The sequence below is a fragment of the Zosterops lateralis genome (genome assembly GCF_965231275.1).
Source record: "Zosterops lateralis genome assembly, chromosome: W".
Taxonomy (NCBI): domain Eukaryota; kingdom Metazoa; phylum Chordata; class Aves; order Passeriformes; family Zosteropidae; genus Zosterops; species Zosterops lateralis.
In genome coordinates this window covers 4967242-5037981 of record NC_139801.1, presented here as the reverse complement: position 1 = coordinate 5037981, position 70740 = coordinate 4967242, and the positions used below count along the sequence as shown (strand labels likewise).

Genomic DNA, 70740 nt, shown 5'->3' with positions numbered 1-70740 from the left:
GCTACTGAATTAGGATTGTCTAATTGCTGGATTTGTGGAGGATTAAAATCGGCCGAAAGGTGGCCTTGGAAGGGAGAAGGACTCACCCCAGAGCAACTCTTAAAATGGGAAGGATCTAAAATATCTAAAACCATGCAAAGACCAGAGGGATGGATTTTGGATAAAAGAATAATTGGCACTATCTGCATCAGCAGAGAAGGGAAAGAGTTCACTGACCTGATGGGTTATACTCCGTGTATAAACATGCTTGCAGTAAACTTGAATGACAAATCAAAGACTTGGCAACCTGAACCACCTGCGGGTTATTGGAGCCGCAGTCGGGGAAACAATTGTGAGTGGGTCGAGATAATTGGGTTATGTTGGTATAAGAGTCCTGGGGCTAATCCCTTCCAAGACCTAGAGGGCCTGAAAGAATACTGGAATGAACCCACAAAAACAAATACGGGATGGAAAGCTCCTGATGGAATATACTGGATATGTGGGAAAAAAGCATACAGTGAACTCCGCAGAAAATGGAAGGGGTCCTGTAATCTGGGAATGATTAGGCCCTTTTTCTTTACTCTGACAAGGTCAGAAAGTAATTTGCTAGGAGCTCCCGTCTTTGAGACATTGAATCGGCACAGAAGAGAACTAAAGCGAGAATTACCAATGGCAAGAGGCAGTCAAAAATGGGGGGAAGAGGAGTGGCCCGCCGAAAGAATCATTGAATCTTATGGGCCGGCCACTTGGGCAAATGACGGCAGTTGGGGATACAGGACTCCCATTTACCTCCTTAACAGGCTTATCCAGCTGCAAGCAGTGGTCGAGATCGTCTCCAACCACACCTTGGATGCCTTAGAACTTCTGGCAAAACAACACTCACAAATGAGGGCTTTTGTATACCAGAACAGATTAGCCCTGAACTATTTGTTAGCCAAAGGAGGAGGGGTGTGTAGGAGGTTCAATGAATCAGAATGCTGTATTGAGATAGATGATTATGGGGAGACAATTAGAGGATTGGAGGCTGAAATTAAAAAGGTGGCACATGTGCCAGTTCAAAAATGGAATTCCATCTTACAAGCCTCTTGGTGGGATCAGTTGTTTGGACAAGGGGCTTGGTGGAAGAAATTAGTGTTCTTCATAGCTTGTTCTATTGCAGGCATCATATTCCTTCCTTGTTTGATCCCTTGCTTCATTACACTAATCCACTCTGTTGTCCAGGGAATGCAGATCGCTTCCCTGCCCATGGACCCAGAAAATGCCTCAGGAAAGCCGACCTCTCTCTCCCAAAAATCTAAATTAATGAAACTAGAGGAGAGAGGAGGGAGCAAAAGAGCAGCAGAGACCCTGAAAAGATTTGAAGGGAAAATAAATGAAGAAAGTGAGACACTCCAGGGATGTGGTGAGATTTCTCAAGAGGACTATGATCCCAATTGGTATTAATAGTCCTCTTCACAGGAAACAAACATAATAAAGAAGCACGAATTTTTAATTTAATAAAATTATTAGGTGTGGGACTGTGATAAATGTGACATTGGGGTAAAAATTTGTGATAAAAGAATATAGAGATATATGTTAGATTGATGTTAATATAAAAATGTGAAAAGGTATAATCTGTAGAAAATTCCCTCCAAGCCAGGCTGCTGCCGTCTCCCAGCCCCAGGACAAAGAACGGGACAGGAGCCATCAGGATGAACAAAGACACTAGCCAACCCAGATAAGAATCAGCATCATACCCAGACAGAGAAATTCCTCCCCGAACGAAGGGGAATACTCCGCCGAGGAATACACATTGAAATAACCATGGACCGGCGAGCCCCATCCGCACGTGAAAGAACCCTTCCCGGAATACAATTTGCACAGTTCGACAAATCCGGGAAACCCATCCGAAAATTATTTGGACTATTTGCCGGACTATTCCATGCACCTGTTTCGCCTCGGGACACGAAAAACCCTATAAAACCCCGGGCTGCGATCCGCTCCGTGTGGATTTGGGAAATCTGTACCTTAGAGTACGGACCCCTTGTCCACCCAGCACTGCGCTGCCCGTCCTATTTGTGGTTTCTCTCTTTATCGGTGATTGGGATTGTTTTATTAATAAATTGTTTCTTTATTAATCCGATTTTTGCCGTTGCATTTATAACAAGAGGGAGGCAGGTCTGCTTCACTCCTTGCTCAGGACCCAGCGATTCCTGCCCAGTGAGCAGATCTCACTCCCAGCAGTGTCCTGGAAGAGTTAGGATGGAACACCCTGCCCCCTGTGCCCCCCACGGCAGGAGGTTTCACACAGCCAGGCATCCATCGGGCTCCCGATGCTCTTCCGATGCTTTCCGTGCCTCAAGGCAGAGTTTACCGGTGCTGGACATGCCTTGGAGGCAGCGCTGAAATGGATGCTGCTCACTGAGCTCCTTAATTGCTTTTAGTTGTAGATTATTAAAGAACAAGATTTAAATAACGTCAGGGGGAGGAAGGAAAAAACACCTCAATAAAAACAAGCTGAAGGAGGGAGTGAAGAAGCTTCCCGTGGTGCCGAGAGGAGTTACTGTGAGGAGTCGTCAACAAAGGCTTCCAGGTTTCCTATTTTTCCTTCAAATCTGCTTTGAGTTTAAGCAAATCCCCGAAGATTGCCCATGAATAGTCATGCGGGAGCTGCCCTTGCCTGCACTCCAGCTGCTATCTCAAAAAAACAGATTCCTGGCAAAAAGGAGATGAGAAAAAGCACCAGGTTTTCCTTGAATATTCCTTATTATTTGGGCAAGGCTTGTAGGCACTTGCACTGAGATCTGATAGGAAAATATTTGCCCAATCATGGAATGGAAACGGTCCCGGGGGTCGCAGCCAAGGGAGAGAGCAACTCCCGAGGCTCCGCCGGCCCAGCCCAGGCACGACGCCCTTGCCAGGCAGGGAGAGCTTCCCCTGCCCCTCCTGGCACAACCCCGTGCATGTGGGTGTTGAACTCTGAGCAAAAAAAATAATCCCGAGCACCTGGGGGAAAAGGAGCCAAAACACTGTGGGAAAACTTCCCTTGATCACCCCTTGGTGTGCTCAGGGGTCGGGGAATGGGAGATGAATCCCAGGTTTGCCCTGAGTGATGGAGGCAGATCATGGGATTCATCCCAAGAAAACACCCTGGAAAGGGCATTTGGAGAGGGATTCGTTGTGTCTCCTTGGAGCTAATTGGGATTCACAGCGGGAGGTGGGAAGAGGGTGCTCAGGAACCCAGCACGAGCTGGTGGCTCTTGGCATGCCCGGAGGTTCTTGGTGTCATGAAGGATTCACTCAGGGCTTGGAATTCACCCCAAATTGCCTCATCTTTTCTTGGTAAGAAAGACCTTTCCCCCAGCAATTTTTCTAGAAGTTACTCTGGGACGTGGATGTTGGGATTTCAAATATCAAAGGAACAAAAAGCCGTGGGTCACGTGTTTCTTTCCACTGTATCCAGTAATTCCACCAGTCATCCACTTTCCCTGGAATTCAATTTTTCAGTGGAAATGCAGGAGGAAAATGGCTCAAGGAAATGGGAGAATGGGATGCTGGCAGGGCAGGAGCTCCTGCAACTCTGGAACCAAATGCTCAGGGTTTGGGGTCTCTTTCTTCTGTGCCAAACCCAAAACTTCCTGGTCAGATACCAGAAATTCTTTTGCCCATGTCTGAAGCTGGGGGAAAAAAGGAGAGCAGGGATGTCCCTTGGCTGAGATGTCCCTTGGCCCACAGAGGGGTCCCTTGGATCACCAGCGTGCCCCTGGGCTCTCGGGGTGTCCCTGTGGAGCCGGGAATGGCAGCTGGAGCTGGGAATGGCTGCGGGAGCAGGCGGGGAATGGGCTCGGCCGCACGGGGCCGGTCCCTGCCGTAGCTGCAGCTCGTTAAAGTCTGGCTGGAGGTGAGAGAGATCCCTCGATAAAGATAGGAAGTCGAGGGTAAGTACAGTAATCTCCCAACTTCCCACCGGGGTATGAGCACCCAGGTTGTAAATAGGCTGGAATCAAAGACTCATAAACCATACAAATTGCTCCATGTGTGTCTGTCTCCTTCCCATGTCTTTGCCCCTCATCTCCTTCCTCCGAGTCTCTATCTCTCTGTCTCTCCTCTTTCCATGAGTTCTGCTCTGCTCCCAACAAGCCTGTTCAGGCAAGACGATTTAAAAGGCATTTTTGTCGTTTTGGGCAGCAAGTAAAAATAAAAAAAAAATCTGCTTTTTTTTCCCCCTGCCACCCTTCCCCCTTCCCCATTCCAGACTCAGGGACACATCACCCCAAACATATACAGCCATCAAAATAAACATTAATTAAGATATTTCCAGTGATCTTCACTGACACAAATTACCAGCCCCACAAAAGCAGTGCTGCAACTGCTCAGGATGTTCAGTTTATCCCTTTTTGTGATTGCTGAGAGATAAAACTGAATTTCTCCACTTTCTTCTTCTGCCTTTCAGCCCATCCTGCTCCGCACAGGGAGCCATCAGTGGCACCACAGGGCTGCATCCCCAAAACTTGCAGTGGGCCGTGGAGTGATGTCTGAGTGGGAATCACGGAGCCATGATCCACCTAAATGGGAGGATTATAGACACTTGTGCTCTGTGGGAAACTGGAACCCCCTCCTGGGTCCTAGGGGGTTGGGATGGGGTGTGGGGTGCAGGGGGGCTGGGTTGTAGTGATTTATTAAAAAATTATGGATATTGATCTAATACCAATATCCAACTATGACGGACAAAGACTCTTTAACAGTTTAAAGTTAGAAAGTGTATGTTTATTACGACACGAGGCAGTGTGCGGGATAGCTCCCAAAGACACACGCACAATTTACAGATCATCACAGGGTCTTTTATGTACAGGAGTATTGAATACCCAAAACACAAATGCATGTTCATAACTCTGGTACCTCCCATTCCCCGCTTCGTATGGTAATTAGCCTAAAAAGCCATCAAGCATGCATAGTTTGTTCTTTAAAATGGGTCGGTGGTCTTTTTTATAGGGTGGGGTCCCAAAATGATGAAGTAAGATGGGTCTTCCTCTCTTTGACTTTTTACCCTTTAGTGTTAGTGACAGCTGAATCCTGTTTTTTTCAGGACTGTTTGATTTATGATTGTATTGTATTCATGGGGTCTATTGATTATTCAGGATGCAAAAGCCTAGTTTGACAACTACCATGATTTATCAGTTCCTTCCATGATTTATCAGTTCCTTCAGTCTGGCTTCTGTTAATAAAAAGGGAAGTCTAGTCTTCATTATCTCAGCACTATCTATTTTGACTAAAGTCTTTAATTCTTCTAAATCAATGCTTCATTAGGAATGTGAAGATGCAGGGATGCAGTGGTGTTGGGATATAGGGGTGCAGGATGGCAGGGAATGCAGGGGTTTAGGGTGAGGGGATGCAGGGGATTACAGGATTTGGGGAGGCAGGGATGCAAGGGCACAGGGATACAGGGGTACATGGATGATGGGAAGTTCGAGTGCAGGGGTGCAGATATGCAGGGTGTGGGGATGCAGGGGATTAGACCAGAGACAGGATGCAGGGGCACAGAAATATAGGGATTCAGGGGCACATGGATACAGGGATGCAGTGGCACAGGGATACAGGCTTGCAGGGGTGCAGGGGGTACAAGAGTGTAGGGGTGCGTGGGTGCAGGGATGAGGATACAGGGATGCAGAAATGTAGGGATGCAGAGCCACGTGAATTCAGGAGCACAGGGATACAGGAGTGCAGGGCTGTAGGATTGCAGGAGAGAAGGGTACAGGGATACAGGGGTGCAGCAGTGAGGAGTCCAGGGGGGCTGGATTTCCCTGTCCCGGCTCCCGCAGCTGCCCGGGAAGCAGTGTGGGCCGCCCGGAGCAGGCCAGCTGCCAGGAGCAGGAGCTGGCAGGGCAGGGTGGGGAAGCAGGAAAGGGAGCCCCGCTCCTCCTCCCCTCAGGGAGAGCTGTGGCTCTCGGCGGGAGGCTTGTGAGTACACACAGACTCTCTGGAGCCTCTCATGTAAATCCTGGCAGGACGCAGCCAGCTCTGAGCTCATTCACGTGAGATCACCGGCTCGTTCGGGGCACGCGGGTGGGGACCCTGCCCCGGGGGGCTGCCCGGTGCCTGGGAGCTGGGAGAAGAGCTCAGCCCATCCAATCCCTCTCCCGCCAGGTCCCTCTTACAGCAGCACCGTGCCTATGTGGCCATACATAGCATTCCCCAACCTCCTGCAGCCAGCTGGCAGGAACCTGCTGTCACGCCAGGGTACTGGCTCTGATCCTGGGGATGGCACGTGGGACTCTGGGGATGGCAGGTGTGACACTGGGAATGGCAGGTTTGACCTTGGACATGGAAGGTCTGATCCTGGGAATGAAAGGTCTGACACTGGGAATGGCAGATCTGACCCTGAGGATGATGAGTTTGACCCTGGGGATGGAAGTTGTGACACTGAGGATGGAAATTGCGACACTGCAAGTGGATGATCTTGAGATAGAGATTTAAAAATTCTGGCCAATCTCTAATAATAAAACTCAAGAAAATGGTATTTTTGAAGACATTTAGTGAATATCAAACGCTGTCATCCTTTGTATACTTTAAAGAACTGCAAGCATCTGGGGCCCCTCGATAATTATAAAGGGCTAACCTAAACACAACAGAGCTAAGAATGCAGATAAGGAGAAGAACGCAGACTTTTAGCCGGCAGAAACTGAGTTCTGCCTTGAAAAAGTGCCAAAAGGGCCAAAGCAACACGCGAGAGAGATAAAGGTGAAGTTCACTGAGGAAGACTCCATTTTCTTCATCTCTTGGAGACCCCCAGAGACCACCACAATGAACTGAGCATGCTCAGAAGGGCGTGGAGTTAATTACCATACCAAGCGAGGACAGACGGGGCCAGGGAATGAATATGTGAGAGGCAGATTGTGCAATGTCATGCACATGTAAACCCTCAGGGAATAATAAGGGGGACAAGCTCTCTGGTGTTCATACATGTCTTTGGTGAAATTATTCCCCACGCATCTCGATGTCGATTAAATACATACCGCTCTACCAACTATTATTAGTTGTGGAGTTCTTTCTGCCCTGTTTCAATCTCATCATAGAGATGGAAGGTCTGGTCCTGGGAATGGTAGGTCTGGCCATGGGGATGGCAGGTGTGTCACTGGAATGGAAGATTTGGTCCTGGGAATAGCAGATCTGATCCTGGGGCCAGCAACACTTGTATTTTCCACCCCGGCCAAGGAGCAGAGGCCACGGCAGGTGAGGGAACATCCCTGGGAGCAGCGATGCTTCGGGCACGTCCATCGGCAGCTGCGTATGCCGGCACAGCCTCAGGTTCCCGGCACTTCCCCTGGGATAGGACACAGCCCCAGGTCACCTCCTGCTCCTCTGCCACCCTCCACCGCTTTTCCTTTGGTGTTCAAACCCTGCGGGAGCTTTGTCTGTAGTTGCGACTTCCCCCGGCCGCTGCCGCTCCAAAGAAAACAGATCCATGTGTTTGAAAATTTTGGCTTACACAGCATTCCTCCAGCTTCTGCTCCTTTTTGGGGCTTCTCCTTCTTTCTCTGGCTCGCTGACCTGAAAATGCACTTTGTGTTTTCCCTGGAAGAGATGGATGAGAACTCCGACATAGCTGCATATTAAACCCCACGAATTTTCCCGAGGTGCCGCTGCCCCTCTCCGGCTCCAGCAACTTTAATCACTCACCCCAGATAGACTCGAGTAGACTTTTTTTTTTTTCTTTTTTTTTTTTTTTTACCGCTAACAAAATCAGGCTCCTTTCATATTGAGGCATTGAAGACTGTAGTCAAAATAGATAGTGCTGAGATAATGTAGCTAGGACTTCCCTTTTGCTAACAGAAGCCAGACTGAAGGAACTGATAAGGAACTGATAAATCATGAGAGCTGTCAAACTAGGGCTTCTGCATCCTGAATAATCAATAGACCCCATGAACACAATACAATCATAAATCAAACAGTCCTGGGAAAAACAGGATTTAGCTGTCACGAACACTAAAGGTTAAAAAGTCAGAGCTGAGGAAGACAATCTTACTTCATCATTTTGGGACCCCACCCCATGAAAAAGACCACCGACCCATTTCAAAGAACAAACTACGCATGCTTGATGGCTTTTTGGGTTAATTACCATACGAAGCGGGGAATGGGAGGTATCAGAGTTATGAATATGCATTTGTAGTTTGTGTATTCAATACTCCTGTAGATAAAAGACCCTGTGATGATCTGTAAATTGCGCGTGTGTTTCTGGGAGCTATCCCTCACGCTGCCCGGCGTCGTAATAAACATACACTTTCTAACTTTAAACTGTTAGAGAGTCTTTGTCCGTCATAGTTGGATATTGGTATTAGAACAATGTCCGTAGTTTTTTAATAAATCAATATCTCCCTGCCTGTGGAAGGACGGCCGGCCTCGCACACCGGGATAACGGCGGGAATTTCAGTGGGAATTCCAGCGACAAGCTGCTTATCTTCCCTGCCAGGTCATTAACGAGCTGGAGGTGCCTTTTGCAGGTCATTAAGAGAGATGTTAAGGAATGACCTCGGCAGTGTCCCCTTGGATATTCCCGCCTCCTCCAGAAAGCTCTGCACGAGTGGGTACATTGCTACCTTGTGTATATGTGTATGTGTATATACATATGTATGTATATGTATATATAACATATATAAATGTATATGAAGTATACATATATAATATATTAAAATACAAAAATTCCTATATCACATAAATATATAAAATCCATATATACCCACATATCTATCTCCAAAATTACATACACATATATATACATTAATATATATCTATAGGTGTTTCTTTTCCCACCATATTCCTCGTGTAATCTCTCACTGTGCTGTTCAGGGCTGCTCCTTCTCCAGCCAATTTAAGGCATTTTCCTGATATTTTCAACAATAATGGTCAAAGAGTCAAAGGCAGCTCCCCGGCATCTCACCCCTCACCTTTGTTCTTACAGGAGTGAGGTGATTCACTTCTGGTGAGGGTTTTCGGATGCATTGCTTGGTTTTCTGGGAATATCTGGATGCTCAGGACCTCTCTGTTGCACTCTCTCCATGTTTAGGGTGGCACCAGCTGCCTGCCAGGGCTCTTTCTTGTGGTTTTCGTTGTCACTTCCCTCTCCCTTTGTCAGCCCTCAGCCCCACTCTGCTCTTTCCCAGGGCACAGCCAAAGTCATGGATTTGCTGGAGATGGGGAATGATGTGTCCTGTCCCAGAGAGCAGCGGGAAGGCAGAGCCAGGAGGGAATTCAGCCTCTCTCAACCATTTCTGTGGCCTTTTTAATTGAAGCCAATATTTCTCCCTTCCCCGAGGTCCTGAGGAAAGGGAGTTGCTCCAGTGAGGATGCTTAGGATTAAACCTCTACTCCAGTCCCATTAAAGCTCCTGATTAAAGGGCTGGACTCCAGACAATGCTTCCCTGACTTCTCAGCGCTGACAGCTGCTCCCCCAGCTCCCACTTTCCAGCTCCAGCCCAACTCCTTTTCAGCCACCTTTGAGTTTTTCCCTTACTTGCAGGGTTTTATTATTTTTCTTTAATTTTTTTTAAACCCCAAATCCATGAGTGGCCACTTCTGCAAGCGATAAAAATCTTATTCACTGTCTTAGGATTTTTTTTCCAGGCAATTGTAGCTTGCAACACCTTAATTATCACAGCTCTGAAAACCAGTTAAAGATTTTAATACTTCCTTCTCCAGCCTACTATGCAGTGACTTCTCAGCCCCATACAATGTTCCTCTGGAGCCCCATGGCCTCGTGCTGCTGCATTTCCCTGCTCTATCCTTTCCCAAAGGATTAAACACTCACAGCTCCCCCTTTCCCTCTCCCCTTGGGGCAGATGGGAAGCGCTCGGATTTCCAGGTGGAAAATGGGGCTTTTTAAAATTAAAATCCTATGACACAGCCAGCAAAAATGTTGTATCATTTTAATCAGGCAGCACATCTGCAGAAGGTGTAAGATTCCTGGAGCCTGAGTGTGGGAATGATGGGATAACTCACGGGAAAGGCGAATCTTTGACATCACCTTCATTCCTGGTTTTGATGCTCTGATTTCTCTGCTTCCGTGGCACCCATCCTGCCTGGGTGGCTGTTATTCCATGGGTACAAGGCTCTTTGGATGTCTCCGTGCATCCCATATCCTTAAAAAAGAAAAATCCCTGGGGTTGTTTTTTTGTTTGTTTGTTTTTGTTTTATAGAGATTTGCATTAATCACAAATTTTGGCCCCATCTGTGCGGAAAAGCTCCTTGGAAAATTCTCCTTGGAAAAGCACTTTCCAGGGAGAGGGGCTGTGCCTCTGCCAGGGTGTTGGGGATACACGTGCCAGCCTGGTGGGAACTCATCCCTTTCATCCTAGAAAACACTTAGGGAGGATATCTCCCTGATCCCACGGTGCCTATGGGATGAGAGAAGTTTATTCCCCACTGATCCCTTATTTAGGTGAGCTTTAAACATCTCCAGCACTTTCCTGGGGGAACCATCCCCCAGATTTCTGCACTAAGCACTTTTTCCTGGTGTTCGGCCAAATTTTTCTTTTCTTTTTATTTTTTCCCTCTGTTTTATTCCATTTCTCTATATTTTTTCTGCTTGGAAATTTCTCTGGTAATTTAAATGTGAAGTGGCTGTGGAATACATTGGGCTGCAGCTCATCACTTGATGAGGGGCTGATTTGGCATGGAAAGACTCTGCCACCAGAGAGTGAGGCAGGAGAGCCGGGAATTTTGGGAATGATGCCGGGTGTCACCAGTCCAGTCTTTAGAATGGAGCAGGTGGGGGAGAATTGCCAGGATCATCCCCAAAAATGTTTTAATGAGGTTTCAAGGGAGGTGAAGAGGGAGGAGAAGGAAGCCAAGAGTCCAAAATCCACAAGGAAGGGGGAAAAAATTAAAATCTAAAAAAACCCACCAAACCTAAAAACCATTCCAAACTTTCAAAACCTAAAAAAAATCTCCTAAAAAACAAAGAAAAAAAATAAAAAAAAATTTAAGAGGCTTTAAAAATGTAAAAACCTCAAAAAATAAAAAATCTTCAAAGAATTAAAAAGAAAATAAAAAAAGGCAAAAACTTCAAAATACTAAAAAAACTAATCAGAAATCTGAAAACATACGTAAAAAAGGGAAAACTCTAAAAGAGTTAAAAAAGTCAAAAATCTGGGGAAAAATTTTAAAACCTGTAAAAAAAGTAAAAAAACTCCAAATCTTTAAAAAAACTGGTAAAATAAAAAATATTTTTAAAACGCTTAAAAAAGTCTAAAAGGTTAAAAAATGTTTAAACAAAGCAAAAAGTCAGAAATGACTCAAAAAACCCCTCAAAAAGTAAAAAGAATCGAAAACTTTTAAAAACGTGAAAAAAGTTAAAAAACTGAAAAAAGTTAAAAAATAATTTAAAAATGTAAAATATTTTTAAAAAACTCTTAAAAAGTCCAAAAATATTGAAAGATCTTTAAAAAAAACCTTCGAAAAAGTAAAAGTATTTTAAAATCTTTAGGAGACCCTCTAAAATGTCAGAAGTGGAAAATTTTATTACAAAAGGGGAAAATGAACAAAATCCTTGAAAAAACCCTCGAAAAAATAGAAAAACTTAATTAATTTTGTTTTAAAATTAAAAATTTAAATACTCTCCCGTCCGCTGGAAAATGTCCCAAACCCATCAAACCCCTTTAAACCCCTTCCAATCCAGGGATTTAATGGATTATTTCGGTTCCGCCCCGGCCCCACCGCCGCTTCAGGCGTAGCCGGCCGCGTCCGCTGGGGGGCGCTGTAGGTTCGCGTCTGAAGAGTAGAGCGAGGTCAAGCGCGGCGCGCATCGCGGGGAGTGACGGGCTCGACGGGGATGGGGACGGGCCGGTGGGGCGCCTATACCGGCGCTCTGCCAGCTCGTCCTCAACGCTGTCGCCTCTTCCCCCTCCCCCAGTAACCCGGTAGCAACGGCCTGCAACCGGGGAGGGGCATAAAAAAAGGAGCAAGTATCCTCCGCGCTTCCCTTAAGAACCTTTAATGGGCGCGTCCTCCCGCAAGACCCCCCCGCTCCTCTCAGCCATTGGCCGTCGGTCCGGGCTGTCCGCGCCGCTGCCTGCGTGGAGGGGTAGAGCGGCTGCTGTGGTGGGAGGGGCTTCAGTCGGTGAGGGGCGGGCGGAGGCGGCGGGTAGGGAGCGGAGCGGGAGGAGGCGGCGGCGGAGCGTGATGGGCGCCTGACGCCCAGCCCGTCCCGCCGCCGAGGGACGATGGCGTGGCCCCGCGGCGGGCGGTGGTTGCTGGGTGTCCTTCTGGCCCTGTGCCGCCTCGCCGCACCGCTCGCCAAAAGCTTGGAGCCGGTGTCGTGGAGCTCCGCGAACCCCAAGTACGTGCGGCGAGAGAAGGGGGATGTCGGGAGGGACGCGCCTCGCACCCCCCGCGGGGAAAAAGGCACCGAAACCGCGTTCTAAATGCGAATTTAACGGAAACAGCGAGGTTTTCAAGGAAAAATCGCGCCTGGAGGCTGCGGGCGGCGGACGGAGCGACCCCCGGCTGAGGACGGACCCGCGGCATCGTGCTGCTTTTCGTACAAAAAAACCCACCTCCTTTCCTTCCCAGCCCCCGTTTTTAACTATGCTTTTACTTCTCGCAGCTTTTCCTCTCTTGAAATCCGTTTTTATTTTTAAAAAACACGTTTTGTTTCTTGATTTTTGATTTTTTTTTTTCCTTTTTCACGCCTCGGATTTTTTTTTTTTTTTCCTCTTGTTTTTTTCATTCGAAATCAGCCGCGGAGGAAGACGAGGGGATTTGTTCCGCCCCCTCCTCCGGCTGGGTCGGAACAAAGCGGGCGGTGGGGCTGCTCCGCCTGTACAGGCACCTAAATTCTATAAATTTATATATTTTTATGTAAATCTATGGATGTGGACGCGGCTGCCGTGCAGGAACAATATGAAGGGTCAGGAGGAGGAGGAGCGGGAGGTGTTTGGTCGCCCCTACACCAGGGCTGGTGGTCAGGATGGGTCGGTAGCCCTTGCTCAGCTTTATCTTGTACCTCATGGAATGTTTATTTACCTTACCCCTTTCTCCCTTCAAAAAATTCCTGCTTTTAGTCTGCTTTTTTTGTTTTTTTCCCCACCACACTTCTCAAGGCAAAAAAATAACCCAGAAATAATCCAAAGAGTTTTTGAGGGTTGGAAAGAACTGAAACAATTTGGACAACCTTCCTGCCTGGACACGTATTCCGACCAAATGTTTATTTCCTTGGTTTCTCGGTGGGGAAAAAGGAACTTTGCAGGCACACTTTGTGTGTCCCCAGCTCTGGAAGTGCCGGGACGGCAGCTCTGTCACTTCCTTCTCCGCCGTGTGTTTTTCCTTTCCTTTCTTTGGGAGATGTGTCAGTTGGCTGGGAGCAGAGAGAGCCTTTTCCCTCGGGAATTGCCCCACTGGGTTTGTGAGCTTGGCGAGGGGCAGGCAAATTGCTTCCAGGAAATAGAATTTTAATTTGCGAAAAGGCAGCAGGAGGTGGAGGTGGCTCTGGCTTGGTGGTGGAGGATGCCATGTCACCCCTTGTACCTTCTTTATTTTGGGTTTTCCTTAAGCTGCTGAGGACTGGGAGGTTGGGAGGAGGCCGTGGCCATCGGCTGGCACAGAGGTGACAGTCCAGGACTTCCCACTGAGCCCTGGAGTGGTGGCCTTGGAGATGTCCCTCCCTGGTGGGGTGTCCAGGGAGAGCTTGAGAGGTTCCTTGGTTTTCCCAAACTGGGAGCTTGGTGGTTTTCTGCTCCCAGTTTTTGGAGCACAGTGGTTTCTGCCTTTGGTTCACCCCTAGTTCAGAGCTCAGAGGTTGTCTGGATTCAGTTTCCCCCTAGTTTGGATCTTGGTGGTTGCCCACTCTCAGTTCCCCCTGAATTCAGGGATTGGGGTTGTCCACCCTTGGTTTCCCCCAATTCAGAGCTCAGTTTGTCTGCTTCCAGTTCTCCCCCAGTTTGGAGCTTGGTGGTTGCCCACTCTCCATTCTCCGGGAATTTGGAGTTTGGGTATTGCCTGCTCTCGGTTGTCCACGGATTTGGAGCTCGGAGGTTGTCTGCCCTGGACACAGCTTTCTGGGAATGTGCCATCCTGTGTGGGGCTGCTCCTGTGAGTGCTTCCCCATCCCTGTATCCCCACAGGGACAGGAGGGAGTGGGAAGCACCAGAAACGTCGGCGTTTCTACGCAGGAATGGCTCTTCTGGGATATGCATGGGCAAAACTCATTGAAGTGTTTTGCTTTGGTGAGGACTTTCAGGGCCCGGCCATGATCCCACTCAAATCCCTCCAGTCTGTGCCCCTGTGGAGTGACCCCGGATCCTCATGTCCAGGATCCGTCTTTGGAATCCATCTCTTTCCCAGCTCCAAACTTTGCCGGCTGCGTGGCATCGGGCAGAGCCTCCTCAAGGCTGCTCCCAGCAAACCCAGTTGAGGAAATCAGTCTGGGGATTGGTGTGCTGGGCAAAGTCCAGCTCCAGTTGGAGGAAAACTCATACTCTTGGTTGGATTGGGATTATGTTCCATATAGATCCATAAAAACCCTTCACCATTGTACTTGGGCTTCCAAACCCCTTCCTGGGGCAATGCCAGGGCTGTGCCAGCCCCCATCCCACTCTGCTGAGCTTTACCTCTTGTTTTAGAGTAAAGAGAGCTAAAGCCTTTAAAAATAACACAGCTAAGTGGAATTTTCCAATGGATCCAAGGAGCAAGCATGGCACTCCAGGCCTGGCCAGCCTCTGCACGGTTGCTGTAAATAAGGAAAATATTTTGCTGCCCTTTCTGGGCAGCTGGGAGCTGTGGGCTCCAGCTCCACCAGCGGGTCTGGGGCTCCTGGTGTTATCAGAGGGATGCTGATAACACATCTGATAGATAGAATGATTTCCTAATCAAGTTAAGTCAGGCTTAAGCCATGTGCTGGGTTGGGAAGGTCGGCTCCTGGGTGTGTGTCCCAAAGCCAGCCTTGAAATCATCACCCGCTCCCCACTGTGAGGATGCTGGGTCTCGAAAGGCAAAAAAAAATAGGCCTAGGAATGGTTTTGTTGGAAAAAGTGATAATCATCTCAAACCTGTGCTTGGGATGAGCTCACCCTCTGAGTGAGCTTTCCCTGGTATGCCTGCAGAGCCCTTTGGAAGGGGGCTTGGAGAGGCAATATGGCTTTAATTTATTCCATCATGTCCAAGGGGGGCTTTGGGGAAAGTGCTTCTGGGATTTACTCGTCCCCTTTGCTGCACAGCTGGGGGGCAGTGGGAGCGTGCTCTCCTTGGACAGCCGGGAATTGCCAGAGGAATTCTGGCTAAATCCTTTCTCCCTTGGCTGTAATTTGGGGGAAATATTGACCCTGGTGGGCTCCTGTACTGACTATTAAAGGGAAGCATTCCTAATAAAATATAGTTTGGAAAATTCATTTTGGGCTGGAATTCGCCTCCCCAGAAAGTATTTTAATAAGGAGGTGGGGGAAATGGGACACATCATCCATGTGGCTCCGAAGAATGGCTCCTTTCGCCTCTGCTTTTCCCTCTTCCTCTTCCAGAAAGTTTTGCTCAGCTCTGAACTTGTTAAAAACCAAATAAAGGCATTTATTTAAGAAAAAAAATGGTGAGAGGAAGAGGAAAAAAAAACCCAGACAAAAGCCTAATCCTTTGTGGTATTTTTATTCTGCCTTTAATGACATAGTGGTGTCCCATGGAATTCCATAAGCGCTGGGGTTGAAGCCTGGCAGATCTTTGCCTCTTTTAATGTTGTTTTATGAGGGACAAAGTGCTTGCAGGAAGGCTGTTTCCAAGGGGAAAGGCTGGCCTGGAGCTCCGGAGCGGGGGGCTTGCACTTGTCGGAGCAGATGGAATGGAAATACGGGAGTCATGGGCGCAGGAGGTGCTTTGCGGTGTCAGGATTTGGGAAATAGGGAAAACTCGCTGCTTATTTTTAATTGAAAGTAATTTCTGGCTTGTAGAGACTCCCCCTTCCTGAGGCTGAGAGGTGGGGAATGGCTTTAAACTAAAAAGATGGGAAGTTTAGGTTGGATATTGGGAAGAAATTCTTGGCTGTAGGGGTGGGGAGGCTGTGGCACAGGGTGCCCAGAGAATCTGTGGCTGCCCCATCCCTGAAAGTATCCGAGGCCAGGCTGGATGGGGCTTAGAGCAACCTGGGCTAGTGGAGGGTGTCCCTGTCCATGGCAGGGGGTGTGGCTGAACGGGCTTTAAGTTCCCTTCCCAACCTAAGCCATTCCAGGATTTATGATTCTGTGTTCCCATCAAGAATCCCATGGCTCCCATTCCCATGTGCACCTTGGCCTTTCCAGGGCTTTGCTTCATCTCCGAAGGCTGGCCTGGGCAAAGCAAGCCTGGACAGCCTGCTTTCCAGCTGGAGTTTCCCTTTGGAATGGGGGAGACCCTTTGCTGGGTGCCAGGCCTTTGGGAGCCCTCCCAGTTCCTGCTCCCCACAAAGCAAACCCCCTTCCCCCCCCCCCGTGCTCAGCCCACGTTTCACTGGAGGCATTCTTCCTCTCCCTGTGCTGGGGGAAAGGAGCACCCAGGGCTCCTTGCGGGTCGTTTGGGAATGACTTCATTAAATTAAAAAAAAAAAGGGGAAGGCAGGGCTGTGGCTCTCACAGTAGCCGGGTAAATACCGCTGGATTCCATAAAATGAATTTAACTGCTTCCTTTAAAAGAAAAAAAGAGCTATGATGGGGTGGCTGATTGATTGTAAAAGGAGACGGAGCTTTTTTGGAGCAAAACAGCTGCTGCAGCTCCTTGGATCTGCCTGGCAGTGGGGCTGGATGGGGCTTCCCTGCCATTTCTGACTGGTAAGGGCTGTCGGGGGCTGCTTCCCTCCACTGCACCCAAGCTCCTATGTTGCTTTGAGGTCTAAGCTGTTCCCTTGAATCCTTATTGAAACGGGCTGGATGTGGCAGGATGGGGTGTGCCTGTGCCCTTGGTGGTGTGGCCAGGTGGGCTGGAGGTCCTTCTGAGCAGCTTCACGAGGTGTTATGGGGTCTCCCCAAACAGCTTCACTGGGGGCTCAGGGGTTCCCCCAAGCCTTGCCCATGTTTTTAGGGATCATGGAATTTGCAAAGAGCTGGAGTGCACGAGTAGCCCCTTGCATGATGTCCATCAGGAGCTGTTTGGATTGTCCCCTGTAAACCAGAGGCTTAGCAGTGGGGATGATGCCTTGTTTCCATGTAGGATTTGTGTGTCCCAGCTTCCCCCTGGCTTTCTCATAGCTTTATGCTCGCTGCCCCTGTGGCAGGACACCCTCTCCTCAGCACAGCAGTGGCTGTGCTGCTGGGAAGACTGTCTGCCCAAGGAGCGCTGGACTCCGGTGGGAAAACATCTTGGAGCGATCAGTAGCACATGCTACTTGGAGTCTGGCAGCTGGAATAGGGTGGGGAGAAACAAAGCTGATTCCATTCTGTCTCTAATTAACAATTGCTGGGATCGGGGAGCAGGACTCAGCGCTATCGCAGCGTCACATCTGGGCAGGAATGCGCAGCCTGGCTGCAGGGCTTTGTTGTGCAGAGCTGAGGGAGAGCCCAGCTCCTTGCTGCTGTTTCCTGATGCTTTTCCCCTTTGCATCCCTTGCTCTGGGTCAAGTGGTGTGGCAGAGAATCCTGCTCCGGAGATCAGGAGGGATGGTGGTGGTGGTTCTCCTGCTCGTGGAGAGTGTTGGTGTGCTCCCGGCATCCTTCTGGAGGGGTTTTCTTGCCCCTCGTGGGTTGTCTCTTGCTTGATCACCAGCTCATGGCTGTGCCAGAGACTTGGAATCCTGTCTCTGGTTGGAGCAGTGGTGCTTGGCTTATGGAGTCTCAGGATTCCATCTCTGGTTGGAGCCCCAATGCTCTGCTCATGGCTGAGCCTTGGAATCCTGGCACTCCTGACTCCCCCAGCCTGCCCAGGCTTGGTCTCAGAGGAGTTGGACAAGCCGGGGCTAGATGTCCTGCTTGGTGAGGCTGGATTTGTGCACAGTGGGGTTTTCCTGGCCCCTAGCCTTCCGTGGAGCAGGTTCTGCTGGAGCTGGAGCAGGGGCTGTGGGCGATCCCTGGAGCGTGGCTCAGGGGCCTCCAGTCCCTCCTCCCTGGAGGATGAGGGGACAGGTTTGGGGGGTTCCTCATGGTCTTCTAGTGAGCAGTGGCTTCTCTGTGAGCTCTCCCTGCCGGAGCCCCCGGGCGGGATCTGAGCCGGCTCAGGTGCCGGTGTGGCAGTGCCGCCCTGGCCAACCTGAACTGAGCTGAGCAGCTGCACTTCAAAAATGCCAGCTATTTATAACCCTGGCTTGGCTGCGCGGGAATAACTTTTTCCTACCCACAGCCGGCCCTTCCCAGGTGGACTGCTTGCCCTTTCTGAGGCCATGGGGCCGGGCTGCTCCAGGGGGGCTGTGTAAGGGCAGAGCTGGGGGTTTGGTTGGTGTCCAGCCATGAGCTCTCCTCCGTGTTTTTCAAAGGCTCTATCCCTCTGTGGTGCTGTGCCTGCAGAGAGATCCATGTGTATCATGTCTGCTGGGGCTGGGCTGTAGTGAGAAGCTTGGAGTCACATGGTTTGATGTGGATTGGCCCTTGCTGGTGCCAATGTGGAGGTGCAGGGATGGGATATTTGGGAGACACCACAAGCTGTCCCAGCACCTTCTGGCCAGAGTTTGGGAAGTTCAAAGCCCTGGAATGGGTGCCCTCCCTAGCTGGGGGTCCTGGCGGGTTTTGGTGGCACCCAGGCCTGTGTCGCTGCTGGTGATGGGACAGGAACATCCCACTTCCCAGCAATCCCTTTCCTTGACCCTGGTATCCTGCCAGGATGAACCCAGCCCTGTGTACCAGCTTTTGCCATCCCACCTCTTCCAAGTAGGTACTTTGGGAAAAGCAAAGTGCCATTTCATGGCTTATGAGCTACAAACCCCCTTACACCATTCCCATTGATTCCAGAGTGTGTCCATGTTTTCCTACTCATTAGGCTGGGAAGTGTCTGCGGTTCCTCGTGCAGGGCTGAGGCTCGGCGCCGTCTCCTCTTTGCCACCGATTTTTCCCTTTTAATGGATTTCTGAAACGTGGGAGCACGGCCTGGTGTGCGGGTTGGCAGGCAGGGCTGGCAGCCTCGGGATGTGGAGGGATGCGGGGATGTGCTGGTGCTGGGCTCTGCGTTCTTTGTCTGGGCTTGCTGTAGTATCGCAGCCAAACGTGAGAGGGAGGGATGCAGCCCCTGCTCCCACTGGGAATTTGGGGAGCAAATCCTCAGTGGGGTCTGGAAGGGGAATGGGCACAAAGGCAGTGCCCCGTTAAGGCAGGGTGGCCGGTGTTCCCGTGCGGGGGGTCGGGCGGCTCCCGGTGCCGACAGGGATGCTGGCGTGCCCTGCCCGCGGCCGGCCGGGAGCATATGGAAAGGATCTGGGTGTAATATCCCGGGCTGCTCCGCAGCTTTGCTGAAGAGGCCACTTCAGCAGGGGACGCGGCGTGGTTAGTCCTCCCAGCTGACACATCCCAGGCCTTCCTCTGACTTGAAAGAGCTTGAGTTCACCTTTGAATCTGAGGATTTATAGCCTTTTAGGCCTCTCCAATAAAAGCACAGCTCCCTCCTCAGACATAGCCCACCGTCTCCCTCCTCTGGGCTCATTATCCCGGGGATTTGTGTTGCTTGCTCTCGCTCTGTTGTTCGCTGCTGCCGCTTTCTTCAGATGTGTGGCCGAGAACTTCAGAGCAGAAAAGCCGAGTTGGAGTGGCCGTGGGGTCTGGCCTCACTCCAGGTTGGAGCAAGTATGGATCACCACATCCAGTGATGTTCCCAGAGGAGAACCCTTATCTGCTGCTGATCCTCTGCAGTTGGGGAGCAGAAGTTGCTCTTTGTTCTGTGTGTTCCCTCAAGGATTGTGAGCAAACCAGGATGAGCTCCTGTTGCATGGAGAACTTCAAGTGAGTGTCTGCTCCATGTGTCCATCCCATCTTCCTCATCTTGGCACATGTGGACACCCTCAGCCCCACAGATTTCTGCTTCCTTGAGGCCCCTCAAGCCTCAAACTGTTTAAAGGGAGGCTTAGGAAAGAGGCCAGAGAAATGACATAATAATTATTATATTACAAATTGTTTCCTTTAATGGGCCCTGTTGAATCACTCAGTCTGCTAAACATATTGTGCCCTCCCCCAGCCCCTTCCCACTGCTCCAGCCTCCCCTCGAAACCCCAGCCTGCTAGAAAATTCTTCCTGGTGAGGAGCTGGGATGGTGGGATGAGGGATGGGGCTGCATGTGCACCCACCTGCTCCCTTGGTTCTCCACTTGTGAGGGGAGATGGGGTGGCTCTGCTTCCAAGTGGGGATCCTCTCCCTGCCCTGCCTATTCTCCATGCTCTGGAGTTTTGTGCTGCCCTGGATGTTGCGTATTCCAAGGGCTTTTGGCCAGTGGCACCCCTAGCTGATTCTCGGGGCTTATGGACATTGACTCAAAAACCTCTTGCTGTGCAAGGGCTCCCTCTCATCCCATTCTTCCCTGGCGTTCCGGTGTGTGCTGGCAGAGGCTTCCAGGCAGATTTTTGGCAGCTCCCAGCCCCAAGGGCTGTGGGGTGTAAAGAGAGGAGCCACCAGCGGATCTGTGAATTTTTTCGCTGCCCCCCAAAGAATGAACGTGTTGGAATTAGGCAGCAGGTTACGTTTCTTCAAGGCCAGGCAGCAAATATGTTTTAAATTTGGCAGCCAACAGTGGAGAACGGGTGGGAAAATTTTTCCAGGTATTGCATTACACTTTCCCCTGAAAGGGCTCTGCTTTGAGGCTGGAAATTAAAGGAAGGAGGGGGACTCCCTCCCTTTCATGTACTCGCAGCCCTGCTTAGAGGGTACTGGGACTGGGATGCCCTCCCTGGGTACTGCCTATCCTGGGTGATGCCCATCCTGGCTGAGACAGGCCCTGCTCAGGGCAGAGCTGTGCTGCGGGGGATGATCGGGATTAATTTTTGGGCTTCCTCCCTCTGGGTGTGATGGGAAATTTCCAGCGTGCTCTGGGCACTCCCCCGGCCTGTTGGGCTGTGCCTGGTCCCCCTCCCCTCCTCTCCTGTCCTCCTGTGATGTTTTTAATAAATGCTTTATGCAAGAGCAGACCTGGGATCCACTCCCAGCATGGACCTGGGGCTCGGCCAATTAGTCAATTATTTCAAAAGAAGAAATTAAAGAAAAAAAAAGTAGATGAAATGTTATTTTCGTAAGGAAAGGTCTGGCCCATGGCTCAGCCAGCAGCCCCGCTCCTGTGGGAAGAGCTGGAGTGGGGGAAGATGGGGGAGCTCTGCACAGCCCCTCCCTCAGTGACCACAGCCCGCAGTCGCTGAATTCCCCATATCCCTCTTGTGTTCCCCCATGTCACCAGGACAGGGAGCTGCCCCTCACACCAAGCAAGAGAGGTGGTCTTGGCAGCTGCCTGTGCCCCCTGCACCAGGCTGTCCCTCCCAGCCTGTCCCTTGTCCCTGGGCAGCCAGGTGGGTGGTCTGTGAGTGTCCATCCCTGCCGGAGCTGGCACTGGTGCATCCCATTGTTCCCAGCTTCCTTTGCAGCATGTGAGAAGGAGGAGATGCTTCCCCAGGAGGTGGGAAGGGCTGTCCCAGTGCCACTGGGGATGCACAGCTCCCTTCCCTCTCACTGGGCCAAGGAGGCCTGGCTGGATTGGGGTTTTAGGAAGGTGCTTGGAGGTGTGAAGGGCTGGAAGCAGCTGGAATTTCCCCTTCAGCTGTATTTGGGTTTAAGATTTGTATTATTCTTCTTTCATGGAAATTTTGCGAGGCCAAGATCTGGCTATGCATCCTGGCTGGTTTGTGACCCCCTTTCCCTGCCCCCCATTAGGAGTGCCTCGGCTCAGCTTATTACTGAAATAATTGAGGCAGCAACATCCTGGCAAAGCAGTGGAGGGAGGGGAAAGGAGAGGAGGGCCCCTTGTGCTTCCTGGACCCCCAGCCCTCTCCCACTGCTCTGTCCTTTTCAGCTTCATGCCTGCTGCTCATTTAATGGCAGTAGAAGAGCTTTTTCCTATTTTCCTTCTTTTTTTCACTTCCTTGAGCTACAGGAAGACTTCCTGGGGGTAGGGGATGAAGGAAAGCCTGCTTGTGTTGCCTTGGCTTGGCATTCCCTACCTTCAGTGAGCAGTTCTGGGATGCAGGGATGGGGAGGGGGGGAGTCCCACAGGAATCCATTCCCAGGAGCAGCTCCTGATCCTGGTGAGGTTTAATGCTGAATTCTGCTTTTGATCTCTGCCCTGACTTGGTGAGCGCTGGGTGCTTTTCCCTAATTACCTCCTTAATGTGGGGCTGTGCTGGGTATTTGTGCTCACCCAGTCTCTCCAGAAGAAAAACCCACCCTGTGAGGGTGTGTGCAGGGCGGGGGAGCCCACATACTTTCCCAGACCACAGAGGAATCCTCTGGGCTCTCCATATAGCCCTGGGTGCTCCCACCCACGGCAGGCAGTTTCATGCTCCCTGCCTGATTTCATAACATCCAAGAGAGGCATGAGTCTTTGTGAGCCACCTCTCTCTGCTGTGTGTGGGGTTTGTGGGCTCAGGAAGGTGGGCGGGGTTGCCCCTGTTTTAGGTGCTGTGGGTTTGCTGGATGTGCCAGCCAGCTGGAAAAACCCTGGTGCCCATCAGCCAGCCTTTCTTGGCTGGGTTTTCCTTTCGGGATGCAAGCTGCATGTTGTCCCCGAGCATGGTGTGGGATGAGAACAATGCCAAGGAGAATGCAGGGACTACCTAGCCTGGAGAGGGGATGTTCAGGATGGTGGGGAAGGGCTGTGGGATCCTCCTGGCTCCTGATCTCCTAGACAAGGCCTGTTCCTCCTTGTTTTTCCTCTTTGAGGATGGAGGCACGTGGGTTGAGGATGGAAACACATGGTTTGAGGCTGGAGGCGTGTTGATTTAGGATGGAGCACATGGTTTGAGGATGGAATTGCATGGGGTATGTTGGAGGCATGGGGACCATCCCACATAGCTCCCAGAAGTTCATCCATGTCTGTAAAACAGTTGGAGGTTTTTGGGGCATCAAACTTGGAAGTATAGTGTTGGAAGTGCTGCAGCATCATACCAGTGCACAGGCAAAGGAGACAAATTGTTGTATTCCTCCTCTGAGTGGGCTTCTTCTTTAAGGTGCCTACAGGTACCTGTCCCTGCTGTGCCCAGTTCCTCTGTGACCTGGCAGGAGGAACCTTGCCCACCCTGCCCTTCAATGGGAAAGTCTCCACTGCCTCGTTGGGATGAGGGGGAAAAATCCCTTTCCTGGTTTATGACAGAGAGATTGCTGATACTGGGAATGGTTCCTTACAAAAGGAGTGGGTGACAGATACAAGAGTGCTGGGATAATTGCTTCCAGATGCTGCCTCCCCTTGTCTCCGGGGCTGTGTGTGTTCCAGCATCCTGCCAGCTCCAGTGAGCGAAACCAGGGAGTCATCCCAAAAAACAGGGTTGGCTGGAGCAGTATCAGACAGCTCAGAATGCAATGACTCCTGATGTCACCCCAGCTTCTGGTGGCCAGTGTGATCCTGTGTGGCTGCGGAAGCAGGTTGGCTCGCAGGGACCCTCCCAGTTCTGCCAGCCCCTAAGCTGGGGCTTCAGGAGGAATGCTGAGTGCCGCGGGGCTGGGATACGCTCTGGAATTGGCAGCGCTGGCTGCATTGTACACAGCAGGCGGCTCTCCCGGATCCTGCCTCCCCTTGTGCCATAAACATGGCATTTTTGGCATCTGGGCTTTCTTGCAGAGAGCCTGGTTGCTGCAGCAGCATTAATGATTATTTATTGGCTCTTAATGCCGAATAATGTCAACATCTGGCTGACGCAGCACACGCATCCCTCATTCCATGAGGCGTCTCTGAGTGCTTAGCGTTGGGTTGGCATTGGGCTTGTGCACTTTAGGAATTAGAAGGTAGCAAATAGTGGGGTTGTTTGGATAGTCCCCTGAAGGGACAGATTCTTGAAGGGCTTCACTGCTGACCTTCTCCTTAATTGCTGCTCTGCGGCGCCGGCAAGACCAGCTCAAAGGGAGTAATGAAGCGTTGGCACCAGCGCTCAGCCCAGGGCCCTGTGAGGGGAATGCTGCTCCCTCCCTTCTGCCGGGATGGTGCCTCTCTCCATGGGATTCTCTGTGCCTGGCAGCTCAGAGCTCCACTCATAACACCTGTGTTAAGGTTACCATTCTAACCTTCATATACACCAGCAGTTGATGCAGGATTTTTGCCAAGGTAACTGCCACAGAGGTAAATCCAGCTGATTATAAAGGTACCAGGCAAGAATAGGCAGTTGTCATGGTTTGAAAGCAAAATGAGTGAGAGGCTCCAAGTCAGAAATACAATTTAATAAGAAGAAAGGTAAAAAGGTAAAAAAAAAAAATAAATGCAATAATACAAAAGACCACTGACAGAGTCAGAATACAACCTGAGCAGGATGGTGGAAGCAGTCCAGATGAGGTGCTCTTCCTGAAGCAGTGATCCTGTAGAAAGGTCTGGTAGCTCTGGTCCTCTGGGAATCCAGTAGGTAAGGGCTGCTTACACTGTCCCACATACCAGCTTATATCCAGGTGAGAATGCTTGGCTCCCCCCCCTGGGCGGAGCATCTCACAATGGGATGATGAGTGTGAAGTGAGTCCTTGATGGCCCATTAAACAGAGATAACTCCTGGAGGGAGCTACCTGTGAGTCATGGGCAAGGCGTTAATGGGCCATTAGCAGAAGACACCCCAAAGGCAGGGGGCCTGGGAAGAACACTGCCCCACTTGGTTTTAACAGTTCATGAAGATGGTGATAGAATAAATACTTTGTGTACATCCTACACTGCAACCCAGGACAGCAGTAAAATGGCTTTACTGCATGTTCTTGCTGATGGATACTGGCTTTTTACCTCCCTGCAGCTTTCCCTGCTTTCAGCCCCAGACAGAGCTTGGAGGGAAAGAGAAAGGAAAATGTGAATGGAGAAAAATTTACTTCTCCTCTGATTCCTGTGTGGCTTCTGAAGGTGAGAGTTGAGTCACTTTGCCTGGAACCAGCTCAGCAATTCCACCTCGTCCCCAGAGAGTGTCTGAAGTCACACAGGGAGAAATAATGCTGGAGATTAAAAATAGACGCTGACAATAGGAAGGGAGGACTGGAAAAGCTCTGTGTCAGGCAGGGTGGACAGAGCCTGGTGAACGGCATTGGAATTGTGCACTGCTAGAGCTGGGCTTTACTGGGTTAAACTGGAGTTAAACCTTATTTGCACTTGGAACCTGGAGTAGATTTCAGTCTAGGGCTCGCGTGTCCATCCGGCAGCCTAGGGAAAGCACTTCTGCTTTTAAGGAGCTTGGAAAAGTGAGGGAAGGATGTGGCACTGCTGGGGCCAGGGTTGGGGAAGGAAACAGCTCAGTAAATCCACATTGCTGGAGGAGGACTGGTGGGACAGGGCTGGGGCAGAGCAGAATCTGGCACTGGCGCCTGTGGAAGTGTTCCAGCTCCCCTGGCATTTTAAAGACTCATCTGCAGAGTGAAGCTCTTATGCTCAATCCACTTAGTTGCCAGTTGGGATGTGCAGTTGTGACCAAGCCCAGAGCACTTTGTTGGGGTCTCCCAGTGCCACCAGTGGCCTCTGTGCTGGGAGCAGGGTGTGCAGAGTGCTTGGCCGGGGATAGCAGAGCAGGATGGTGGCTCCTGCAGCCCATAGATGAAGCTTTTGTTGAAGCTCACTGAAACCATCTGTGGCCACCGAGGCCTGAGCAGAGCTGCGGGCGACAGCGGAGGCTGGGGCAGTGAGTGCCCGTCCCCGCGGAGGGGACACGGCCAGTGCTGTCTCCCGGGGCGGCCGCCAAGCAGCAGGCGGGAGGAGATGGGGTCACAGCTCCCACTGGAGTGGGACCAGGAGTGATTCCGGCTTCTCTCTTAGTTTCCAGCTCTTTACTTTCTCTCCTGTTCCTTTCCCACTGGCAGTGTGCTTGGCCCTCTCCTGGTGCTGCAAGGACAATGGGGCTGCAAGGTGGAGTGGGATGGAGATGAAAAGGGAAAAGTAAAATCGAATCATGTCTGGAAGGGCATTTTGATGTAAATGGGACTTTTTGATAGACTTTGAGGGACACCAGCAGAAAGGGCACCAGCCCCCTTCAGCATACTGAGCTCCAGGCTCAGCTCTTTCATTTCCTCAGGAAAAGGGCAATTTTTTCACCTCCTGTTGGGTGCAGCCATGGTTCCTCCTGGCCCTCTCTGCCCCCATCGCTGCCCGTGTCCTGGTGTGGAGCCCTGTGTGTGTGTCTTAATGAACTCCAACAACCGGAACTCCTGTTCAGATGGTGAAAGCAGTGGCTGAAGCTCAGGAAAGGGAGATGGCTGCTTGCAGCCCATGGGTGTCCGGGAGGGCCCAGCTCCATCCCATCTTGCTCCCCCCGGGCAGCTCCCTGAAACCTTCCCCTTCCCCGGAGAGCGCGCATGTTTGATCGCTCACTTGCTTTTGATCCCAGCCTTTGGCCTTGGCACCGTCTCTCAGCTCTCGCGTGTCAGTGAAGATGTGGCCTCACCGTGAGTCATCCTCCTTCCTTTCTGTTGCTGTTTTACTTTTCCCTTTTCCTTCTCCTAAGAGAGCACTTAATAAAAGGAAGCAGTGCATTCATCCAGGAAACGGGGGCACAACAAACGCCTGCCGTTTATCTTTTCAAAGGTGTCTCCCTTGAGCTGTTGCTGCTGCTGTGACAGGCTGGGGAGAGATGCAGCTGCTGATGGGGGGCCCAGGGATACTCTCCTGTGCATTGTCCCCGAGGTGCCTGGTTCTGCCTGGCTGCGGGGAGCCCTTGGGGGGTCATCTTCCCATGTGCCAGCAGCTCCTGACCCTGCCAAGGTGGGAGGAGGAGAAACGAGGACAGAGCTGCTCCCTGGAGAGAAGTCTGACAGGTCGAGGGGCTGGGAGGGGGGCCCAGGAAGGTCAGTCAGAGCCGGCATCCGTGTCCCTGTGCCGGTGTTGGGGAGCCCAGGAGGGGCCCTGTCACTTCTCATCTCAGAGTTGTCGCCTGAGCCCGGGGCTGGGCTCATGTCATCCCCACACCTCCCCGCTGCTGCCTTCAGTCGTCTCACACACTGAGCTGTCAGCAGCCCAAAATTTACTGCTGGCATAAACCCATCAAAAAGCCAAACTGTTGGTCAGTAAAAATGGCAAAGCAATTGCAGGGAAACTTGTTTCTTCCTCTGACAACTTCTGAGTCAGTCCTTTAATCTCTAATCTAGGTTTATGGTCATTTTATTGAAATGCTGGGCTCTGTGGAAAATGGACATGTATGACCATCATAAACCAGGAGTTATGGGAGCCCAGAATTGCCTCGATGGCCCAAGTGTCTGCAGGAAGCATTTTTAAAATCCATAATTGGGATTTATTGGCCATTGCGACTCAAACTCTCAGGAGAAAATTAAATAATCAGCCTGGGATTTTTTTTTTTCCCTCTTTGGCTTTTGACTCTTTCCACATATTCTTAAATCTTTTGATGCTTTGCTTCCATGCTTAATTCACTTGTAATGGGGGGATGTGGGTGAGAGGAGGGAGCTCAGCCCTGTGGGTGCCCCAGCTCTGATCCTGGCTGTGCAGGCTACCTGTTACCTCCTGCCTCCATGTCCTGCACCTTGGGATGGCTGGGATCTCCTCAGTGTCCCATGGGATGTGGTGGTCATGGACACATGAGGGATGTGGATGTGGGGACATGGAGCACCAGGCGAGCCTGGAGGAGGCCTCTTGGCTGATTCCTCATCTGGGGTGGCTGGTTCCATGGATGAGATTTGTGGGTTGGTGAGGTGTTGCTGGAGATGGATGTAGCAGGAAGTGTGTGGTGGGCTGGCACAGGGAGAAGAGACACTCCAGTGTCTTGCCAGAACCTGTGCCAATCAAACCATCTATTGCCATGGAGTTAAAACATGCCAACACCAGAGCTTGAGGCCAAGGGCACATTTTGTACCAACAGCCCATCTAAGGCAGTGCCATGGAGAGGGGCTGGGCAATGCTGGAATGGGCCAAGCCCCATTTGGTGTTTGGCAAACCTCGGGAAGGACCTTGGTGTTCCATCTCACATTCTTTCTTTTTTGGATATGTTGAACTGACTCACCTTTCGGGGTTTTTCTTCCCAGTCTGTGAGTGACTCCTGTGCTTTGCCTTATGCCTGTCCATGTCCAATGAGTCCATGGACTCATCCGGGCTATGGATGGCTCTCATCAGTGCTGCCATTCCCTGGCTTGCTGATGCAGGATGCACCTGGCAAAACTCCTGCCCCTTCCCCATTATCTGCCATTCCCAATTTTCTCTCCATTAACTTGCAACTGCAAGCAACACCCGGCAATGCCAGCACCCTGGGATAATCTGCTGGGCTTGATAAATATCTCTAATTTCATTTTGTTTAACAAATATCTCCTTTAATGGCACAGCTTGTTGTTAAGCTTCCTCATATTATCATCCTGCTCAATCATGCAGGGTGACTTCTAAAAGTACTTTTTTTAAAAATGCCACTTTTTATCCAGGTTTTAAAATTGAAACTCATTTTTTATCCAGAGGCAGGATATAAATGAGTCTACTAAAATTAGATTAATCCTAATAAGAATGTCAGTTACCATTTCTGAATACATTATTTTTTTTAAATTTTACATGCCTTTTTAGCTATAATTGCTGGTGTAATTTCTTACACAGACATGGTGTGTCCTCATGGTTGACAGAAATACTTAATGCAGTGTTGACACCACACTAAGTTCCAAATTAGTGTGTTGCAGACACTGCCAATGGTTTGAACTTTCTCCTTAAGTTAAAAAAAGAAAGGCAAAGAAAAAACACCTTACATGCAAAGAAAGACTTAAATGGATTGAGGGAGTTGGAGTGAAGTGGGATAGTTGGAAGCTAGAGCCCCATGAAGGGCTTTTCTGGGAGAGGGAAGCAGGAAAGGGATGGAGGAGCTGGAGGTCAGGGAGGAGATTTGGGGTCCAGCGAGGGGTTTGTGGGGTGAATCCTGCCAGGGGCTGCTGGGCAGGATGGGGAGGTCCCACAACAGCACTGGTGCTGCTCACTTGAGGTTTTCCCAAGCCAGGATAAAGGACCCACTTTTCTAGGGGGCACCCCAAAACCATTGCTCCAGGGTGGAGGCTGGTCTCTGCTCTTGCAGCTCTGGTGGGTTTGAGGATTGCTCTGTGTTGCAGCCTGGGGACTGGCTCTGCCTGCAGAGTCAGTGGGACAGACAGACACCAGCCTTGGAATAAGCTCCTGTTGGATTGGTGGCATCATCCCTCTCAGGCTCCCAGCGTGGTGGCATGGCTGGAACGTGGCCCCAGCCAGGTGGCACACACTGAGTGGGGCAAGGGCCACCACTGGGAATGCTGGAGCTAGTGGGATCTTGGGACAAGGCTCTGGGGGATTGCATCTGGTAGCAAAGCAGGGGGGCAGGATGTGGTTGGGGGAGACTTTGGTTTCTCCTGCGGCTCTCGCCAGTTTTCTTCCATGAGTGTGGGTGGCAAGGCGGAGCATTTCATCTCGGGGGGAGGATTGGGAACACTCTCCATCCGCAGGCAATTGGAAACTGCTGGCGCTGGAGCGGGCCAGGCTGGGTGCTCGGCCCTCCTCCTCCCCAGGCCCAAGGGCTGGGTTATTTTTAGGTTTAAACACGAGCTTTGCTTAGTGCCTTGGGAAAGCTCACTCTGGGAGTGGGAGCCGTGTGTCCCGGCGGAGTCTGGTGACATCCTTGGAGATGGAAAGAAGCACCAGTCCAAGATCTCCGGCTCTGGCAGCGCCCGTGACACCAGAGCCAGTGCTGGGTTCTGGTTCTTCTCCTCCCCCATTCCCAGCTGGAAGTTGTACTTTGGATTGAACTTCAGCTGTACATGTAAATCTGGCCTAAAAATAAAAGCAAGTACAAGCCAGATCTCTTTGTACCGGAGGAGGGATTAAACCTGACACTTCTGTGCTCTCTCCTGGCCCCTCCCTCAGCTGCTGCTCTTCTCATCAGCCTTCAGCTGGGTAAACTGGGAGCAGTGGAAGGGCTGCTGAGGGGGAGCACAAGTGTCCCAACTCCTTCCAGTGATGAAACTTTTAGGAGGATCTTTTTGGTGTAGATATGGAGAAAATTTGGGCTGTTGTGCCAGAACAGGACAGTAAAGAGGGGTGTGGGCAGCACTGGGAAGAGGTTCTGGGGATAAAGGGGCAGTTTCTGCCCTGCTGAGTGACATCCAGAGCAGGACTGGAGGAGGAGACTGGATCCAGCTTTCCTGCAGAGCTGGGTCTCCAGGCTTTGGTGATGGCTCAGTTCTGTGCAGGAGGACAAGAGGGGAGAGAACAAATAAACTTTTAAGGTCCTGTGACTCATCTTTAGCTTTTTCTCCCAGACCTAACCCAACCCCATCCACCCCTGTGGAGTGGGGACAAAGGTCTGGGGCAGCTGAGTGCAGCGAGCTGGTGGTGGGACTGGTGTGGGAGTGAGAAACATGGGGTGACCTGGTTCAGCCTGGAGAAGGGAAGGCTCCAGGGAGACCTTGGAACCCCTTCCAGTGCTTAATGAGGCTCTAGGACAGCTGGAGAGGGACTTTGGATGAGGACAGGACAAGGGAGAATGGCTTTTCACTGCTACAGGGCAGGGTTAGATGGGATATTGGGAAGAAATCCTTCCCTGTGAGAATTGTGAGGCCCTGGCACAGGCTGCCCAGAGAAGCTGTGACTGCCCTTGGATTCCTGGAAGTGTCCAAGGCCAGGTTGGATGAGGCTTGGAGCAACCTGGGCTAGTGGAAGGTGTCCCTGCCCATGGCAGGGTTGGAACTGGATGGTCATCAAGGTCCCTTCTAGCTGGGGTGTGCAGCTGTGGGCTGTGGGCAGATGTGCACATGGCCTGTTTTGGGATGGGGGGTTGGGAAGCTCTTAATAACCCCCAGTGCTGGTGGCAGCCGAACAAGTTCCCAGTAATGACGCCAGGGCTGGTGATTTGCAGCTGCCTGGGAAGATGGCGCTTCCAGACGGGAGCCAGAGCTGGAATGCCAGAACCTGTTTGGCCACTCCGGGAGCAGGGGGATCAAAGGGCCCGGCGTGAGTCAGGGCGGCACGGTGGGGGTGACGCTGCTCCCCTGGGACCAGGGGCTGGCAGGGCTGGCGAAACCCGGGAGACCTGTCGGGGCAGGGCAGGGCATCCCGCAGCTGGGATTGGGGAACCCTCCGCAGGGTTTGCTCCTCCCTGCCCAGTTCCTGACATTGGGATTAATCCTTCAAACCGTAGCATTGCACCCCTGGGTTGAGCCAGAGCCCCAGGGACCTGGGTGGGTGCTCTGGAGCTGTCACCCAGCCCTCAGTGGGGTCTCCAGGGGTGGAAACCTGAGCCCTGGGACACAGTGAGGGGCTCCTGGGAGCCAGGGAAAATCCAGGAGACCTTGTGGTTTCTGCTGCTCCCCAGGACATGTGTGGGCCTTATTTTTCTGGTATTTCTCAGAAAAATGGGGGAGGCTGGTGGCTCCTCTCCCTTGCTTTGGAGGTGGCCAGTGAAGTGGGAAGCTGAGGGATTTGGGGAGCCCTCCTGTACCCCTTGGAATGCAGTGGCATGAGCACCCAGTCACTGTCCCATGGGGAGATTTGAGACTCCCGGCTACAAACTGTGTTTGTGGGGTGCAGGGTTAAATGGGGTGTCAGATCCTGGGGTTCAGGAAGGAAAGGGCTCCCTCTCTCCTAAGGCCCAACTACCAGCTGTAACTTCACCTCTTAGCTCTTAGCTTTCAGTTCTTTTTTTTCCAACTGAGATGGAAAAGTGAGAGGCGGGAAGAGGGAGGATCTTGGAAAACACTGGGGTTTGTGTCAGGTCTGGTGTGCTGAGCCCCCCACCCACCCTTCCCTGTGCCCCCAGCCCTGCTCTGGGGAGGGGAGGGGCTGCAGTTTGCCTACTGGGGTTGATCTGCATGAGAATGAGCGGGGCTTGGCAGGGAGGGCTTGTCTTGGGTTCCTTGGGCATATTCCTGCTGCTTTCCTTTCCAAGTGGGAGCCTGGCCGCTGCCACAGCCCCTGCCAAAGTAATTCTTTGCTTTGGAACTGGGAGACAAAATCTCCTCCGTTTTATTTTGGAGGGGTCAGGGAAGGAGTGGGAACCCCGCTGATCCAACCGTGTTCCCTTTTAACCTGCCTCTCCCTCTCTCCCCCTCCCGGCCCCCCATCCTCCGGATGAGCGGGGCTGTAGCCAGGGCACGAGTGGCCAAACCGGAGCCAGAAAACAAACGGAGCCGAGCGGGAACATGAGCTATTTCTGATGGATCGTTTAATATCTGCAGCATCCCAGGGCTGGGATTGTGCCACTCCTGGTGCCGTCAGGGTTTTGTGATGCCTGACGTGTGCTAGGCTCTGTCGTTTTGCCTCCATGTTCTCCCTGTGGGCTTTAGGTGGTGGTTTTTAGGATGGGGGTCACAGTGCAGCATCCAGCTGCCAACCTCTGTTGGGGTAGGGATTGGGGTGCGCGTAGGAGAAGGTGAGTGCCCAGTGCCCACACCTCGGCCCCACCGCTGCCGCCGCCCAGCCTCATTGTCTCACTTCTCTCTCCATTCCTACGCCAATTAAAGCGCCATGTTGCCATTCATGGCCCTTATGGTTTTGTTCAGTTGTCTGTCAGCTCTTGTCAAGCCCTATCCCCTTCCCCTCCCCCGTTTCCAAAACCAAAACCCCTGACAAACCCCCCTTTGAATCCCCTCTTACCTCATTCCCAGTGTGGGGCCCCATTGCCTGGGGATGCCAGCGGCAGCAGCGGGAAGACTGCTCCCCATGCCGCCTTTGTGGGCTGCCGCCGCCCCCCGGCCCTCGGCCTCCTGCTTCTGCCAGCATTAATTAGATAACTCGGCCCCTCTTGATTCCTCCGAGAGGAGATCAGGACGATCCAACTCCAGGGAGAAAATATGGCTTTTCTTCCTCTATTTTTTGGCCAAGCCCTTGGTTCCGTTGCTGCTGGAGGCACTTATTGTGCTGGGAAATAACGGGTTTGGGGAGGTGGGTGTGCAACAGGGGTGAGCCTGAGGGACTCCCTGTGTTCCTCATTCCCTGTTCGGACCCCAGGTGGGCATGAGGAGGAGCCTGGGGTCCCCCGAGCCCATGCCAGCGGCTGCGGAGAGTGCTGCAGGTGGCAGCAGCAGCCTATGCCAGTGCTCTGGCCCTAATTAAATCTACTCCAAAATCCCTCAATTAGCATCAGGTTTTGTTTCCCCCCTCACTAGGTTTGCATTGAGATCGTTTGGGTGCAGCATCCGAGTGCATGGAGTGTGTGCAGGCCTGGGAGGATGGAGCAGCACATCGCTGCTCCTGGCAGGCCCGGCTGCTGTGAGGGCTGGGAGCCTTCCTTCTCCTCCCCCTTCTTTTCTTCTTTCTCCTTTGGGCATGAGGGTGGTCAGCAGCTGTCCCTGGAAGTGATGGACTGGCATCAGGATACAACCTGGCCCAACCCATGATGGGACAAAGGAGAACGTTCTCCTTTTGTGGGTGCTACCTTTGGTGGTGGTGATCTGTCATCCTCCTTGGGGCTGCTGGGGTCTGGCACTTGGATACTCTCCCTGGCCATGCTGTAATTATGGGGATAGCTCAGGGAGAAAGCCCTTTCTGCAGCCCTGCTGTGGCACAGGAGGACTGAGTCACTGGGGTCAGGGATGTCACCAGCTGTGGTGGCAGCTGCTGGCTGTGGATGCTGAGGTGTGGCTGGCATCCCACAACATCCATGCCAGCTTTCCTGAAGCCTGCTGACCTGTTGTCCCAGCATCCTGACGTCTGGAACCCTCCTCTGCTCTTGGCTTGTGGTAACCTTGGTGTGACTCTTCCCTAGGAGAAGGTGTCTCGATTGCAGGAGGGGAAAGCAGGCCTGTCCACAAGCTGCAGGTTTGCAGTTGAAACCAGGATCCTGCTCCCAACTTCCTGCTTGAGAAACCCAGCAGTGGTGGGTATTTACCTGGAAAAGTGGTCTCTCTGGTGTGTCCCGCAGATGTTGGGTGAGAGCTTGGTCTTCATAGCTACGGCAGTGACTGCAACTTGTGAACAAAGCTCAAGGAGCTATAGTGAGATCTTCCCTGCATCCCACCTTCACTGCTTCCGGGGCTGCTCAGGGTAAGCAAGGTGCTCTCTCAGCCTTCAGCGTTTAAGGCTGCTTGGGGAGAGTTACAATCCAAAGTGTTGAACATGAGGCTCCTGTTTCCCAGATCTCTATATGGAGCATTGGAGTGGCCTCTTGGCCATTGCCAAAGCCATGGGAATCCCCAGAGCCACAGGTTTCCCTGTGGAGAGGTGCTGGGAGCCATGCTGTGACTGGGGCTGGTGTTTGAGCATGGACAGACTACACTGCCTTGGACATCACTCCCCTTTCTGGGCAGAGATGGGCTCTTTGGGTTCATTTTCCCCTGCACTTGGTGTTTCCATCCCTTCTGCTCAATCCCAACCCTGGCTTGACTGTGACCTGGAGTCAGTCACAGTGCGGAGCTTTCCGGAGTGTCTGTGCCAGGGGGATGCTGGCTTGGGCATCTTGTAACTTCACCTCAAAAAATGTCACCCCTGGCACCCGGGGGTGTGGGATGGGGGGGTTACCAGCTTGCAAGGAGCCTCCCAGCTTGCAGGGAAGCAACAAAAAGGTTTTGGGGAGCAGCAGAGTTGGAAAATGGCATCCCAGAGCTGGGGAGGGGTCAGTGAGCATTGCCATGGAGACCCGTTTATGCCTCACTGATGCATCGTGTAAATCCGTTTGGAAACAAGAAGGGCCTTTTGTCTTTGGGAGGGTTGAATGGGCCTCATTAAATCTGAGATGAGGAAAAAAAAGGGCCATAGAGTGTATTTGGGAGGGGGACTGGATGGGACAGCCCCAGGGGGATCAGCAGAGGCTGTTCCCTCTCCCAGGGATGGTGAGGAGCTGGGGGTGCTGGAAGGTGAAAAATATCTCCTTGAACAGCGGAGACCAAAGGAGGGGAGGAGATATGAGCTACTTTCAGATACCTGGAATTGCTGGCTCCAAAGGATAGAGCAGAAATAGAAGAGGGCTGCCGAAGGGCAAGAAAAATAATTATCCATAGATTAGCAGGGGGAAAAAAGATGGCAGGCTCTTCTAAAGGAGACTAATAATAGAGGAGCACATGAAAGGAGTGGGATCTGAGAGTGTGAGGGTTCGTGTGCTCCTTTAACCCTCTTGTGGTGATGAGCAGCGCAATGAACGAATGAGAAGGCAACAGATACAGAGGGAGGAACCTTTTCATTCCATTTGTAATTAACTTCCTTCCACAGAGTATCTTTGTTCCCAAGAGCTGAATGGGAGTCAAACAGGAGAAAGGGGCTGTGCCTCTGTGTACTGGCACCACTTTGGGAAAGGGCTATGGATGTTGGTGGTGTGCTGGGATCAGGTGGGCCTTTCTGATTAGGGTCTAATTCCTCTGGTTTGATTGTCTTCAACTCTGGAGAGGTGAAGTGAGGTAGGTGGGAGCTGTACTGTCTCACTGATACCTCCTGGTGTCAGCAGGAGAACCTCTCCCATTGACAGGGGGTGTCTCATGTTCTCAGATCAAGCTCCCTGAGGACCATGTGGTTGTCCCTGTCTGGTAATGCCATTTGACCTGTGACATTCCACTTCACCTAAGCTATGTTCCAGTTTTTACTACTGACCTCTCAGTTCTCTTTCTTGGTGAAAATACAGATTTTGGCAAGGGCAGAGGTGGCTGGGTGTCACCAAGGGAGCTTTGGACGAGCTGTGCAGGGACCCTCCAATGGCAGGAGTGTGATGTGGCTCTGTGACATCAGGGTCTGGAAAACAACTCTGGGGACAGGACTGATACTTCTGGCTGGTGGCAGAGAGTCCACAGTGCCTGGGCATGGCTGCTGTGTCCTAGGGAAGCTTGGACGAGTGAGACAGAGAGGGCAGGATTGGATTTGTGTGTGGCTGGGCACCAGCAAATTGCAGGGTTCAGAAGTGTTTTTCAGGATCCCATAGCCAGTTTGAACATGGAGCTTTGGCTTTTTTACTGGATCTGGCCCTTTCCCATCCCTTCCTTGAGGAGATTCCTGGTGGATGGGAGCTGTGATCCGTCTGGAAGGACTCACATGCTCTATTGGTGTGGAGAGCTTGGCCCATGGGGGCTTCAGCTGCCCAGACACCAGGAAAACCTCCCAGCTCATGCAGGTCTCACTCTGCCGGGCATTGTCAGCCTTCCCTGCCAGATGTACACATCCTCCATGTAAGATTCAGTTATTTTTGGGTTTCTTTGAAGCAAACAGCATTTAGCATATGTCATCTTATATGTATGTCAGCATCAGCTTTAGAACATCTTCTCCAAGGAGAAGGTTCTTGGGAAATGTTGTTCTGTTTTTGCCAAGCCTGAAATCAGGTTAGGGGCATTGTATGCCATGGATGTGGGGAAAGATGATGCTGCCCCAGAGACTTTGTGGTTGATGTGGTGCAAGGAATACCTGGATCCAGGGGGAGAGCAGTTGGAAAATGTGTCAACCCATTCTCTTAAAAAATTGTATTTTTAAGCCATTTTTTGGTCTTCCCTAACAAAGAGCTGAAGGACTGTTGGATTTTAAGGTTCCAGATGACTTATCTGCAGGACATTTGTGTCTGCAGGATTGCTGGGAATGTGTTGGCTCATCCATGTCTATCCATGTGTGCCCACATGGAGGAGAGATGCCTGCATGGGAGGGGGGTGTGGAGGAGCGGGGTATCATTCCCAATATGACTCCTGATCTTGCTCTGGCCAAACTTGCTCGGTTTTCCTCCTTAGCCTGTGTTCTTCCTCCTCTCCTAGCAAACCCTCTCTGGGATGCCTCTGACACTGGGCCCTGGCTGAGTCCATGGCTCTTCCAGCAGGTCCCACCTGTAGCCCCTGGTCACTCCATCAGATCCTGCATTTTGGAGCCCCAAGGGGAAGTGAGGGGGGCTCTGCAAAGGATTGGAGGCTCCACCAGCAGCCCCCTAACTCAGGGCACGGGAGAGGCTGCACCTTAATCCCATCTCCCTGCTCTTGCATCCCGGCATCCTGCTGCCAACAGAGCTCCCGTTGTTTACCCAACTCAGAGGAGGAATCGGTTTACAAGGCTCACAAATCCCCTTTTCACCTTTCTCATCAGAAAACACCTCCCAAAACAATGAGGAAATTGGACGCTGACACCTGATCGCTCCCAAGGAACCTGCAGGGCCGGGAGCTGGGGGCCTGGAGTGGCACTGGGGATGCCTGGCTGGGATGGCCGGGATGGTCCCTTGGCTCTGCGGGTGGGCAGCCATGGGTGCCACCCAAAAATCACTTCAGGAGCTTTAACGGATGAAGCTACCAGCCCTCTCCACCTGCTCAGCTGGCAAAAAAATTACTTGTTTTAAGCTTTAATGGCTGTAGTTAATCATTCCCACCCACTTGGACACCAGGAGAAAGGATGCTGGGATGTTATGTGTGAACTGGTGATGGTGCCAATCACAGGATCCCAGCAGAATGGTTTGGGTTGGAAAGGACCTTAAAGCTCATCCAGTTCTACCCCTTGCCATGGACAGGGACACCTTTCACTATCCCAGGTTGCTTCATGCCCCATCCAATCTGCCTTGGACACTTCAGGGATGGGGCAGGAATAAAGCTGGAGCCATTATCCTCCTCCTCCTGCGTGGTGGGCAAGGTAGAGGAGAGTGATTCTTAATGCTGAGAGTTGTTTTGGTTCAGCCTTAAGGTTGAGCTAAGTTTTAGTTTTTCCTCTTTTTTTTTTTTTTTTTTCCTTCCCACCTTAAAACAGAGAAATCATACTGTATTTTCCAGAGGAACAGCAGAATCCCCCTCCCATCCATAAAATTACAGTGAGTGCTCTAAGGGCATGATGGATTTCGCTACTAATTTAAGATTTGCTCTGTTCACTCCTCTGGGTTAAGATAAATCTGAAGACATGTCCTTGTAAAGACAAGTCAAGAGTGTAATTCCTTTTTGTCTTCAACCATTCCTTGGAACTAAAATTCCTTGTCTCCAGAACTGGCTGAAATCCTTTGGTAAGGCAACATGTGACAATTTTTGGATGTTTTTTCCTCTCCTTTTCTTGTGATAAATGTTGCTTTTCACTGTGTATTTTAAAAGAGAATTTCCTGGAGAACCAGCCTCTGGCGTGGTGGGAGCTGTTGTTGGTCTTCTCTAGGATGATCATCACAAGTTCTTGTGACAAAGCAGAATTTTTGGAGGAAATAAAGGTCTCTGTGTGGTGAAAAGCTGGAAGAGCTGTGTGAGGGATTTGAGGCACTTGCCTAAGGTTTATCTCCTCTCCTGTGCTGCCCAGGCTGTCATCTGGAAACAGCCCTGCTGTTGGAGAAGAGGGGAAATGGAGGAGAAAAAAATCAGGAAAATTTGAGGACAAAGGGAAAACAGTCTATGTGCAGGTGGGAATGCGGCTGGTGAGGAACAGCAGTTGGAGGGAGCAGCACAAAACCTCCATGCACAGGGAAGTGGCTCTGTCTCACTCCATGTTTGCTTGGATCTGGAAGATGTTCCTGGGCTAATTCCCAAACAGCAGTTGTGTGCTTCTGGAGATGAGACTGAGCATTCATGGAAGGATTTGCCTCCTTGTTTTATCCTTACATAAACCAAAGGTAGGCCTTGGTCCTGAAGTTCCTGAGATGAAGAGGTGCCAGCAGGATGTGGTGCTGGGAGGTTCTCAGCTCCCTCAGTTGCTTCATGGCCCCTCCCCTGCTTACAAATCTGTTTGGCCTGATCCCAACAGGCTGGTGGCCCAGGGACTGGTTGGTTTGCAGGTGTTGGCCAAGGTTTTGGCCACAGAGGTGTGATAGGTCCTCCTGGTATGGAGATGAGGGTGGATAGGAGCCTTCTCCTCCTGCTCTGGTGGTGCAAGACATCTGCTTGACTTGTTTGTGGCTTCCTGTTTGGCATCTTCTGGGCAGGAGGGAACTGGCAGGGGCTGGAGGAGGGAGCTTGAGTCACTCCAGAGTCCTGTGCCAGGAAGCCTCTGACTCAGCCCAACCATGGAGAAAGGAGTGTGGGATCCAGCTGCCTCTTGGGGTGGGAACCCGTGCAAGTGTTCACTTGCGCTGCGTGTCTGCGGCCGGGCGGGGAGGGAGGGACAGGGGCTGCTCCTGCCTCCTGCTCCCGCTCCGGCCTTGCGTCAGGGCTCCGGCCGTGGGTGGGGAAACCTTTATCGCTCCTAAGGCTTTAGAAGTGCCTGCTGGCCACTGGCCCGGTGACCTACTTGGTAGTGTGAAGCAAAGTGTGGCTCACCTGCTGGCTGTGCCAGGATGGAGACGGGCTCTGCATCCCACCTGCGTCCCTAAAGACCCTCCAGGGGTCAGGTTTCCCACTGTCTCCTGGTCACCTTCTGCCTGAATCATGACTTGTACAAAACTCCCTGCCATGTGCTGCTGTGCCAGTGGTGCTGGGGTCAGGATGATCCATCCCAATTACCCCATTGTGCTGCTTTGGGTACTACTGGAGCTGATGTGGTGGAGCTGCAGCCAGGCAGGGAGGATGGACCCATAACCCCTCTAAATCTAGCTCTGTGATGGGGCTGTCCCTCCCATCCCTGTGCCGTGCCCTGGGTGCCTGGGATGCTCCTCTGACTCAGCAAGCTGCAGGTGAGGTGCAGATGATGTCTGTGTGTCTGCCCTGCTGCTTCAGCTGGCACCGAGCTCCGGAGCCTGTGCCAAAGGCACTGGGGGTGTGTGGGCTCCAGCTCCACCTGCCTGCTCCCAGCCCAGCCTGTGGATCTGCTGGGCTCCTGCAGCCAAAGGCTGGTACTGGTTCCAGCTCTGTGGCTTCTTGCTAAGACTTGCATGGAGCCATGGAACAGGTTGGTCTTGTGTGTTTGATCTTCCTTCCATGGAGCCTGCAGCTCCAGATGAAGCAGCTGGCTGGGGGATAAGCTATCCCGGCCCCCATTCAATCTCCGGGGTGGGCTGGGGCAGGGATGGGCTGTGTCCGACAGTGGAAGAGGAAGCACGGCCGTGCAGCCTTGGCAAAGCGCTCACTTTGCGTTTTGCTTTGCCCAGATTACGTGAGGGAGTTGCAGCAGAGATAACTGCAGGAAAATCCATTCCCACCTTATCTCCCATCAGGAACACGTTTAGTTGCCTACATCAAAGTAGATGATCTGCTGCTTCCCTCCTTGCTGCCCTAATCCTTTCCTTCATGCTGAAAAAACCTAATCAGTGCCTTGCCCCACCATAATGAGATCCGAATGTTAATTATCAGTATCTTACCTTCCTACCCTTCCCAATGCCCTGCCTTCCAGCCCCGAATAGTTTTCCTCCCTCCTTGCTCCTCTCCATCCGGTCCTCCCATGCTTCTGGACACAGTGTTGAGCCTGCCTCAGTAGAAGTTGTCCTGCAGGATGCTTCCTTCCCTTCCATTTAAGGACAGGAATTCCTCAGAGAGCTGGAGCATGGACAGGATCCCTCCCTGCACCCCATGGTCAGGACTTCTCCCTATGCCTAATTATTGCCTGTCCTTGCAGGAAGCTCCTTGCCTGGCCATCAGGCAGAGCCGCGGCGTCTCCCAGCCCTTTATGGGAAGACTCATTCCCGGTTGGATGCCAGGCTTGGGGCCGGGAAGGGTGCCTGCCCTCATTATGGCTGGCGAGTGGGACTGACCCAAGCCAGCCCTGGTTTTGTCAGCAGGAGCCTGTGCTGGCTTCATGCACAGGCTGGGATGGTTAGGGAAGAGGAGAACTTGGTTTCGGTGTCAAAACCCATCTTACAGAAGGGGAGCAGCAGAGCAGAAGCACAAAATAAATGGTATCAGAGTGGGGTGGGCCAGGCTGGTGTGGCCTCTGCTCCAGCACGTGGTAACCTCTTACCCTCCTCTTCCAGGTTCATGACTGGGAAGGGGCTGGTCATCTACCCAGAGATTGGGGATAAACTGGACATTATCTGCCCGAAGGCAGAGCCATCCAAGCCTTACGAGTACTACAAGCTGTACCTGGTGAGGAAGGAACAGGCAGATGCCTGCAGCACCGTCATGGACCCCAACGTGCTGGTGACGTGCAACCGGCCCGAGCAGGAGATCCGCTTCACCATCAAGTTCCAGGAGTTCAGCCCCAACTACATGGGCCTGGAATTCAAGTGGCAGCAGGATTACTTCATCACATGTGAGTCACCCTCCTCTTCCTCACTGCTAGCCCTGGCTTGGGAGGGCTCGGGTGTCTGGAGAGTGTCACCAGGCACTTGTGTGTGACTTGGCCAGTGCAGAGAGCTGACATGGATGGAAAATATGTCCCACTGGATGGGAGCAGGGGGAGGAATGTGTCACTGGCTGCGTGGGTCACCAGGCCCTATCTGGCTGCTGTGATGTGTCCCCTGCCCTGCTCATGGCTGGGAGCAGGAGCACATCCACATCTGGGATTGGCCCTGGAGCGCTGTCATGCCTGGAGCCTATCTTTTGCTGCCATCTTTGCTGCAAGTGTTGCAGGGTTTTGCTTTGGGGCTGGGGAGAAAGAGGAATGGTGATGCTTGTCCTTATTCCTGGGTGTTGCCTCCAAGAGCAGCCCCAGCACTGGGAAGTGCTGGTGGTGTCCAGTGTGTGATGAGATGTGATCGAAGTGGCTGAAAAATTCCACACACTGGCTTATTCTGTTTGTGTCTTGGTGCACCATGGCATTTTATGGAGGGGACAGAGAAGGAATTTTCTCAGAGCCTGTGGTCTGTGTGTGCAGGGGATTGCTGCACAGAAATGTATCTGCTTGTGCCTGCTCTGGTGTGGATGGAGTGGGAGCTCAGCAGTGTCTGGGCAGTGCTGCCAGCTCTCTCTTTGTCCCCTCCCCTCCTCCTCAGCCTGGCTGTCCCTGCCTGGCTGGGGGCACTGCAAAGGGCACAGTGGCCTCAGCTCAGCTCCCCTCGCTGTGTACCATGGGCTCTGCGGCGAGCGGCTGGCACAGGGGTCACTGCCTGTGTGGGAGCGAGCGCCCGGCCGTGGGAGCCGTGTGTTCCCGGCTGGAAACAGGGTATTTTTAGCCTGGAATCTTTGGGAGGGGGTGGCAAGGCTGTGGCAGGCAGTGGAGAAGGGAGGGCTGTGCTGTAGCGTGTTGCTGTGTTGAGGCTACTGGTCTGGATGTCCCCAGCGAGCCTGGTTGGGGCTGTTGGAATCTTGCTGCAGAATAATTTGGAATAAACCTGATGCAGGGGAAGCAGCTGGGCCTGGCTCTGGCAGGTCAGCCTTGAGCCCTCATCACTCCTGTCATGGCAAATTTTGCCAGGTGGTGGCAGGGGCTTGCAGGGAGCTCTGTTTCCTGTGTGGCCGTGGAGATGCCAAAGTGGTTCCTGGATCATCACCCAGGGAAGATTCCCTAACAGGAGGGGTGACAGCAGGGATGACCTGGCACCACAACCTGCAGAGCCAGCTTGTCTCAGTGCTGGCAGTGACCGTGGGCTCTGCAGGGCTGATTCACTGTGGCAGGGCCAGGCTCTTCCAGAGCAATGGTCACTGTCACTGTCCAGACATGGGGTCAACATGTCACTTGAGGGGCACCAGCTTTGAAGCCATTGGAGGCAGGACACCCTGGTTCCAGCCCAGATGCCCCAGATGGGCTGGGGATGCCAAAAGCCCTGGCACAACTCCTATGTAGGCTCCCATCTCCATTACCACAGCTGGCACCAGCCTGGTGGATCTGGGACCCCAAAGTTCAGCCCTTCTGCTGTCCTTCAGCTGATGGAAAGCTTGATTGAATACAAGCTTTGCCTGCAGTGGACAAAAATTTGGAAGAGAGGCCATAGTGCTAGACTTGGGTCAGGCAAACATCTTGAAGCATTAGGTCAGTGGCTCCTCTGTGTTCAGGGGTCAAGTTCAGGCACTGACATGGTCTTCAAGCTAATGAGGGCTGAAACTGGGGTCCTCTGAGCTACAGCCCGTGGGACTCTCAGGCTGCAGAGAGCCCTCAAAGACAAATAGATTCGCCTAAACAAGCTCAGAAGGTGAACAAAGCACCAAGAATAAGAAATATGGGATCCCTCTTATGGTAACCAAGTTCATCAGGAAGGTGGAGGCAGAAGGATTTACCAGCCTCTGAATTACCCAAATTTTATGGAGTTGTTTTGCATTTCACACGAAAACTGAAGTGAAAATCAACCTCCTGGAGCTTTGGGAGGTGCTTTCACAAGCAGCTGCCAGTGCATTGCTGACTCCAAATGCAGCTCCCGCAGGGCCCCCGTGGCATTGAGACGATGCCAGCTCCCCTCCAAGGCTGCCAGCACACCTGGGTCACTGCAGGTGACCGGCTCCGGCTCGCTGCGGATGCAACAGGACACGCAGCCGAGATTTTGTAAAGACGGCATAGCCCAGCTTGGGAAATCCCGGCTGCGCGTCCCGTCGGATGGTGGGCTGAGCCTTTTAAGCTCATTTTTAATATAAAATCCTGTTTATCCTCTTGTTCCCAGTTTCAGGCTGTATAGGGATGCAGTGAGCAGGGTGCTTGGAGCATCCCTGTGGGATGCCCTCCCTCTCCTCAGGGGGCTGGCAGTGCCCTCTGCCCTTGCCTTGGACTATTTCTGACTTTAATTTCTCTTGACTCCTCCAAGCTTTGATGCAAAACCCCTCAGAGCTGGGAGCTGCCAGCTGAACTTTGGCCCCTGGGTGGGCTGAGGATGCTCCTGTGATCTGGCCATACCCTCTGCTGAGCAGCCCCAGGAGTTCTTTCTGCCAAGAAATAAAATAGCCAAAAAAGACAAAGTCATAAGTCTCCTGAGAAGACCACCCACATGTTGTCTTCATCTCCCTCAATTTTTCTCCCCTCCCTTTCCCCAAGCTTTGCCTGGACACACAAAAGGTTTTTTTCCTCCCTTTTCATTTCTAAGCCAGGGAAGCAATGCTGGAGCCAAGGGGAACAGGAAGTGTGCTGCTCATCCCCCACCTTCCCCAGTGGCTGGAAAATCTCCTCACCAGAGCCGAGGGGCTTCCCAGGGTCCCTCCTATTCAGGACTGCTCCTTGCCATTGCTTTGGATATGCCAAGCCTTGTTTAGGGACACTTTTATCATGGAGGGACATGGCCCCAGCCTTCAGCTTAGCAATGAAAAAGCTTTTGAAAGCTGCTGTTTCCTGTCCCCATCCTCTCAAGAGCCTCACACCAACCCCCTCCACAGCAGTTCTAGGCTTTCCTTAATATCATCTTTGCTCCTGAGGGTGGATAAGGAAAGGTTATGCTTATTCCTAAGGCTTTCAATAAAGAACAAGATGCAGCAGCATCTGCCTGTAGGTCTATACTGGAGACAGAGGCTGGGGAGGCATGTGGGACTTGAGCAGGATGTGGACACTATCCCCAGGATGAAGTGCTGAGAGGGTGAAGGAGCTGGGAATTTGGGAATTGTGTGTTTTATATCATGATGTGCTGTGGTTTCTTCCATCCCTGGTCTCCTGGGTGTTTCCCTGCTTGCCTTTGGTGCCTTGGTGGGATTCCCTGTCCCCTCCCTACAAAATACTTCCCACTGGAATAGCCTTCCCCCTGCCTGGTGCCTGCACTCCTGGGATGTCGTGGGCAGCTCCGGCCCCACCATGCCTTATCCAGCCCTGCAGGTTCAGCTCCCTCCACCTCCTCTCCTAATTCACTCCAACTCCTAATTGCATTTGCTGCTCGTCTTTGAACTTGCTCCAGTTTTACTGTCTCTGGTAATGAGGTGCCTGGATAGAGATCCATTAATCCCTGTGTCCTGGCAGTAGGGTGACGCGAGGAGGAGCTCCTGCAGTGGCTTCCTGCTATCCCAGAGCTCTGGATCAGAGAATCAGAGAATCAAAGAATAGTTTGCGTTAGAAGGAACTGTTAAATGTCACCTAGTCCATCTCTGGAATATCCCATCCCTGGAAGTATTCAAGGCCAGGTTGGATGGGGCTTGGAGCAACCTGAGCTAGTGGAAGGTGTCCCTGCCCATGGCAGGGGATGAACTGGATGGACTCGCATAGTTCCTGGTTCCTTCTCTGGTTTTTGGGGCTGGTGGTGGTCCTGGCAGCCCCTTCTGTGTTCAGTGGTGTGTAGAGACCCCAGACAAACTTCGCTCAGCATCGGAGTGCACTCCAGGCAGCTGTTTTTAGATGTAGTGGTGCTGAGGTGTTCTTCCAGTTGTTCTTCCTCAGTGTCCGACCTGTTCCATGAGCCTCTTTAAAGCACAGAGCCTGTGTTTGATGACAATGCTGAAGGAAAAGCAAGGTCCTAGTAGATGTTTCCTCATAAATCCAAGACATTTGCTGTTTATTGTGTCCTTAAGCCCTTCAATCCATTTTTGATGTAATAACGTCCATAATCCAATCCAATGCTTTTTGGCAGCGGGATGCAGTGAGAACAGATCTATTACCCTGAGTGTTGTGTTAAAGCCCTTGTCTTGCATTTCTGTTTTTAGATGCAATTAGTCTTAACCTGGCAAGAGTTATTTGTTGTAAACCATCGCTGCTGCTGCGATGCGGCTTCGTCCCTGGGCCACGCTCCGTCAGCATTTTCCTGCAGCTCAGCGTGGGGAAGGGGGTCACCTATACCCTGCCAACTGCCAGGATCATTTTTCCTCCTTGGGAGCTTTTTTGGGACACGTTGCCATACTCGCTTTTCTGGCTGTGCTCCTCCAGCTTCCATTGGTTTGGGAAGCCTTCAGCTTGTGCCAGTGCATGTGTGTGGAGCCGCTCGCGCTCCTTCCTGCATTCCTTGGGGTTTGATAATTCCCTCACTGGTTCCTTGGGCTAGGGGCTGTGCCAGGGGAGGCTCTGTCAGCCCACCAGCTCTTTGCTGATGCCATTTGAATGTGGCCAGTTTCATGTGCTCCTCATCCTCCTTCCCACAACTTGTTTGGTGGAGAGAAGTTGAAAGCCCAAGGGCCATTTGATGCCATGATGGGAGCTGTGAACTTCTGCTGGTAAAACCCCAATTAAGCGGCTTCCTCATTCTTCACCCAAACGGGCCTGGCTTGCGACACACCCGGACCAAGCAGAGCCGGCCTGGTGGCCTCCATCTGGTTTTGGGGCTTTGCTCCTCCATCCCCATCCCGCTGGGAGCCGCTGACAGAGGCTGGTGATGCCGCGTGGGAGCCGGAGGCCGGACACAAACGAGTCTAACGGTGTCCTGCTCCCGACTTCAAAGCCCGGGCCCTGGCCATGTCAAACCCTAATAATGGCCCTTAGACAACACGCGATTCCTTGTCTTGCAGGCTTGTCTGAAGAGCGTGACCACAGTAAATGTGATTTTGTTGAGCCCAGTCCCTTAAGCCTCTGCCTCTTTTCTCTTCTCCTCCTCCCTCCTGACCTTTTCAGCTCAGCGCTGTCCCCGGACAGCCCCTGGCAGCTGATCTCATGGCTCAGCCTTTCACGGCCCTAATAGGGATGAAAAGCCCCCTCAGAAAGGGCTGGTGTCCCCCGCCCGGCCGGGAGGTAAATACCCCGTGCTTTGATCTGCTCTGGGGCCAGGGGGGCCCTGGCTGTCACAAACCCCGCCCAGGGGTCCTTGTGACCACTCAACTCCCTGGCTGCTGGGCAGCCCAGCTCTGCCTGTGACCCTGGCACAGCAAAGGGCTCTAGAGATGGGCACTGGGTGCTGTCTGCCTGGGAAATCTGGCTGGCTGCATCCCAGGATGCTCTTCCCCGGGAGAAATTATTTCCAAGAGCATCTGTAGCATTGTTATGACCCCTTTAGCATTGTCACAACCCATTAGGAGAAAACAAAACATATTAACTCCTCAGTGCTCCTGAACACTGAGATGACAGTAGAGATGGCATGCAGGGGTGATGGCACTGAAGAGGTGACATCTCCCCCTGCATCACCTGCCTGATCCTGCTCTGCCCCCCTGTTCCTGGTACACTGGGAATCTGCCTGTCCCCCCCAAAAGGGCTCTCTTGGCAGCTTTGGTGGGAGGCTCACACCAAAACAGGTTTTTTGGTGCATCCCATCTTCCCTTTCCTTATCCTGGCTCTTTCAGCCCCTGCTCCTCCTGCCATGTCTGCAGGAAATCCCAGGGCATCTCCTGGAGCTGCAGCTGCATGAATTGTGGTGGACCTGGCTCTTCAGTGATGGTCACCTCTGAGGACTTTCTATGGGACACTGGAAGAGATAAAACTTGACTGCTTTTGGTTAAATGTTGAGTAGGAGACTCTCAAGGCAGAAGGAGCTTTCAGCTTGATGAGGAGTTGAAACAAATCCTGGCATACTGGTGTGCCTGGGAAGCTGTGCATGGATAAGTGCAGGCAGCTACTTCCTTGGCATCTTTTTTTAAATAAATATAACATCAAGAGCCTCTCCCTGGGCTTTTCTCCTGGGGTCCCTATTTCAATCCATTGCTTCTGTTGTGCTGGGAAGAGGCTCGTTGGCATCACTGCAACTCCGAACTGATGTAGAGGGTGAAACGCCGCGGAAAGAACTCTACAACTAATAATAGTTGTTAGAGCGGTATGTATTTATTGACGTCAAGATGTGTGGGGAATAATTTCACTAAAGACACACATTTTTACTAGGGAACTTGCCTTTTTTATTATTTTTTGAGGTCTTACATATGCATGACATTTTGTGGTCCTCCTTCATACATATTAATTCTCTGACTTCACTTATTTGCGCTTGGTATGGTAATTACGCTTTTCTGGGCATGCTCAGTCTTTAGTGGTGGTAGTCTCTAGGTCGTAGTAGTAGTCTTCTGACGTTCACCTCTTCACCTTTATCTTTCCCATGTGTGCTTTGGCCTTTTTGGCACATTTTTAAGGGAACATAGCATCTTAGAGTCTGTGTTCTTTTTTTTTTATTTGCGCCTTTAGCTTTGTTATTCTGCTGTTTAGACTAGTTCTTCTAGTTCTTCTTCTGAGTATGCTGAAAGTTTCCCATACTTGTGGTGCTCAGATATATGTGAAAGGGTAACAGACACAGCATTCAGTGTTTACTAAATGTTTTCTAAAATGCAATCTCATATATTCTAAAGTACTACTTGGAATACATTCTAACATACAGTATATGTTCTTAAATCTACTATAAAGGATCAGCTGAGATTTTTCAAATTTATATCTCATCTTCCCACTTTTCTATAAATGTAGTAAATTCTTTTACTAATATGGAGGCTTTTTCTTAGCCTTTAGTCAACTATTTTGATAATTTTCTTTTTAATATTATCTCATGTATACTTACTATTATTTAATGATGCGGTGACATAGGGTGTTTAAGATTCCAGTCCCTGTTGGTGACTATCCAAAGAGAGCATCTTGCCCAATTGTGCTTGCATACTACTGGAAGTCTCAGATATATTGTTTTGTTTTTTTTAATCTGCCACTGATTAGTTTCTAATGCTAATAAAGATGATTGCAGGAGCTGTTTTAGTTTTTTTTCTATGTTATGTTTTTTAAGTAGTTTCTCTAAACAACAAGGCCCACCAAATGAATTACTCGGAATTGCGGGCTATGCTTTGTCTCTACAGATTTCACCAGCACTCCCAGGGTGAATCTTATTGTTGCAATATTTAGTCATATTCTGATGCTATGGAGAGTTTAAGTAATATTTTTTAGGCATTGATCTTAACAAGTCCAGTTCTTGAGGCTCTATGCTTCTTTTATCTAATGATGGTGCTATCATGCCTGCTCAGAAGCCCCCCCTCTGCCATTTGGCTTTATTTTCAATTTTTTATATGTTCAATTTTGTACCACTCCTGGCTATGTTACACCAGTGATTTTTTGCACTTGATTTATATGCTTATATATATATATTCTTCTTCTGGCTCTTATTCATTTTGTAAAAGTAGTAAATTTACTTATGGGGATACTAATTAAATATGTGGGGAAAGGGTCTCCTGGGATGGCTAAACATCTCTTTTTTTCATTTTTGCTTTGTTTGTCAGGTCTAACACTCTACGTCTCAGGGATAAATATTCTCTTTCTACATTTAATTGTCTTGACTTCTTTCTTTCTCTCTTTTTGCTCAAGCTTCTGGAGTTTGTTATGATACTACTGAATAGTCTGCCCTAAATGCTCTTGAGATTTAAACAAGATTAGTGCTTCCTGACAGGTTTCGGGGGAATTAACCGGTGTTTCTGTCACTTGGGATAACAACACTTATTTATTGAACTCCTGGAAGTGCCGACGTCTACATTCCATACACCTGGGGAAGCTGCTTCTTCTAAATTGATACCACTTGTCTAATTTACACTCCCCACATTCTAATCTTATCTAGGGGTAGCAAAAATTTTCACAATTTTGAGGGCAACTGATATTTTTTGGTAACGCTGATTGTGGGTTCGTTGGCAGTTCTTGGTTTGGTGTCACTCTTAAGAGTCTTCTGGAACTTTTTTTTAACCCAGCTGTGGTGGATCCAAGCACTTTGTTTCTTGATTTTAATCGTGGTGAAGGTAGTCAGGAACACTAGGTACAATCCCTCCCACTGTGGTTTCAAGGTTTTCTCTGCAAGAGACTTAACATTTACATAGTCTTCAGGTTGTATGTCATACACTGGTGCATCAGGCTCTGTGCTCTGAGTTCCAGTCATGTTTTTCAATTGCTCTCCCGTACAGCATTTTAAAGGGGATAAGTTTTCTTTAGCTCTAAGTTTGGTTTGAATTTTCAGTAGAGTTAATGGGAGGGATTTGGGCTAGGGTAAATTAACTTCTTGACTCAATCTCACAGTTTGTTGCTTAATTAAATGATGAATTTTTTTTACTTGGCCATTTGACTGGGGGTGGTATGGAATGTGGAGTTCTTAATCTATGCTTAGGTGACAATTGATTTGTTATGCTATTTTTGAAATGAAGTGTGGGTTTTTGTTTGAGGATGTTATGGCTGGAACTTTGAAGTGTGGTGGGGTTTTTTTTTTGTTTGTTTGTTTTTTTTTTGTTTGGTTTTTTTTGTAATGATACTTTAGTTACTTTTCAGATTTTTGCAGTTCTTGTGGGGAAAGCTTCTGGCTATCTTGAAAAGGTATTTGTTAATACTAATAAATACCTATACCCCCCTTTTTTTGGCAATTTAGTGAAATCTATTTGTTATTGTTTTCCAGGCCTTTGGCCCTTTTCAATTTGGCCTATTTTTGGTCTAGGTATATTTTTGGGATTGGTCTGGAGGTAAAGATCACAGTGCTGAGTTACTTGAGCAACAGTAGAGTATAGATTTTTGGCCAATATTCTTTCAATTAGGTAGTTACATAGGGCATTTATTTTTTAGTGTGTCTTTTGATGTTTTTTCTTTACTAATGGCCATAACAAAGGAGAAGAGATGACTATTTTGTTGTCTTTTGTAACTACTCACTTTTTGGTTATATGTTCCCTTTTGACTTTTAATCAACTTGTTTGTCTCTTTTGTCATATACTGGCTTACTTTTGAGAGGAATTTGCCTGTCTGGAACCAAAACTCCTTCTGTTGTTATTTCATCTTTTGCTGCTTCTTTTGCCTTTTTATCTGCTAGTTCGTCTTTCTTCTAATTCTGAGCTCACTTTTTAATGGGCTTTTATATGCATGATTGCCACTTTCTCAGATAATCGGACTGATGTTTTCTTTTGTGAGTTTAGTTCAGTAGTTCTCTTTCTTTCTAAATGGCTCTATGTACATGCACTACTTCAAAAGCATATTTTGAGTTTGTATAAATGTTTATTTTCTTCTCTTTTGCCATTTTGAGAGCACGGGTTAGTGTGATTATTTTAGCTTTTTGTGCAGAGGTGTTTGCTGGTAAGGGTCTGGAACCTCTCTACAGGTAGTGACTGCATATCTAGCGTATTGTTTTCTACTAATAGCACATCTGCTTCCATCAGTAAACCAGGTTTCTGTGTCTGTGAGAGGGGTGTGAAAAACGAGGTTCACTTTTTGGTAAATTTAAAAAAAACTATGTTTAATAAAATAATTAAGACAATTAGGAGATAAGAAAAAACCAAGAACGGCCGGCCGGGTGACTTGGCATTTAGCCAAGTCCACCCCTTGCTTTCTCAGGGATACTCGTTAAATACCTTTCCCGTTATATCGATATATGAATATTCATAAAATTCCATAAACTAGTTTCCATATTCCAGGAACTGTTTTGCATGGTCCCTCCTTGGGTCCGCCTTTTTAGAGCATGCGTGTTTCGTGGCCGTGTCCTTTTTATCGCGTCCAGCTTGGGCCTTGGTCCATGCTTTCTGCAGGTGGGAGATGCTGATAGTTGGTGTATCAGTAGCAGAGTCTTCTTTACATGTTCACTGGATGTTATCCCAACCAAACAGACAGTTTAAGCATAGTTACATCAACTACTCCCATTATATCTAATCTTCTTTTACCAATAGCAGAAATAAACTTATATCCTATATCCTTACTATGTTATTAATCATATAGCACACATCTTGCGAAAAGCCAATTTTATAATACACACATATAACAAACCCCACTCCTTCTTTTATAATTCATTTGGCTTTGAGCCATATTCCTTGTTTTCTAGCTTCCATTATTTCCTCTTATAGACACTTACTTTCCAACCAGTCACCACTGGTCCTCAAGTTTTCCACAATTTAATATTTTCCCAATTATGAATACAACTATCTAATTTGGATGGGTTATAACAGTGACTGTTGATATGGGTATGTGTAATAAGAAAGGAATCTCGGTGTCTTTTCATATAGAACTTTCAATAGTATCTGTAGCATGATTTTGCCAATATCCTTTAAGGCAAAAGACAAAGAATGAGTGAAGTGACAGAAAAAGGAATAACAGAGGTCTGGTATGGCTTATACCTCCACCCTCCATGCCTATGGGGTTGCTACCCACAGCAGGAGTATATGATCTTCTTGGTGGCAAGTACAGCGGCCAACCCAGTCTTGCCCTCTATTTCCTTGTCAATTCTTTTTGTTTGTTTGTTTGTTAGTTTTCAGACAAATTGCCTTTGACTTTTTTTTTTTTTTTTAAACCATAATTCTCTCCACTGTTCCTCAGGTATTTCCCACTCAACAGGCACTGGTAATCCCCATTTACTGGGATATATGTACACATGCATCACTAAAAGGCAGTAAAGTCTTTTAATCCAAAGGCCAGCTGCAAAGCCTTTTTAGAACTGACAATTAATTATGCTGGCCAGAGCTGCACTTCGAGTAAAACTGCATCTTTAGTTCAGCTGTTCCATGTACTGTGACTTTTCCTCATGATCATTTTACTGAAATTAGGGTATCATCTTCCTCTCTGGGGAATCACTTCTGATACCATTTAATTTTTGAAAGCTTCCACCTTTTTAACTGTAACTAGGATTGAGGGACAGGTTAAAAAGAAATTTAAAGAGAGAAAAAAATCTACTAAAAAAAAAATAACTTAAACTACAGAGAGAAAGAAAAAACAAAACAAAACAAAACAACAACAGAAACGTCTTTTACCCCTTCTGATGTTAGAGTTTTATCATATTGAATGTTTCTGTTGGGCCAATCCTCTGCTCAGCCTATTCTTAGGGCAGGAAGACAATGAATTCTTGCTATTCTAGAAGATTTTCCTTCACTATTTAGGAGAACTTAGAAAGATACATACACTATAGGATTTATTTCTATCTAAGGCAAACACACTCACTCAATTTGACATGCATTGATTTGAAAGATTAGATACTCCTTAGAAACTTTGATAAGAACCCCCTTTGACAATTAACACCACCAGTTTTGTGAGCTAGGTCTCATCTGCAGCCAGCTGGAAAACTAAGAAAAAAAACAAAACAAAAAACCCTTCCAAAACAGTTTCTGCAAAATTTATAGTAACTTATCAAGCAGGGAAATAAATGAAACTACTAGAAAAATTTTGCATATACCACAATAATATTTCCAAGCAGCAAGTATCTTGTCATTCATACTATCTCTCCTTATATTCCACAAGAAAATCTGACATCTTCTTATATAAAAAAAGAAACCAAAACACCTTCAAAAGTTTCTTAACAAAGACACACAAAGAACTGCCCAAAAAAAAGAGAAAAAAAAAAAACAACCAAAAAAACTTCTCAACCAATACCTACATCTCAACCTCTGTCTAAGAGGCAAATGACAAAGTTTTTCCACCTTATAAAGTTATATAATTAGTACCTTAAATTATTTTTGATCCACCCACTTGAAGAACAAATCTTTATATCCCTTCTCATGACTTCTAAATAGTAGAAGAAAAATTTGTTCTTGAGAATAAACCTGACAGAACTAGATTTCTATCAGTAATTATCTGTACCTTTTTGTGGGGACAACACTGCCAGTATAACTGAAGAATGTCCTGTATTGGTTACAAATATCTGCATGTTTGTGTGTGTACACAAAGTAATCACAGCTACTGTATTAACTTTGACACAGTACCAGTTTAGTTGAAAACTCTTTCCTTAATTCCCACTCTGCCGGGTAGTAGTTCACCCTATATTTTGTGAGCACTAACATATCCTCTTGGTATTTCACACAGGCGCTCTTCTCTGCCCTCCTTCTTTAAACAAAACAGATTAATAAGTAATAAAATGTCTTTAAGTTAGTATGAAAGAAGTACCTTAAACACACACAAAAATAGAAAAAATAAAGGAGGCAAAAACATATTGTTTGTTCTGTAAGATATAAAACCTAAAATAAATTAGCCAAAATGTTAGGGATATGGAGCCCGTCTTCTTCTTGTGATTTTCATGTACCTGCAATATTATACAGTGGAGTGACATAAACACTTTCAAAAAACAATATTACATATTTCAATTTCAACTCCTCACACTAGAATTACTTGAAAGTCCATTTTCTTTGTAGCTGTGAAGAAACAGAGGTAGCATTTGACAGACCGGACTGATTTTTAGGTGTTATGCAGAGAAGTAAAACAGAGAAAGTCCTTTGTCCATAACTTCCAAATTTACTTGAGTCTTTTCCAGTTCATGACCACTCAGCTCTGTTTAAAATTCAACTTTGTATCACCTGGTTTAGATGCTACAGTTCATTCTTGGGTTCTCACACCGGTCTCTTGATTTTGCTGACGTTGATTCAAAACTTGCAGCTTTAGTTTTTTTCAGCCATACCGCAGCTTCAGTTGCCTGCAATACCTGAAAAAGCATCTTCCCTCTATGGGGTTAAAGAACTTCCTCTCCCATTTTTGCAATTGTAAAGCTATACCCTCTTAACATTAATTTCTCTTTATTTCATAATTTAAACATTATCTCATAGGGTGTTACTTTCAGGTTCCAATCTGGGTTGCATCTGGACTCCCAACATACATTTTACTCATGGCATTTGAGCATTAATTTTGTTTAAAAAAATTCCCAATAACAAAAGATCTAATTTCATCCATAATTCCTTCTTCTTCTAATTCCTTCTTATCAAACACCAGAACTCTCACAACTCTTTTGACTCCAATCTCCTGTTCCATTAAAACTATTCCTTCCTATTTCTGAGGTCACTCCCCCCAGCATTTGATGTCTTATAGCTATCTCTTTAGGCAATTTCAGTGCACTCCCAAAAAACCAAAAACCAAACCAAACAAAAACAACTTCTAAGACCTCTAAGAATTTCCAAAATTCTCAAAAAACCTTTCAAGACCTCTAACATAAGACTCTCCAAGCTTCTGTCCCACCTTCAGGATTCCATCCAGTCACTGCGTGGTCTTCTCTCTGCCATCCAACAGCCCGAACACCACCCCCTCCCTTTTTCCCCCGAGGCACAGAAAACTCATCAGCTCAGCAGCACAGCACCATGTGCTGCATACACCATCTTTCAAAACAAAAACTCCTATTTTACTTCAGCAGTCTATATTACACATACATTCACTCAAGAACAACAATAACAACAACAACAATAAAAGCTCTTCAAAACTCAAATCGAGACAATTTTGGATTCTAACTTGGCTTCCTGTCTCAAAGAGAAAGTCATTCATTACAGATGTAAGAACAGAATCTGTTTCATGGATTAATTCGTCTAAGGCAGAGGGGAGAGAAACAGGACTCCACGCCGAGTCCTCCAAGAACGAGGGGGTGTGAACCACCTCTGTTGTAACATAAGCAGGTGAGGACAGGGCTGCGGGGAAAGTGGACGGCGGTGGAGTGGTCGAAGCTAGTGGGAACCCCGGCGTGGCAGGCGGAGCGGCCGCGGTCAGGGCAGCCAAGGCTGGGTGAGACCGAGCTCCCGGTGGGTTTAGGGCTGACGCGGGGCCGAGGGGAACGGGAGCACAGGCGGCGGCGCCAGTTGCGGGCAGGGGCAGGGGCGGGCAGGCAGCAGCACAGGGGCCAACGCTTCAAAGAGACCCCAATCCTCCTCCTCCCCCTCCCATTCCGCTTCCCGCGTTTCTGTCATTGTAAACAACCTTCTTGAACCTGAATTCTTCATTAATTCCCTCGCAGTTCCCCCTCTTTGTGAGCACAACTCCTCAGAATTCCACTCTGGCCTGCAGTTCCCCTCTTTCCATTCAGACATTTTAACCGTTTCAACAATTCACTTCTTTAACACAAATAAACTCCACAACAAGCACACCTCTTCAGCTGCACTTACTTCCACTTACACAAAGACAACACAAAAAGATTAGTACCCTTTTTTTAAAAAAAAAAATTGTTAGTTTTTACTCATAGGTATTTGACTAACCCCCAGATGTTCTTAGATTATCACACTTTTCAAGCCTTTAGTATTCCTCAACCTGGCAGCCTTTTCCAAAGCCCAGGTGTCTTGGACCTTACACCTGCAAGCCTTTTTGTGTTTTTATCCTCAATCTGGCAAAAACCCAAAAATACCTATATTTGGCCAAACCCTAAATGCTCTTGGGTCTTACATAACCCTTTTAATTCAGCAGCAAGTCTAGGTGTTCTTTGCTCTCTTCCTTTAAGGTGTCCAACCCCTTTTTCTGGGACCCCGTCCCAGACCAGGGGGTTCAAACGTTTTTCCCCCCCCCAGTATCCCGTTTTCCCAGTGGATTGTATAGGAAAACTATCGGCTCCCTTCCTGAGGGGTCCAACCCCTCCCTGGGACCGTCCCAGCCACCCGAGGTTTTTTACAACCTCTCTTTGCTCTGGGACCCTGTCCCAATCACCTGGGGGTTTTTATCTTTCGCTTCACCTCTGTGCTGGCCGTTTCCCTTGCGAGATAACGAACAGCATGAGAATCCCCACCACACTCGTTTCACCAGTCTGGGGTACCCAGCCAGTGTCCCATTCACACACCACGCAGACCCTCCCTTTAACCCGCTCCCCTGAGAAATACTCACAACCATTTTCTTTCTCAGGTTCTTCGTGCATGAGGTTTTTATGGAGCAAAAATACTGCAGTTTTAGGGAGCCTTTTCCCTTTTCCTTACTTGCTTTTTTCTTTCTCCTTGCTTGTCTCTTTGGATGTTTACCTGCAATCCCAAATTCTCACCAGGAAAAACAAAGTTTTGAGCCGCCAAAAACCCAGGCGGGGCGCCTCCCTTGCTCTGTATTTCCTGGGGTTTCAGGGACGAGGTATATCCTGGCAAGAGCCCCCAAATTGTGAAAAATGAGGTTCACTTTTTGGTAAATTTAAAAAAACTATGTTTAATAAAATAATTAAGACAATTAGGAGATAAGAAAAAACCAAGTGCGGCCGGCCGGGTGACTTGGCATTCAGCCAAGTCCACCCCTTGCTTTCTCAGGGATACTCATTAAATACCCTTCCCGTTATATCGATATATGAATATTCATAAAATTCCATAAACTAGTTTCCATATTCCAGGAACTGTTTTACATGGTCCCTCCTTGGGTCCGCCTTTTTAGAGCATGCGTGTTTCGTGGCCGTGTCCTTTTTATCGCGTCCAGCTTGGGCCTTGGTCCGTGCTTTCTGCAGGTGGGAGATGCTGATAGTTGGTGTATCAGTAGCAGAGTCTTCTTTACATGTTCACTGGATGTTATCCCAACCAAACAGACAGTTTAAGCATAGTTACATCAACTACTCCCATTATATCTAATCTTCTTTTACCAATAGCAGAAATAAACTTATATCCTATATCCTTACTATGTTATTAATCATATAGCACACATCTTGCGAAAAGCCAATTTTATAATACACACATATAACAGGGGTGTTCTTCAGGTCTAGTTGGCTGGAGTAGATGGCTTTGATGGTTTCTATGCAATTGTGTTCTACTGGCTCTCCTTGGTTTTTGCAGAGGAAAGAAGCTGGATTGACGATGTTAGTCAGAACTATTTCCACATCATCTTGTTAGTATAACTGCTGTGACAGCCCTAGGCACTCAGGCCATCTCTTGGCTGTTGCATCTAGCTGCTTTGAAAAATAGGTTTACTTACATCCAGGAGTCTTAAGGCTGGAGCTGACATGAGAGCTTTTTTCAGCTGTTTGTAGGCCCAGTTGGCCTCTTTGTTCACTGAAGGTTTTTACCCCCATTCACAGTAAGTAGGGGTTTGATGAGTAGTTTATAATTGTTGATCCATAATCTACACTATTTATGGCTCTGTCCCGGAGTCCATTGCAACTGCTCAGGCCACACATGGCTCCTCTGTTCTGGTGGCTATTTTTTGGTAGGGTTTTTCAGGACTCCAGATTTTTTGCAAGTTGTTTTCTAAATAAGGCTCATAGGAGCTGAGTTTTGCTCTCGCTTTTCAGGCTTTCTTATTTAAATGCAAAAATTTTTTTGGCTGGCTTCATGGATAGGAATGCAAAAGAAGGCATCTTCTAAATCTAGAATGGTAAATAAAATTAGCTCTGGTGTTAGGCATGTTAGCAATGTGTATAGGTTGGTCACTATAGGATAAAGATTCTGTTATTTTATTCACTGCCTGTAAGTCCTGTACTAGCTGATATGACTGGTCTAGTTTTTGAACAGCTAGTATGGGGTATTAAAATTGGGTTGTCACTTTTTCAGCAATCCTAGCTGTAAAAAGTTTTCTATTATGGGGCTAATTCTTTCTCTGTTTTCCTTCTTTAAAGGGTATTGTTTAATCTTAACTGGTTGTCTTCCTTCTTTAAGCCTAACTTGTATAGGGGTAGCATTCTTTGCCCTTCTTGGCACATCAAAGGCCCACACTCCAGGAAATACCTGGTTTTAATATTTCTTTGGCAATTTCTTCTTCAGCTCCAATTGCTGTTAGTATTAGACTTAACACCTCCACGTATTGCTCGTTGTTTACCTCCAGAACAATTTTTCTTTTTTTAATTTAATGTTTTTACAGAAATATGCCTTTTCAGATTGGCTAGTTGCTCTTACCACTGTAACATAATCATCATTTATAGGTACTAAATCTTTGTTCAAAGCAGTATATATTGCTCCAGTGTCAACCAAAAATTTTACTTCTTTCTCTTCTTCTCTGTTTTTCATTTTATAACCAGCGGATCTGCTGGGGTAGACACCCTTAGTCCCCCTCAGTCTTTTTGTATGTGCCACTACCCCCTCTTTTCCTTGCCTTGTGTCCACTTCGTCTTTGTTCCCAACACTTATTTTTCAGTGGCTAAACTTAAAATTTGCACACTGGCCTCTGCCCAGCTGAGGCTGGTCTCGCTTGGGTGACTTTTATTTACGCCTATGTTCTTTTTTTTTTCTTCTTATACTACTTTCACAACCTTTTTCTTTTCTTGTTTGCACTTTTCTTTTTGATTGCTAAAAATTCTTTATGGTTTCTCTAACAGGACTTTTAAGTTTTTTTTATCTGACTCTCTGAGTTTTTGAAGTTTGTATTTCTATCTTGGATGCCGAATTTAGTGAGGTGTGGCAGCGCCTGGCATTTCTCAGGCGGTCTAGAAATTCAGATGGTTTTTTTAGAGGGACTTTGTTTTATTATGTATAAAGTTGACTAATTTATAGTCTTAGGTATAGTTTTATTCACTTCTTTGGCTATTCACTTTTGATAGTTTAACAACTTTTGTCTATTTGCTATTTTGTTGGGGTTTCAACATGGGTCCTGAAGGGGAAAATAGAATGCTTTCACAGCTTATGGAAGGGGAGGCAGCTGTAAAAAGAGGAAAAGGCTACGTTTGGGTATTTACAGAAGGCTGGAAAGCTATTAGCTTGTTGGAGTTATAGCTGTATTACCACAGAAATGTATTTGAGATACACTTTGCACACAAGGTACCCGGTCCTGGCAGGCCCCGCCTGTACCAGGCGCCTGCGGCCAGTGGTACTGAAGCTGGGGGCGGGGAGCGCACGGCGCAGCGAGCAGTTTTTGCTGAGTCAGACCTGAGCCAGCGAGCCGGCAGGGAGAAATACGGCGGGCTGGTGTGTGGGACGACAGGGACTGAGCGCGCAGCGAAAGCTGAGCGGGCGGCGAGCGGTGCCCAGCCACGCCGCCGAGGGTGGGGAGAGCAACTGAACGGCGGGCAGCGCTCAGCAGTGCGAGTGGGGCGGGAGGGGTGGAAGGCGAGCGAGCGGCAAGTGGCGGCACTCAGCAGGACCGGCGAGAAGGGGAGAGCGAGCGACTGTACTGCAAGGCAGCTTAATCACCCGTGGCATGGGGAAGCGAGCCCTCTATTCCTCCTCCACCCCACGCCGTCAGCCTTGCACGACTCCCCAGTCCCACAGGTACGGGAAAAATCAATCTCTTTGGTCGCTCTCCGGGCCATTTTGCATTCCTGGAAACGAAATACTTTTCTCAACCTGGGCCGGGCTGAGAGGAATCTTATGAATTACACAATACACAGTTTTTTCTGCAATAAATAGTCTGAATACACGTTACTAAACACACAACACAAACACGTGACACTTGCTCCGAATCTTTCAGCTGCCTCAGCCATGCCAAGCAAAGGGTGGCTCTGATGCACGATACCTACACACACAATCAGCACAAACACATCTGACTACTACACTTGTTCACAAATTAGCAACTATTCAGGCAGAAATCTACTCAAATTCTCTTGAGACGCCTCGGGAGTGAGGATTTTTTTTTTTTTTCTCAATACTACATTTTTAGTGTGCTTTGCTCACACTATGCGCTGTTGCTTTCTGGCTGTCTCACACATATACACACAAAAAGTCCAGACTTTGTTCTTATAACTTCACAACTGCGGTTCACTAATGCAGAGGTTTTTTAGGTTTACTTTTAAGGCTTTTAGCGGGTCGCTTCTTGACCAGGGAATTTTTTAAATTTTTATGCTAGCCTTTGCCGGTTCCTAGCCAGTATGCTTGCAAGCTGACCCCCAGGGCAGTACACCCAAGTGCGTGGACATCTCTCACACATCTTACTAGAGCCCTCCTATCTCAGCGTACGCTTTCCATTCTAGATTAATACATACCTTCATCCGCGTTAGCTCCGACAGGTTCTTTTGTTCCACCATGGGTGAGCAGGCATGTAGGGGATCCCCACCGGGAATGCCGGGCAGCGCCTGGGGAGTCCCACTCTGCCCACTCCTGCAGCTGGACAGAGGGTGTCCCTTTGTGGGTCGCCAACTGAAACGACGCGGAAAGAACTCTACTACCAATAATATAGTTGTTAGAGCGGTATGTATTTATTGACGTCAAGATGCGTGGGGAATAATTTCACTAAAGACACACATTTTTACTAGGGAACTTGCCTTTTTTATTATTTTTTGAGGTCTTACATATGCATGACATTTTGTGGTCCTCCTTCATACATATTAATTCTCTGACTTCACTTATTTGCGCTTGGTATGGTAATTACGCTTTTCTGGGCATGCTCAGTCTTTAGTGGTGGTAGTCTCTAGGTCGTAGTAGTAGTCTTCTGACGTTCACCTCTTCACCTTTATCTTTCCCATGTGTGCTTTGGCCTTTTTGGCACATTTTTAAGGGAACATAGCATCTTAGAGTCTGTGTTCTTTTTTTTTTATTTGCGCCTTTAGCTTTGTTATTCTGCTGTTTAGGCTAGTTCTTCTAGTTCTTCTTCTGAGTATGCTGAAAGTTTCCCATACTTGTGGTGCTCAGATATATGTGAAAGAATAGCATTCAGTGTTTACTAAATGTTTTCTAAAATGCAATCTCATATATTCTAAAGTACTACTTGGAATACATTCTAACATACAGTATATGTTCTTAAATCTACTATAAAAGATCAGCTGAGATTTTTCAAATTTATGTCTCAGAGGGATCTGTGATGGTGGGTGCTGGGTGTGTGATGGTGGATGCTGGGATGTAGTGTGCATGCTGGTGAGTGCTGTCTGTCAGACCAAAAGCTCACTGGGGGCTCCAAGAAGTATCACCACACTTGGACCCTGAGACGTGCACAGAGTCTGACATTAATGAACTGTGACATGCCACCCTTTTCCATCCCTAATTTCTAGGGATCTGTGTCTATCCACCCCTCAGCCAGGCCAGCCCAGGTGGTGTGTGGCACCTTTAGCAGGTCACCTTTCCAGGGAGGATTGGTGTCATCTTCCATTTGAAGTCTCTTTGCCCCGAGATTGATATTTTTGCTGCTGCTGTGTAATGCCCGAGCTCTGATCCCACCTGGCAGTGTGGAGTGGGAGTTACACACCTCATGGAGAGGGGGCTGCAGGAGCAGTGGAATCTGGGGGTGGCTGCAGTGGGATCAGCTCTGATTTGGGGGTAGAGAGTCCCCTTCCTCTGTTCATTACTAGCCAGGAGGCAAATCCTTGTCTGGAGAGTCAGGGGTTTATGTGGCATCTATTGGAAATTTCCAAACCATGTAACTCAGGGTGTTGCTGGAGATTATTTGATCCATTCACTGGTGTCTACCTGGAGCAGAGACCAGCTCCTTCAGTCCTGCCATGCAATCCCCAGGAGCAATGGATCATCTCCCACTCCAGTTGTTGTGGGGTGCAGCACTGGGAGCAGCATGTGATCCTGCTCCGAGCTGGGCTCTGGTGGTGCATGGCCACGGTGGGAGCAGTGCCTGGGCTGGCTCCTCTTGCAGGCAGGGGATTATTTGCAATTCTGGGCCAGGATTTTCACCAGTGTCACCTCCTCAGTTCCAGAAGTTCCTGGTGGTTATGCAAAGTTTACCTGTATTTGCACTGGGATTTCCTCCTGGATGTCTCACAGCAGCCAGACTTGCTGTCCCTCCCCACTGCCTGGTACCTCCTTGGCTGCCTGAGCTCTCCCAGGCACCTGGAGCTTCCAGAAGATCTGCACATTAATCTGTCCCTCTGTCAGCCTCTCTGTCTCTGATAACCTGAAGTTTTCTCTGAGCCCCTGGGAATGTGGCCACGGATGGAGCCCAGGCTCAGGTGGGCAGCTGGCATTGGCCTTGCAGCTGAGGGATGCCACTTTCTGTCTCCATCCCCTTCCCAATGGATTTCTTCTCAGTCATCTCTGAGATGTTTTGCTACCTAACAGGAGAGATTTACACCCTGTTAAAAGGCAACAAGTGCTTTCCTCCCCTCCTGCTCCCACTGGGACCCACAAATGACTCTAGCAGAGCATCAGGTGGGGAATTATGTGGCACTTTCATCCTTACCTGTCTCCAGTTGCTTGGGGCGACCACAGAGACTGCACAAATCACCTTCCTCTCTCAATGACATGCTCTTTCTTTGGAAGGGATGGACAGACTCAAAGACAAAGGGTTTATTTAGGGCCGTGGTCCCTGGTCCCCCTGAGCTGGGCAGGAAGCAGGATGGAGACACTGGGAGTTTCCACAGCTCATCCACATGGACAGTATTGATGATAAAGGGCTTGAGTGAGTCACCAAGCTGTGGGTCCTGCAGCAGATGTGCTTTCCAGCCTGGATGATGTTCCCTGCAATCCAGCAGTGACTCTTAATTATGATACTAATTAGGGTTGGTTATAATTTTCCACCAGAAAGCTGTTTTAATGGGAAATTAGCTTTTCACTTAAGCATTACTTGGGTTAAAGTGTCTTTTTCCAGTGGATACTTCAGTGTTTGCCTGTTCTCCATTTGCCCCAGGAAAGAATGGGAGAGAGTGGAGCTGTAGGTGGTGAGGATGAGTGTAATGGATGATGTCCTCCCTTTTTCCAGCTGTAACTGTGTGTGTCCCTCTGCTCTCTATAAGGAATGGGGCTAATTTAACCCTTTAATTTGATTTTGGGAGTGCTGACCCTGGCCAGGGAAAGCCAAACCCCATCCCAGCCAAACCCCCTGTGATGGTTTTCATTCCTATTTCCAGCAGTGCATTTCAACTGGGTATTTTCCCACTGTGTTTACTGGAGCAAGGGAGTGTGGAGTGGGATGGCCAGATTCCCAGTGCTCCATGGGCTGGCTGTAGCAATAGGCTCCTCACCTGCCCTGTACAGCTGTGGGGAGGGATGCAGCAATCCCAGTTGGCTTCATGGCATGGGCCTGGGCCTGGCAGTGCCCTGATGCCAGAGAGGAGAGCAGAGGTGGCTTCCCGCAGTCAGTGGTGCTGGTGGAGCAGCCCCCATGGCCCTTCTCTTTCCATGCCAGACCGTGTGGCTGGAGCAGCTCTGGAGCAGCTCTGAAGCTGGCAGGAGTGGCTGTGAAACCCAAGCCTTGCACCTCCTGCGCCATGCAGGAACGGGATAGGGCCGGGCTGGCTCACACAGGCATTTCAGGGGCTGCAGGGCCCCTTCCCGGCGCAGCTGCCTCGGGAAGGCTGGGAGAAGGCTGGAAGAAGGCTGCTGGCCCCACTGGCGGTGTGACGGCGTGGGGTGGGCTCCCTCCACACGGCCCCTGCCTCAGCGCTGGCAGCAGCCCCAGCCAGTGTGCTGGAGCTCAGGGAAGGAGCTGGGGGATGTGTGCAGGGTAGGGGGCTCGTGTCCCTACAGTGAGGCTGGCTGGGCAGTGACACCGATATTAATATTAATATTACCAATAATGGGATGCCCTGAGCCAAAGCTTCATGGCGAGGAGGAGGAGGAAGAGGAGGAGGAGGAGGAAGAGGAGGAAGAGGAAGGGGAAGAGGAAGAGGAAGAGGAGCTGTAACCAAGCCATGCTCCCTGGAGGCCTCAGGGAGTCGGTGTGCAGTGGAGCAGGCGGCTGCCTCTGCTCCATAACCTGGAAGTGGCTTTGTGTCCCCTGGGGTGCCAGCTCTGGCTGGGATGGGGGGAAGGAGCTCAGTGCCCATGGTGAGTTGGGCTCCAATGGAGCACCTCTGTGTTGGTACCGAGGAGGTGTAAAACAGCTTGAAAGATCTGGAGAGAGGAGGTGGCAGGAGCTGGGATTTTATTTGAAGTGCAGTCTGCTCATGGATTCCTGCAGGGATCTCTGGCAGTGTCCGAGCACGTCAGAGATGTGGGAGGCACATCTCCAGGGTGACCTGTAGGGGCTTCACATGTGCCAGAAGGGACTTTCAGCCCAGGAGTGTCCAGGCTGGGCTGAGGCTGCTCTGCACCAGCTGCCCCTTGCCAGGGTCAGTCCCGTGGCTCCAGTGGGATCAGGGTCAGTCTGTGGGACACCGGTGGGATGCTGCCACCTCTCCTGAAGTGATGGAAACATGAACCTTGTGCAGGTCTGGGGGCGAGGGAGGTGGTTGGGACTGTGGCCGTACTGCGGCCATGCCGTGCCTGGCTGGGGCTGGAGCAGGGCTGAGCTGCACAGATGAAAGAGTGATTAAGAGCAATAAAAGGAAAGAGACTTGGATTTGCTACAGTCTCAGCACATTAATTGTGCTTTGGGGCCCAAATCATAATGCAGCCCTGCTAGAGGGAATCCAGCAGAGAAACCAAACATCTTGATCTGGCCAAGGCTGACCATTTAAAAGACCCTTCATCTCTTGCCAGGTATTACTTCCAGTGTCTCTCATCTGCCAAAACTCGAGTTCTCCTTTGAAATATTTTTAGGGGAGGGATAAAAGCTCTGGTGACACCGAGTGCTGGTGCTGAGGAGGCAGCAGGGACAGCACATGGCATTGCTGGCTTGGAGGCGGGACCATGGGATTGTTGGGGGTCTCAGCCATCTGTCCCAGCTCTGTGGTGTGTGTCACTGGGCTGGATGGGCGTGTGGGATTCCAGGAGTGGAGGTCCTGCCTGACTTCCATGGTGGCTGAGCATCTCCTCTAAATTGACAAGCAATTACATGGTTAATGGTATCACTTAAATCCTCATCACTCAGCAGCCCGGGGCTTAATGTTCCATTAGGGCAGAGGCATCTGATGGCTCTCCAGGCTGGGAGTGGCCTTTGGAAGTCACTGGCCAGAGGTTATTTTTGCTCTCCTAGTCCTACAGCCAACCTGCAAATCCTTCCAAAATGGAATAGGGCAGAAAACTGCTCCTGTACGCTCAGTGTTGCTGGGGCTGGCTGGATTGAGCCTTGCTGGTGTGGCATGGGGAGGTGACAGTGTTGTTTCAGACCTGCCATTTCCTATTCCATGGGTATTCCCAGCTCCTTGCCTGGCTTCCTTCATCGTGTCACAGCTCTGCCTCCTGCTGCTGCCCTGCAGCTGCCACTCTGCAGCTCGGGGCTCTCCCGGCTCTCCTGCAGCCGCTGCCGTGCCTGTGGATTTAACATTTTCCTCTGTGGGTTGCTGACTCTGGGTTCCATCAGCAGCTGAGGATTGATGGTGCCACCACGGCTTGCCCTAACCATGGGAGTGAGTGGCAGAGGCACCCAGAGAATCCATCAAGTGCCACCCGAGTCCCAGTCTGGATCCACTGGAGCTGGGCTGAGCTGAGCCTGGAGCCTTCTGCTGGGGCTTCTTCCACTGGAAAAGCAGGAAACAGAGTGGGAGGAACAGCTCTTCATTGCCGAGCTTCACAGGGAATTGCACTGGAGGAGCCTTTCCCGATGGATCGGGGACCTGCTGCTCTCACATCACTCTGCCCTATGTGTTCACATCAAACTCTCTGGACTCTGCACCATTTGGATACATTTGGGGATTTAGGATTTTGACTTTTGGAAGCTCAACCAGCTGCATGGAGCATTCAGCTTCTCTCTGGCCCATTGTGGATTTACATAGAATGTAGAAGCTCGTGTCCTTGTTTCCAGAGGCCATTCCAAGACCATCACTGTGGATTTTACAAATGTTTTTCCTTTTTTTATTGTTCCCTCAAGCAACTGCTTCATTTTTCCACATGATTCCCTCTCAAAGCTACTTTCTCTCTCATCATTTCCATGGCCAGAACAAGAAGAAACTTTGTATCCAAGTGTGGGGTGGGAAGAAGGATGCTCAGCTCTGTCCCTTTGTCCATCCCTGTGGCTCCAGCTGCTCCCTCTGTCCTCTTTGGACCTTTAATATTTTTCTTGTATGTGGATGGAATGTCTCCATAGTTATTTGGAGGAACTGCTGCTTTTGTGGGATCTTCTGATTTCCCCCACTTGAACCACACTTGCTTGTTACCTCATTTTGTTATAATTAGTTATTTATAAATCAGACCTCGTGAGGCCTCACAGGGACTGGTTTTTACAGACTGCTGCCTTCTCCCTCAATGGATGAGTCTCTGAGATGCAACAACCCATGGCATGGAGCTGGGAAACTTCAAGGAGCTGCTCCAGGGCTGTGAGCTAGGATGTATCTGCTTATTTCACCCCCAAACCAGTGCCTCCAGCCTAGGAGAATTAGGCTGCCGAGCTTTCTGCTGGAGTTTGCTCCCAATATGTTTTTATGGGGAGTCTGGGCTCAGGTCCATCCTGTTTGGATTCCAGAGAACTCGTGCAGGCTGTCGGGGGTGTTTCTCCACATTCCCAGGCGTTTGCATGGGGCTTGGTGCTGACAGTGCTGCTGTCAGAATGGCTGCCAGTGGATCCCAGCTGGATGCACGGCTCCATCCCGGGAGCTGCTGGCAGGGGGGACCCTGCTGCAGGAGAAGTGATAACTCAGCAAATGGCCCAAGGACTTTTTGTTAGGAAAACATTTGCTGGGGTTTCAAGCGAGAGCCTTGATTGCACAGAGGTGTTTGGAAAGAGCTGATGTACTTGGAGCCCTGCTTCCCGGTGGGATCCGGGTGTGCTTTCCAGAGTATCCCAGCGTGGAGGCTCATGGAGGCACCCAACCTCCTGCTGTGGGAAGGGGAATGTGGAAAGATGACCTTGCTCTGTACTCCAGCTTCTTCTTGTCCTCTCACCAACACCCAGCAAGGTCCAATGGATTCATCCCAAATTTCCATCAGTCACCTGCCCTCCCAGACCTGCTTTTTGTGAGATGGAGGCAGGAATTGGGCTGCACAGGGAACCTGAAACCCTGGGGTTGAGCTTTGGCCTTGAGGCTCAGGGAGGTGTTGGCTGCGCTGTGCTGGCCAAGTCCTGCCTTGTGTCTGGAAAATGATCCCTGGACTCCATGATTCTCCATCACATTGCCTTCTCCAAGCTGTTGCTGAGCTCCTCCCGGGTTTCCCTGCTTCCCTGGGTGAATTGATCCCTGTGGTTGGATTTGGTGAAGCACTGGGATGATTTGTGTTTACTGCGATGGAGGGAGGTGATGGGGTGGGAACCATCCTGGTCCCTGGGCAGATCCAGTTCCATGCCAGGCACGGTGGCCACATCCAGGGTCCTGGTGGGGTCAGAAACCATTTTTTTGTGTCTGTTTAGCAGAATCTGACATTTAGGTGCTTAATCCTGAAATCCTTGTGCTTGGGTTTATTCTCTTGTGTCTCCCCTGCCCTGAGCCCCGCAGAGGGCTGGAGGATGGGGGACCTTCCCTGTGCTCCCATGGGATCCAAGGGCTGAAAACTCTGTGCCAGCTCCAGCAAAAAGTTAATGTGGATTTAAGTGACTTCTGCCCTGCAATTAGAGCCCCCAGAGCCCACTGGGGCTCTGAGTTTACATTCTTCACCAAGGCACAGGGTGTAATTAGAGATGTATAATTTAAACTGTGCATATGCAAGTGTTCCCATTCTGCACCAGGAACAAAGGAAATTATCCAGGAATTAAAGGAGGAGGAAGGTACAGATGTTGAGAATGGCTCACTTGTGTGGATGTGGCAGTGAGAGGAAGCTGCAGGGATCATGTCCTCACTACTGCAGGCAGCTTTGGAAGGGGCAGGAGCTGGGAATTTGGTGGGTTTTGGATTGGGGTGTGAAGATGTGGCTGTAATGGGGGGTGAGGAGTGAATCCCTGGGGTAGGAGGTGCCAAGGGATAGCTGGAACCTGCTTGGCAGTGCCAGGGGACAGTGGAGACCTGCATAGTAATGCCAGGGAACAGCAAAGAGCTGCTCAGCAGTGCCCTTCCAGCTCCTAGGAACCTGTCTCACATTCCATCTCTTTTCTTGTAGCCACTTCCAACGGCACGCTGGATGGCCTGGAGAACCGGGAAGGAGGGGTCTGCCAGACACACTCCATGAAGATTGTCATGAAAGTGGGGCAGGGTGAGTCCTCCTGTTCCCTGGGGTCTCCTGCTGCCCCCTGTTCCTCTGGGGGATGTGGGAATTCAAGATTCCAGGGAAACTGAGGCCAGGCCAGCTGCTCCTGGGATCACTCCTGGGTTAGTTCAACAGAATTGAATTTTTAGGATCTTTCTTCCTGCCTTTTTTCTCTTGCTGACATGGCACATGTACGGAGCACTGGGATTGAAAGGGAGCAATTGTTCCCGGTTACCTCGTGGGCTGTATCCTGGTGGGAAGTGAGCTCCACACAGAACCCATGAGCCCTGCGAGTGCCTCGGGGGGGCTGGCACAGGCAGTGTCCCTGTGACTTCCTGGGCATCCAAGGGGGGATTGTAGCTGGCCAGGCATCAGGGATTGGGCTTGGTGGCTCTCAGCTGTGGAGGCCACCAGGCTGTGGGGACTCTGGTGGCAGTGGGACACCAGGGATATCACCAATGGACTCTTCTCCTGGAGCTCCTGCACCCCACCACCTCCATCCTAAGCTGCTTCCCAGCCCCAGCAATGGCCTGGGCTCATTTTGGCCCTGACTTGGATGTGCAGCTCCCGATCCTGCTTCTCATTATTGTGTTTGCACGTCGGGGCCAATATTTATAATAAACAGGCGAAGCTGTGCTTCAGCCTTGGTCTCCTGCCTGCCCTACCCTTCCTCCCGCTGCCTGAGCAAGAAACCTGTCCCAGCCCACGTACGGGAGCTCTGAAAACAGCAAACCAGGGAATTAGGGTGGGGACCTGCTTCCCACAAGCCCTAGAGCAGATCAGCCTTGCTCTGTTGTTCTCGGTATCTCCCAGTGCTCCTGTGCCCCGTGGGAGTGCCTGACAATTAGGGGCACTTCTTTAGGGAGGAACAAGCTACTGCCTTCCAGGTTGAATCAAGGCTTCTCATCCATCCCTCCCCTCCTCTTTCCCAGATCCAAATGTGATGATCCCAGAGCAGCTGACAACGAGTTGGCCGAGCAAGGAGTTGGATAACAACGTGAAGCTTGTCACGCAGAGCTCGCGCAGCAAGGTCCCTGTGGTAGAGGAGCCCGGCAAGCCAGGTGGATATTCCAGGGATCCCCAGGAGAGGGATAGGGCTCTGCCTGCCATGGGGCCAATGAAGCCCCTCCAAGTTGAGCTTGTTGCTTGGACCCCAGGGATACCACTCTCCAGATCTGGGATCTGGATGGGTTTGCCATAATTGTTGTGCCCATCTCTGCTGTCCCAAGCCCAGGGTGCAGAGCAGCTTGGGTTTGTTTTCTCAGCTCCTGGCAGAGCTTGGCAGGGAAGTGCTGTTTCAGCACTCTTCCTCCTCCTCTTCCTCCCATGTGTTCCTCAGTACATTGGAGAGGGCTTGGAGGAGGTGAGATCCTCAGGTGTGAGGGCCCTTTGAAGGTGTTTTCCTGAGTTCCTGACCCCTCTGAGAGCAAAGTGGAATCAGATGAAGCTGGGAAGACTCTCTTTTCTTCCTGCCTGGATTGACCTCTGAGCACTGTCCCCACAGGGGCTGCGGCTGCCCCAGCCCAGGGGTCAGTAATTGGAGACTGGGGGGATCTGGGTGTCAGAGCCCATGTTCACCAGGGCATCCTGGTCTGTTGTGGGGAGTGAAGGCTCCCCAGGTCTGGAATAGTGTTACCTGGACACGATCAACACTCTGCTCCATAGGCTGGGAGATGGGAAGGAGAGCAGTGGTGCAGGGTGGGGGACTGGGCATGTGATGCCCCCTCTGTGGATGCCTGGGGCTCCTGCCTGCCCTGCCCAGCCCAGTCCTTCCCAGGGATGTGTGGATCTGACTGAGGTGGGAAGGTGGAGAGCAAGTGCCGTCCCCTTGGAGGTGAGGGGCTCCCCTCCTTGGGAGCATGGCAGGAGAATGTTGTGCTGAGTTTGGGGGGCAGAGAGGGGCTCCGATGGGAAACTCATCCCCCTGCTCCACAGGTGTGATCCATGCATGGACAGAGCACAAATCTGTCTGCCTCTCTGACCCCTGTCTCCCTTTGCCTTGCAGGCTCTGTCAACCAGGATGGCCAGGAGACCCAAGGTCCCAGCGATGGCTTCCTGAGCTCCAAGGTGGCTGTGTTTGCAGCCATTGGCGCCGGCTGCATCATCTTCATCCTCATCATCATCTTCCTTGTTGTACTCCTGATCAAGATCCGCAAGCGGCACCAGAAGCACACGCAGCAGCGAGCCGCAGCCTTGTCCCTCAGCACCTTGGCCAGCCCCAAATGCAGCGGGAACGCGGGCTCGGAGCCCAGCGACATCATCATCCCCTTACGGACTACAGAGAACAACTACTGCCCGCACTACGAGAAGGTGAGCGGGGACTACGGGCACCCCGTCTACATCGTGCAGGAGATGCCCCCGCAGAGCCCAGCCAACATTTACTACAAAGTGTGAGGAGCAGCCTGGGAACGGCCGATGCAGCAGCGCGGGAGCGCCGGGCGCGGGGCTGGCGCCGCAGGGAGGAAGTGAAACGCCCCACCCCCGGCACGGCGCGGGCAGCGCCGGGAGCGGCGCCGGGGAGCGGAGGGCTCGACGCTCACGTGCTGATTGTCCCCTTTGTATTTAGTTTTGTAGTTCTCAGCTTTTGTAATCCCGAGACTCTGAGGTTGAACCTTCAGCTACCTCCTCTTCTTCTCCAGACTGTGGCCGGCCATGGGGGGCGGGCGCCGTGCCTTTCCATGCTCGGGACACCGCTGGCAAACCCGGAGACTCCACCTCCCCTTTGTGGTTTGGGATTTCCCCGTGTCATCCCTCTGGCCCTGCAGGAAGTGCCTGCCAGCGCCGCGGTGTCCAGGAGCCTGGAGCGATGCTGGGGCCCCTGTCCCAGGAGCAGCAAGCACACAGGGGGATGAGGAGGAGAATGCTTTGCCAAGGTGCCAAGATGCAGACAACTATGCAGGGAGGAAGCTGGCAAACCCAATTTACTACTACTACTGTTATTATTTAAATTTTTTTGTAACAT

The 70740-nt window shown here is 50.0% G+C and overlaps 1 protein-coding gene across 1 annotated transcript; it reads left to right on the top strand.

Annotated features, from left to right (window-relative positions):
* Positions 1-12173: 12173 nt before the first annotated feature.
* Positions 12174-70172, top strand: LOC310922104 (ephrin-B1-like; the record flags this gene model as incomplete). The annotated part of the gene is made up of 5 exons (XM_083882455.1): positions 12174-12289; positions 40655-40932; positions 67692-67784; positions 68711-68839; positions 69784-70172. 5 exons carry the CDS (start codon positions 12174-12176, stop codon positions 70170-70172), a joined length of 1005 nt encoding a protein of 334 aa, XP_083738581.1.
* Positions 70173-70740: the final 568 nt, after the last annotated feature.